The following is a 72,089-nucleotide window of genomic DNA, read 5'->3' as shown; positions in this document are numbered from 1 at the left end:
ACCGTCGCCCATGGACGAAAGAATCAAAGCCATAATTGGTACCAGTCTACTTTTTTATAACCATATAGTTACATTTGTGCATGATTGTTGTTTATTTTCTATAGGCCTACCATTAAACAATACACAATTATCTTATAGGAGAGGTGGCGTTGTACGGAATCCAAGCCGCGGGGGGCATGGATACTGATGCCTTGGATGTGGACCTCCAGCTGGACGAATCTGATGGTAATTAAACTATAGGCCTATAGGTTTGCATTTAATCAACACATTATAGACTTGAACTGTCCTGCTTCTTCTTTGATATTGAGCACAACACAGCAGCTGGCTATACACTATTCAAGCAGCATTGCTCCATAAAAATGTAGATTAACTAAATGTAGATTAATATACAATGTTATTAAACAAGGAATAAGGCACAATAAATAATTGTAAATAATATTTATTGGGGAAAAAGGCACATCAAATGATGATCTTATTTTATTTTTTTTAGCTGATGATGCTGCTTCCGTGGCGTCCGCGTCCTCGCGGCGCTCCAGTGTCTCCACTCTCCACCACCTCCCAGGGAGCTCGCACGCGGTCCTCGACCACCACCACCTCCCAGGCCTCGCCTGCAGGGCCACCCGCTCCCGCTCGGGCTCGGGGCTCCACGACCATCACCTCCCAGGCCTCGCCTACAGGGCCACCCGCTCGGGCTCGGGCTCAGCGCTCCACCACCACCACCGGCTGCTGCTCACCACCACCGGCTGCTGCTCACCACCACCGGCTGCTGCTCACCACCACCGGCTGCTGCTCGCAGGCCTCCGGCTCCACCAGACGGCGAGGTGCCCTCTACCTCGGCTTCTGCTCCTGGTTCTGCAAGAACCAGAGTTCGGCGAGCCTCTGAGGCTGACCGGGACGCCCGGGTAGAAGTGATTTCAGCCGAGGTCTTGCAGAACCAGGAGCATTTGCTGAGGGCGGTGGAGAGGGTCGCGTCTGTCGTGGAGGAGGGTGTGAGGGCGGTGATGAGGGGTGTGGACAGGATCGCCACAGCCCTCGAATCCATAGCCACTGCCAGGAGGAGAAATGAATAAATGAATAAATAAAACTATAATTAAATGTTGAATTTGCTTCATGTGTCTACTTCTTCAAGGTTATTATAGTTAACTAAAACTAACGAAGTAACAAACTGAACAAACTAATTACAACGAAAACAAAACGGATACGAAACTGTATTGTGTAACTATTTCCATGTTATCAAGAAACAAACTGGCTATATCAAATCCGTTAAACTATTTTAAACTAACTGAATTAGAGAGACGAAAAAAACGTAAACTAAAATGATAAATTAAATGAAACTATATTCATCCTTACTTAAAAAACGAGCGATCAGTTGTCGGCGCAGGGCCAGTCCTGGCATGTTGGCCTCTGCGCCAATGGGTGGGTCCACCGGCATGTCTGCAGGTGGGGGCAGTGCGGGTGCTCCCTCTGGAAGGGGCACACCATGCCGTTCTGCGATGTTGTGCAGCACGCAGCAGGCCATCGTGATCTTGCAAACCTATATAGATGGGAACAAATTATTAGACTGAACAAAACCTGTTCTGTTATAGCATGCCTTAATGCCTACCGTTTTCAGCTCATGATGGTCTACTGTGTGTGTGTGTGTGTTTTATTTAAATACCTTATCGGGCTTGTAGAGGAGCGTCCCTCCTGCCGTGTCCAGGCATAGCCAACGGACTTTCAGCCTCCCGATGGCGCACTCCACAACCGACCGGGTTCTGACATGGCTGTCGTATGCCCTCTCTTGTTGGGTGTCGGCGTGAAAAGTGGCGTCATCAGCCATGTTGCCACGGCATATCCTTTATCACCTGGTATAGAGAATGAGATAGATATGGTTAGGCCTACAATCCTGTCAATTTAATTTCCATGAGCCAAGTGAGGGGGAATGGCACTAAATATATATACAATTGGAAAAACACTCACCAATGAGCCATGCGTCTCCAGCAGCCCCCTGTGCGAGACGCATGCCAACACTGCTATTTTGCAGGATGAATGAATCATGGCTAATAATCCAATTGAAACCATTTTTCTAAACATTTTAATTCAAACCTGTTTGTTTGTCTGGTCAGCTCTGGCTCCAGCGCATCGCAGAGCCGACCAAGCAGTGCCTTGGTAAACAGAACCGGCAACGTAGCCACTCGTCGTCCTCCTCAAAAAAATTGGCCCGGTCCCTGAAGATTATTTCTCTCCTCATTGCTCGGTTCGCCAAATATTCTAGCAGGAATAAATCAGCCATTGTTCACACCGGTTTGACTGCTCCCCAGGGTCCTTATATAGTGCCATTGATCACTTAGAACAAGCTGGTCCTGATTAGCGGCACTTTTTTTTTTTTTTTTGAGAGAGGCTTCTGAGAGTGAGCATGCATGCTAGACATATCCTAATAAATAAATAAAAGGGTGTTGGGCTTGCAGGGGCAGTTTCTGTATGGGACTCTAGAGCCAAATTCCAATACCCCAAATCTCGGCCACTCGCTCACTCACACTCGGTCACTCCAGCATGGCGGTGTTACAGTGAAATATGTGACCATCTTGTGGACTTCACATAACGTGGCTTAAATACCACTAGGTTGAACTCTGCTAATAAACAAACGTCAATGATTTATGTTCGGACAGACGGACACTGACATAGATATGTGATTGTCTACACATGATTGTCACGTATTTTAGCAGGTCACCAATTTCACCGTAACACCACCATGCTGGGGTGGCCGAGTGTGAGTGAGCGAGTGGCCGAGATTTGGGGTATTGGAATTTGGCTTAGGCTAACTTGCCTCTAGAATGCATGCATTTAGGCAAGTGATACTCAGCTTTTATATATAGGCTATCATTTTTTTATGTGCTGATCGACCAACATGTTGGGGACACATGCCTACATATTTTATCTGAGATTTGGGAACAATTTATTGATTCAGCATGAAGACTAAAGCCTTATAAATCTATATGCAAGTGTATGCTTCCGCAAATTTCTCCGCCACCTAAAGACGTCACGTAGGATTTGGCGGAGTTTCCGACCAACCTACGTGAGCGTCAAGTTCACGGCCATTGCCATGAATTCCAAATGAATGTGGGAAATCCACGTAGATGCCTTTCCGCTAGCGTTACGACGTAACGCTAGCGGAAAGGCCGTTGTGAATTTGGACCTATGTCTATTTGCTCAGACACTATGACGTACAATTCTCCATTCATTATCAATTAACAAAATTGATAACACAAACTTTGTGTAGGACAGAGTTTGTGAACATACACTAAAAGCTGGACATGGGAGGGGGTAGCATCCCTCAAAAATGGTGGTCCGTGGCTCAAATGCAGAATAACTAATGGGCCTTGATGATATGAAAAGGGTTGAAAGCCAAGGTTTGAGAAGCAACGCTCTAGACCTGATCGGGTGGATGGATCACCAGCGGTGCTTGTCGGCCAGACACCGGTCGACCACCTCCAGGATGTGAGAGTTCTCCAGAGCCGCCGCCACCCGCTCCTTGTCCGCCAGCTGCTTGTTGACATCGTCCTCGGCGTCGTGAGTCCCTGGCGCGACGCACACGTCCACCTTGAAGCGGTCGGGCAGCGCGCGCTGCAGCCGCGCCATCACCGACAGGCCGATGAGCGTGGCCATGCTGCAGTGGGGCACGGTGGGCATGAAGCGCACCTCCACCGTGCTGCTCCCCCCTGCCGCGTCCTTCACCTCCACCCCGGAGCACTCCACCACGCCCAGCTCCTCCAGGGACAGCTCGGGGTGCTCTGGGTCGGCAATCCACCGGATCAGGTCGAAGACCTCCCGGTCGTCGATGGGGTTGCGGATGCCTTCGTCCTCGTCGGACGGCGTCGGGCACCTCTCTCCGCATCGCTCGAACACGTGAGGGTTGGCGTTGTTCGGCTTACGATCCGCAGCCATTCAAAATGATAATGAACGTACTTCTAACGTACTCGACTTTAAATATCTAGGCAGACCCTGACATAACGCGAAACCCTGCTCTGTGACGTCAGCTCTGTGATGTCAACGACTTATGCTCCAATGGTTTGCCAACCAAATAAAGGAGCACGGTCACATTCTATGGAACTTCAATAATGAACAGTGTCAGTATGGTCTCCCATAAGTATTATAACAGGAAGATTTTGTCCAAACAGTTCTCCGTTGACTTCGGTATATACAATTACATTTCAAATTGTTTGGACGCCTGAAGAAACTTTGTATTTATTACAAATTACATTTCAAAATGTTTGGACTCCTGGAGAAACTCAGATTTGGGTACTCAGAGAGTTAACAACCCTACTGTACCGGATGGTAACTATAGATGTGGCACCTGTGTGCAATGCACATACACATACACAAAAAAAGGTTTTCATTCATCCTCACACCGGCCCGGATATATCCATACGTGGTACATATGTGGTATATCTTATCCGGTGCCCTTGCGGGTTGGCATGCAGTATGTGGGCACGACATCCCATGCTCTACACACTAGGATAACCGAACATAGGAGCTGTATAAAAACTGGTGACGAACGCAATCCTGTTGCAGCTCATTTTGAAAGGCGGGGCATATTCCTAATAATTTGCGCTATGTTGGTATTGAGAAGGTTGAAAAACATTTAGAATAAGGTGCTATTTACACGAGGATGGTGTTCATAAAAAACGGCAAAATAAAGTATCGTTTAGCGCTGTCATTTAGACGAGAACGGTGTTCTCAGGAGGTGAAAACGCATCGAAGTGAAACCGCCTCCCAGAGTGGAAATCATTCAGAACACCGTTTCCTATGGTCTCCATATAAACAGGCAAAACGGTGAATCCGCAAAACTTATGACATCATGGCTCATGTTGGCTCACAGCGCATATGTTTATTACATTGATGCAGAGCCATATCATTATGATATAATGGAGTTCCTGAACAAGCCTCCCTCCTCGCCTACAAAGTGCTGCTCATCAGCGATGTTGAATGTAAAACCATGATGTAAATAAAAAGCCTTGTGATAGACGGCAGCCGCGGCAGCAGCGTTTATGTAGCCTAATGTATTATAAAATATATACCATCCCGTGGCGCGCCCAGAGCCGTGTTGCGCAGGCTTGCGTGAAGGTTTCTTCTTCTTGTACGTGGGTGACCTGTCTATTTGGCAGCCCGTTATCGCCACCTAGCGACAGTATAGCATAATAGCACATCATATCATAACGTGTGCGTTCTCGTGTAAAGGGTAAGAAAAAATGAGAACGCAACGGGACTTTGACGTGTTATATGGAGATGGTCCCCGTCTAAAAGAGGCCTAAGGTTCATTAGTTTCTTGTTTCTCTGTTCCCTTATTGGGACATAGATTTATTGTTAGGCTTGTCTACCGCTTGTCTGGTGGTCTGGGGGGGGGGGGAGCCTACCTGTTCAATGATTTTTGTATATATTTGCTCTTGTTTTGCTCTTGTTTCTGTCATTGTAATATTTGCCTGATGAAGACCTAGTTTGGTCGAAACGTTGTTTGTCTTAAAATAAAGTAAGTCTCGGAGCTCTACAAACTGGTGTGCGGTGTTCTTCCTCTTCTTAGATATTAATTGTAAACATTGTACATTTGTTATATTGTTTTATAATGTTTATTATTGGATAAACATGAATTATTATGCACATTAATTTTTTTTGTAGGTCTTCTGTTTTAGCGGTGACATTGTTTTTGTAGGTCTTCTGTTTTAGCGGTGACAACATTGTTTATTTTATTTGATGTGGGTGGTGGGGAGTAGGGGGGCTGTTGTGCTATATCTATTTCGTTTTTCTTTTAAATAATCATAGTTATTTTAAACAAAGGCCAATCATTATTTAATTTCACACTAGTAGCGCATATATAGCATTTGTCAAGATGTTTTTAACGAATGTTTGCAGTAGAGCAACACCAGCAAACAGGAAAGAACCTTGCAAATTGACAATACAAAGCTGAGGAAAGATAATTCCGAGCTAAGGGTCTGGCATTGTTTGACAGTCAGTACTAGACCAGGGGTTCTCAACCTTTCTGACTTTGAGGCGCACCTATTTTTATGTACAGCGGACCGGGGCCCATCCTATTTCCTACCTCCCTCCCCTGGGTGCACGGGAAGTGAGATTGGGAAATGGGCTTTTCAAATTAGCCAAAGCCCCTAGGTCTAGAGATGACAAATTGTCATTAATTTACATGATGTTGGTTGTTGTGCATGTCATTATAGAATGTCTTTATAGAGCTTCCAGATCTTCTGGACAAAGTGGAAGCCCTTTCAGGGGCAATGGAAGGGCACCCCTGCCAGACGTCGAAAACCTCGCCTGATGCTGCAACTGTCGCACAAAAACGGGTAAAGAACCTTCCCCACAGTACAGTCAAACACTCAAAAGGGATAACACCGAAGGGGTCCGCGACCAAATGCATATCATTCTGGGGTCCTTGACATGTCATGATTTACAAGACATTTGTAGAATCGGGTCTAAATGGGTTAAGAGCTCCCATTAGAGTTTTGAGAGCACTTTTGTTGACCAAAGAGAGAATTCTGCCTATAGGAATCTTGTTCATTGATTAGCTTTTTTGATCACCTTTGTTGTTGAGGATACAGCTCAAATAATGTAATCTGTTCTTTGCTGAAGATTACCAGGTCATCAACTTTAACCTTGAAGTTGTTTGCCTTGACATTACTGAGGGAATAAGAGGGGGAGAGAGAGGATGGGGCACTTCACCGAAAATCGGACTATGACTAGGCGTTTAGGGGTGTCTCTCGTCGCAAGAAATCACGATAAGCAGGCCTTTGAGTGAGAGGAGTACAATGAGAACTCGCAGGAGAAAAAGGAATGTCCAGGAGGCCAGGATTTCCAGTGACACTGCTGTGACAGTCGCCTCAGAGCCAGCCCATTCCTGTTCCACTAAGGGAACAGTGGAACAGGGCCCTTTACATTCCACTGAGAAGATTTCCAGTGACACTGCTGTGACAGTCGCCTCAGAGCCAGCCCATTCCTGTTCCAATAAGAGGGGGAGAGAGAGGATGGGGCACTTCACCGAAAATCGGACTATGACTAGGCGTATAGGGGTGTCTCTCGTGTAATACTCTCGAGCACCCAAACATTCTTTCAAATACAGTGAGGCAAGAAATCACGATAAGCAGGCCTTTGAGTGAGAGGAGTACAATGAGAACTCGCAGGAGAAAAAGGAATGTCCAGGAGGCCAGGATTTCCAGTGACACTGCTGTGACAGTCGCCTCAGAGCCAGCCCATTCCTGTTCCACTAAGGGAACAGTGGAACCGGGCCCTTTACATTCCACTGAGAAAATTGCTACAGCTGCTGGCACCAAAAATGCTACGAGTCAGATGCGAGCTGGCACAAATTATGCAATCAGAAAGTTGAGAGCATAAGTGAACACCCACCGTTGGAACAGTCAAGTACTTTAGACGATGACAAGGGTGTGACAAGTGAGGAGGAGGAAGATGACAAGGACGAAGATTATCAACCTGACGAGGGTGTGTCAAGTGAGGAGGAGGAACATGACAAGGACCAAGAGGATTGTCTTCCGGATTCTGAAAGTGACAGTCCGAGGACAGCAGACTCATCCAATGCATTGGAGGAGGAGCCAGTGGTCTCGCGATTATTTGTTTCCTGGTCCAACTTTACACTTGCGTCTTATTCTTATGAGTGTTAAAGCATTGACTACATCTGGTGATAGCAGCATGGCAACTAAAAAACAAGAACCTACATGGTCTGTGCCCCCCCCCCCCCCCCCCCCTCCCTAAGTGAAATCATTAAACGAAAGCCCGATAGGGGAATCAGTACCAGAGCAACAACTCAAGTTGACTGCGAAGTGCCGCACCGGCAAACAACATTCGGCCAAAATGTCCTCTCAGTACAGGGCTGTGTAAAATGGAATGGACTTCCTCTGCATATAAGGGAATGTGCTACATTTTCCTCTTTTAAATACAATCTGAAAAAAATGGTTGCTTGAAAACCAAAGCTGCAAACATTCATGATTATTTTAGGTGTATTTATTTTGTATGCTACTGTATGTTAGAGAGATTATTATGTAAACCTACCCTAATAATAGTTTTATCCAATAGTTTAATCTTTTCTTATTTCTTATTCTTACTAGTCTTATTACGTTTGAAATGTACTAGGTATTTGTATGCTATGTCCTGTATGAGAGTCCTGTTTGTATTGTTTGATGTCTGGGGACTGCATATGGAAATTAGCAAGTCTTGCTAAATCTGGTATATTTACACTGCATTTTTAATGTAATGTTCATCAATATACACTGTCCCGACCAAATAAACGAATAAAGTAAGTAAATACTTAATTATATCAGTCATATAAAATGTAGATTTTGGAAGCATTGTTGTTCATTTAATGGGCTATTGAAATGTTTTACTTTATATATTCTGTCTGTACTCATTCTGTACACTGTTCTGTTTTATTTACCAGACTGACATTGGAGGAGGGGTATTTGTGCCCGATTCGTCACTGCACTATATTGACCACTCGAAGTACCAGCGATTGACCAATGGCCTGCTGACCCTGCTATTCAGCAGTCGAGTCAAAGTGTACACTTTTTTCAAGACTGACTAAAAAAGAAAACACATTGGAACAGTTAATACATTTTGTACATTACACTAAATTATTAGCGTCTTTCTCAATACAAATCTTAGTGATCATTGTGCATGCCCGTCCAATTGATTTCATGAATGAGGAGGCATTATATGTCTATGGGGAGGAGGAGCTAGAAAAGCTTATTGCTCACTATGGGTGTGAGCAGACCCATAAATGGAAGGAGGACAGGGAGGACCACCAGACAACATCTAAGCCCCTCATTAATGCTGCAAAAACACAAGAGGAGTGGGCTGAGCTGAAGAAAGTGGTGAAAGCACAGCACTACCCCAAAGAGAGCATCTGGAGGCTTTGGTCATTGGTGACTAAGTACCACAAGAACGATTTCCCCAACCTCACCATCCTAGCACAACTGGCCACTACTCTGGCTGTGCACACAGCTGGCTGTGAACGAGGGTTTTCCAAACAAAACCTCATCCTCACCCCTCACAGGAACAGGCTGACATTGGAGCACCAAGAGCAGCTCCTCAAGGTCAACCTGGGTCGCACACGGCCAGTTTCCTTTTGAAGAGGCACTTGGCCACTGGAAAAAGGCCAAGGATAGGATGCTGTACAGAATTAAATATAACACCTAGAACAAGTGCTACAGAGACTTTTTCTTGTTCCAACAATAGTCCCAAATGCACTGTCAACAAACCATTTATTTTGGACAATGAGTCACTTTAATTGAGCTGTGCTGCAGTGCATTATAAATGCACCATACTTAGCTCACTGATTGCACCACAAAGTAATTAACTTTACATTATTTTGGTGCCATTATATTTACTGTTCTGCATACTTTGCACTGTTGTTCTGTTTGCATACTTTGCACTGTTGTTGCAAAAGTCTTTGCAAATAATAAAGTTTTCATTTGGAATTGTGTTCTTTCATATATTTCTACATGCATATAACCACATTATAACCATCAAAAATGAAATGAGAGTTTAATGCTGCAATTTGTAAAAAAAAAAAAATACAATTAAAAACGTGACTCTTGACGTCGCTGAAGCGGGACTCATCAAATGTCCCTGGGACTCATCTAAAAGACCATCCCTGCATCCCAGGACTCATTAGATTGAAAACCTATTTACATCATTGGCCAGACATTCTTGGAAATAATATTATCAACCAGAGGAAAGGAGACATAGAAACGGAAACAGAAAAGGAGTGTTCCCTTGTCTTTTCTCGAATGGAACGTTCTTTTGCGATTTTATTTTATTTAAATCACGCTAAAAGATGTCACATGCACGCATGCAAAATGTTATGCTGCAGCCAGACGCTTCTCGGTTTACCTAACTTAATTGCTTCGGTGAGAGAGGAGAAAGAACTGGAGCAAAGAGGCTGTGTATAACGTCACGTTGGCACCGGGGCGCTTTGCTCTTAGTGGTGCCAGATTTTGCGACAGAAATATTGAAAAGAAGCCACTCAACAAATTAGCTCATTTAAATCTAATGTTCACCAACTGTTTGAAAATAGCAGAGCTAGAACCATAGCAGATTATTACAATAATAATAAATACAAGTCGCTTACAATAAGCGGACATGGCAACATCCACATCAACTGGTGGAACATGAAATCATCACATCAACTGTGGGAAACTCAACTCCTGGAAGCCAGACGCTTCTCGATATTTCCACGAGTTGATCTGTTCCCTGAGCTGACGTCCCCCCCGCCCCCTCCCCTTGCAGCTGCCAGCTGGTCACGTGATCAGGTCTGAAGCCAGACTCTTGGGCTGCGTTCAAATTCATTCCCTATGCCCCATATAGTGCACTACTGTGGGGTTCCGCCATTTTGTTATAGTGTCCGAATATGTAGTGAGCATTTTTGCACCCTAATGTAGTGGACTGAAGTATGAATTAATCTCTTATCAAGACCCTTCAAACTGTCTGGAGGATTATACATTGTCACATGGATGTTAGTCAACAAGCCTGAGGTTATAAGGAACTTCTTTAATACAGTATTTTCTATTGAGCTGATGTCCACACAGTTGTGACAGTATTGTAGTTAATGCTTTACTGAAAGTATCGTGAACAGTACAGGCAGGCATAGAGCATACATTCTGTTAACAACTACCACTCGCTTGCCGGCTTCCTAGTGACGTCATCGTTCCTCTTAAAGCTGTACACGACATCCCTTCCTTTCTTTTAAGAAAATGAAACAAAACAAAAACCACTTATTTTGACTGACCTTCAATGTCTGCCTAGGTTATATTCCTGAACATTCAAATAACCATTACTGTTGTATTTTCAAATCAAAAATACAGACACACTTTTTTGTTTTTTTTCCACACTGGTTCAATGTGTTTTAATCTTCCAACAACAGTCTCTGTGGCGCTTGTCTGTCAGGCCTTTGAGGGTATCTCCTCATGGCTTGGGGCACACGTCCCGGTTAAACAGGGCGCTGTGGATCAACTTGTGGGTTGTCATCATCTTCGTCACTTTTGTCGCTGGGTGGTGTCAGTGGGATTTCAGGTTGGTGTTTCAGGAGTTTGAAAAATGACTGGTTTCGTGTGACATGGCCATGTCTCTGGCCTGTGATCATGGTGCCTTTTACCGCTATGACTTTGTAAGGCCTGGGGTCAAACGGTGCCACAAGTTTTCCTTTCTTCTGCTGACGTATAAGCACCACATCTCCTTCCCTCAGTGTGCGTTGTGATGCACCAATCTGGAGAGTGGCATCAAGAAAGCCAAGGAGGCTGTGTGTGGAGGACTGCTTATTTTATTTTAACCCACTTGTTATCAGGAACCAATAGGTTTTCCTTCCAGGACAGTGAATATGTCCTCTAAGGACTTGTGGACACACTGCAGGAACTCATGGACATTGCGATCTGGGTAGCTGGAGATATTGCAGCCAATCCAGTCATCATGGACACCATAACCCACACCGAAGCCGTCAGGGACCACAGGGGCAAAGCCTCCAAGGCTGACAGCTGGGCTTGTGAGGGTGCTAGTGGAGAGGATGTTGTGGTTGATGGCAGTGTAGGCAGGGTCTTTGTAGAGGCTGTGCAGAGGTTTGCCCTTGGAGTTGGCCAGGTATCGCATGGCAAACAGATGCCGGTCAAACCCCTGGCCCATTGCTGCTTCTTTGGCAAGTTGCCCATGATATTTAGAGCATTCACTGAGCATTGCCAGCAGCTTATCTGTGCTGTGTTGTCCTGGCTGGCAAACAAAGGCATGTGCACAGCGTTTTGTGTGTGTGGTGGCTGGCCGGATGGTTTCTGTCCGGCCGTGTTTGAATGCTGCAGTGCTGCATGGCTCGTATGTAGCCACTGTCTGTCCGTACTGCCTCAGGAAGCCCATCTGAAAGGCCAGCTGGGATATAGCATCTGGACTCAGTTTCTTCTTCTTCAGCTGTTCCTTCCCACCCTTCTTAAACTCCATGGCATCGATGGTGAGCTTTGACACGGCCACATCAAAGTTCTCCTTGGCTTTCTTGATGCCACTCTCCAGCTCAACGCCCAGGTTAAACTGGAGTCTGCGCACGGCTGCGTCTGAGTCCACAGCAGCAGGGACGGAGCTAGGGTTTATCAGCGGCTTCTCTGTGGTGTCTTTGAATATCTCATTCTGAAGTCGGAGCACAGCCACCCCGTCACCCCAAGAATGTTCAAAATTGATAGCTGCCTGTCCGTCTTTGGCTAGAATAATGCTGAACGACTTGTCGTACCAACGGTTGCAGCCGTCTCCGTGCAGCATGTTGTGGGAAATGTGAATATGGTCCCGCATGCTGTCGTCATCCAGACTGAGACAGAATAGGGCACTGTCGACAATCTGCAGCAGCTCTCCATTTCCAGCTGCCAGTAGCTTGTCCCTCAGCCCCGCCCACACATCCCTGTTCTCACTGGTCAGGACCCCAAGAGGAAAGGCAGCTGCAGGGGTTGGATCGTCCAAAATGTACTTTAAGTGGGACTGGATCTCTGCAGGCGTTATCAAGTTCCCATCCTTGTCCACTACATCAAATGCATACATGTTGCCCTTCCTCATCACCGACAGGTGCTGTCCTTTCGCGTCAGTGAAGAGCTCATCTCGGCCAAGCTTGGGAATGCGAGTGGAATTAAAGAGGCGAAAGTACTGAGACATGTCTAGCGGGTATGCATTCACCATGTAGGCGCCGTACCAGGACAGAGACGACGGCAACCAGCGGATGAGCTTCTTGAAGCCGTCGGTGTCGCTCTTAGCTGGGTTGAGGTGGAAAACCTCTGGCTCCAGCAGTCCGGCTCGTAGGGTCTTCATAAAGCGCACAGCAGAACACACAATATTGGTGCCTCGTACTAGCTGGTCATTGTACTCAGACTTTGGGTCAGGATTGAAGGACATGAAGGGGTTGAAGTTAAGTACAACAGATTCTCGTGCCGACAGGTACATGTCAAACCACGGGGCTGAAATATAGCTGGTATGCTTATTATTCTTGTCTTGAGCAACCAGCTCTTCATGCAGCCGTTTCCCTGCATGGCTCTGGAAATCATTGGCCAGTTTCTCTGTTTCTCTGAACTGGTCATCGTCCAACTGTGGCCTCTGGGCAGCTAAATATCTCCTAATTGTGTCTTCCAGTTTAGGGACAGGTAGCCTTGGTAAACTCTTCTGATAGTGCATAGAAGGAACAATACTCTGGTGCAGGTACTCATTGTTGCTACTGTAATGTCTCTTATCGAAGACCAGTGCTGTAGTCCTCAGGGATTTTAAACTCCCATATATTCTCAGAGAAGAACCCACTTGATGTGGCAGCATGTTTGCCAGATAGCAAGGCAGCAACAGAACCAACGATGATTCCCACTAATGTCAAAAAACTGAAAGTGACAGAAATCAAAAAACTGAAAGTGACAGAAATTGCGATCTGGAGCAGATATAGACGATTGATGGAAAGACGTCACCTAACCTCGCGTCACCAGGCTACAATAAGAGACCCACAGAAAGATGAAAACATATGAAAAATAGTTACATTGTGAAGGACAACAGGAAGTATTAGTGGCATGTGAAGTCACGTGACCCACCCGGTGCATCTGAGGTGTTGGGTGACAGACATATGGGAGGGGATGGGGTAGGGAGGGCGAGGCTTCTCCTCCCCCAACCCCTCCCTAGCTTAAACCGTCATCCCGTTCCCCGGCTATAAAGCTCCGTTCAAACAACGACATCACTGGCCTTGGTGATGAAGTCATCGTCCAGCGCGCCATTGTCGTCAAAGTCGAAGTCGTCATCGAGAGCCGCTATGACGTCGGGGTCCACGGTGTCCGACCCCCAGGGTCCTGACACGAGAGCGGCGACGGCAGCTACGTTCGGACGTCCTGCACTCCCCTCTTCTTCAAACCCTGAAGCGAATGCTGACGAAGGGAGGGCGACGGCAGTTCTGTTCTCCCCCTCTTCCCCTCCGTCATCCCGGTGGGAGTCGAGGGTGTGCAGCACCAGCTCCTTCATGTGCTGAAGGTAGTCGTAATCGTCAACAAAGAACACGCCGTAATGCCTCTGCTCCTCACGTCGCTTCCCCACCTCCTGAGGGTGGCGTGGGAGGACGTGTCGGTCCGCAGCCAGTGGGGTGTCCCCCACCTCCTTGCCGCTGTTGACCAGGTGGAAACGCATCGCCGCCTTTTTGTCTATGAAAGACTTCTTCTTTCGGGGCATTATTGTAGTTTAACGAGCTTGCAATAATATTGGTGGCTTCGTTGGGATTGCTATTGGTGGCTTCATTGGGATGTCTATCAACGGAGACGCTCGTAAACAGCGCAAACTATTAACTGCTGTAAGCCTGAACAATAATCTAAATGTGGAATGTGTTTTCTCCTCTTCAGCAGAATGAAGAGACAAGCAGAAATTCATTGACAACTTAGCCGAAGAAGCAAGATTTGAAATCACTGATAACTGATATTTTATTTTATGTATACTACCATGTGTTTTCACTGTTACAAACCATTGTCTTTGATTTATTTACTTCCCCCAATATTTCTCAATGGCCTCAACGGAAGGCCATTTGTCCTATATATAATCTACACATCTCCATATATGTCCCTTAATTTGCCTGCATCCCTTTCAAGCCCATATATGGATCCCTGTTGTCATCAATATTATGACATAGAAGCCAGTCTATGATGCCAACAATAAGTACTCCTACAATAAAACACGGCTAGTGTCATACATCATCTCATGAACAACTGCATTAATGTGATGGTTAGGCAATTTGCTCGTCTACATATGACTTTAATTTCCCCTTCATTGTCAATGACTTTAATTTTCCCTTCATTGTCAATGGCATTTAACGTTTGTGTTGCCACAAATTTATGTCATTTTTGAGGCACATATGACCTAATTTCTCATTTCATTGTCGATGGCAAATATGAGACGCGTGGGGACAAAAGCTGTATATAGGAGACGCTATAACGCCCCTCCAAAAGTGAAGGCAGAAAAGTGAGGACGCAATTTGTGATTGGCCAGAATGAGATGATGATTGTTCGGTTCTTTTGGGCCATTGGTTAAAAACATCAGTAAATTCATGGGTATAAAAAATTTCTTTTATAAATAATGGGAACTGAGGTGTTTAAAAATGATTACTCCATAATTGTCCTATTTCATAACTCCATGTCACTAATTTCATGTTTACATCATGCTTAATGCATTTGTTGTATTATGTTTCAGTATAACGGGTATGGTTATTTAACTCTGGAAGTGCTTTTGCGCATGCGCGACTGCGCAGGTAACTTGTATGAAGGGTTGATTGGTAGTATCATTCATTCATCTACAACCCGTTGTCAGGAGCACACTGAGTTACAGGTGTACATACCAACGGGCAAAGTGTTCTGCCCATATCTGCAGTTGGCCGTCCTTAGTTTTAATGCTGTTTCCATCTTTATCCCTAACCGGTCTTTGTGGCCTGCTGTATTTGCCTGACATCTTTCTGGTGGTGTCATATAGCTGTTTCATGTTTCCATTTCTTGTGCTTCCTCTGCTTCTTTGGCTAAGTTGTCAATTAATTTCTGCTTGTCTGCCTTTATGCTCTCGCAGAAGCGCTTCCCGGCGCTTGATTGACAGCGCATTATTTATTTTGACGACGCATGCGCACTGGCGCACCGCTTATGTGCAGCCCTGCATATAGCCTTCTTCTTATTCTTTGTTCTTTGTTATTTGGTGATCCAACTTCATGAAGGCTGTATATATATATATATATATATATATTCACTAGTTGGAATGAACACACCATTGTGGAAGGTTTAAAGGTTTTATTGAATGAATGAAATGATGAGGAGGAGAGTGGGGGGAGCGAGGCGTGGGTTCCAGGGGGGTCGCCGACCCTGAAGTCTTTGGGGAGGGGGTCGTGTGGCGGTCAGCCCGCAGTACACGTGGAGGCATGATCGTGCGGCGGTCAGCCCACGGTACACGTGGAGGCGTGATCCCCCCGTGGGAACTGTGAGGGAGGAGGTGAGGAGAGATGGACGAGATGGAGCAGTGGAGATGCTGCTCGTCCTGTGGTGGTGATGGGGATGGTGGCGGGATACGAAAAGCATAGAGGATGCTGGGTTGTCTGGGGCGGGTATAAGTAGGCTCAGGTAGATTGGCATGTAGGGCGGAGGATGGCGTGCACGTGGAGGCGTTATCCCCAAAAGGAAGACGGGGGGCGACCACTAGGCCAGGGAGTTGTGGGCTTGTTTAATGTCGTGGAGGGAGGAGCGGATGTAGGTCAGGTAGGCTTGGGAAGACCATCTACCTAGCAAGAGGACGGTGTGGTCCTGGTGGCCTCGGCTGGCGGCGGTGGAGGCGGCGCCAATGCGGAAAGAGTGGCCGGAGAAGTTTTCCGATGGGTAGCCTGAGGTGGTGAGGATTTGGCGGAGGTGGAGGAGGAACCGGCCCCGGGTGGCGACGGTTCCGTGTTCGTTGGTGAAGAGGGGGTCCGGGGGAGAGCGTGCTGGGATTGTCTGAGGCGGACGTGGTTGACCAGGGATTCGAAAGGACTGGTGGGTGAGTTGATGCGGAAGATGGTGCCCGAGGGACAGCGAAGTAGTAGGCGTCCTGCCAGAAGACCCCAAAGGAGCCAACGGTCGGGTTGAGCAGGGAAGTGACGGAGTCGGGGTCGGTGAGGGCGGACTGGAGGTTTTGGCAGGTGTGGGGTTGGTGGGAAGGGTGACGAGGCCGGGGGAGAATCCGTGGTTCAGGCCTCCGAGGAGGAAGCAGGCAGTTACGGGGTCTGGGGTTTGGTGGGGTGTTGGGGGCAGGAGGAGCGGGCATGGGCGCCCCCACAGTGGGTGCAGGCGTGGAGCATTTTGCAGACGGCGGCGGAGCACCCTGCTCCATTAAAGTTGTTATAGATCGCTTCGGAGCCGCAGTACAGGACTTGGCGGCCGCGTTTGTCAAAGGAGTGTTGGGAGCCTGGGTAGTGTTGGGGGGGGGGGGGGGCATTGCGGGGGCGGGGCGGAGATGGCGAGGAGGGAGGGATAGCTGGGAGTTGGTTTGGTGGTGGGTTTAGCGGCGGGGGTGCAGGGGGCGGCGTGGACACACTGGCTGGCGTCGGAGGTGCGGGGGGGCGGCGTGGACGCACTGGCTGGCGGGGTTGCCGCATAGGTTGCAGGCGATGGCGAGCCTTCCTGCGAAAATACAGCAGTACAGTTCCAGGTCCAGTTGGCCCCAGTTTCTCGTGCCATGTCAAACCACGGGGCTGAAATATAGGTGGTATGCTTATTATTCTTGTCTTGAGCAACCAGCTCTTCATGCAGCCGTTTCCCTGCATGGCTCTGGAAATCATTGGCCAGTTTCTCTGTTTCTCTGAACTGGTCATCGTCCAACTGTGGCCTCTGGGCAGCTAAATATCTCCTAATTGTGTCTTCCAGTTTAGGGACAGGTAGCCTTGGTAAACTCTTCTGATAGTGCATAGAAGGAACAATACTCTGGAGCAGGTACTCATTGTTGCTACTGTAATGTACACAAACAATTAAACGATACATTGGCAATATAACTTTTGCAGACACAAACAAAACAACTGGGAACATACCGTATGCTCCTTCTGCACAGACTTTTAGGAGTTCAGTTAAGTTCTTGTTTATATTATTTCTGTCATGTCAGACTCTCATGTCTGACATGAAAGAGCTCCTCTCTTCACCTCTGCTCTGTTTGTTCTGCTCAAACATGCCCAAGAATCAACATGTGATTGAAATGAGGTGATTAGAGCAGGTGCGCCTAATTCAACCTGGCCATGAACCAGACAGACCACAAAAACAGAGCAAAGTAGATGGCACTATATCACCATGCATTTACCATATGTACCCAAATAAACACAAATATAATGTTCACATTTTATTGCTCACCTTTCTGAAAATGTATATCACAAAATACCCATTGCTGGGACAGCTACACTGCCCCCAAAATACAGTGATTTATTACTGCTTTGATGAACTATTTAGGCTGTAGAAATCTGTATTTTTCTTATTAATTGAACCCAAGTGTCACATCATTTATTTTATATTGACCTTTGACCAACCAAAAAATAATACCTTTTGTTCCCTTTTTGAATTGGAGGCTTAATTTTTGTCAGACACTTCTTTCCTAAGTTACGCTGCTCCCATATGGACCTTCATCTTCACTTGTCTCTTTCCATTCCACCTTTTTCTCGTCCTTTTCTTTGTTCCTCCTGACAGTTCGATATCCTCTGTCAGAGCTGTGGAAACATCAGAAATGATGACGACGTTCTTCTCTCGTCCTACTTCAGTGGAGTTCTTGGATGCTGATCTTTTTCCTTCTTTTCAGCTTCTTCCTTCTTTCCTCTTCTAGTGGTGGTCCCAAGCTCTCTGTGCCACACTCAACCTTCATTTTGGCCATCACTGTATTTGGCCTCTTCAAGGTTCCATGTTTTGAGCTTGTGTTACAGGTCTCAGTTGTAAGACCCATATACAGATGAGTTTTGCTGCTGGGGAAGCCCTCCTATGCCTGGTAAAACAGGAATAAAATAAATAGGACAGTGACGACGATGTTGTCCTTTTAGCCTCCTCATGCAGAATCAATTTATTAATTCACAATTCAATATATTTATTTTCTCTGTATCATTTCAATAAATCAATCAAAATATAACAGTCACAATATTCCTTTTTTTCATGACATCACATTTCGTTCACATTTAAATTCAAATTTAGTTACAATAACCATAGTTACTTTCAAAACCACCAGTATGTTTTCATCATACCAAAAAAAATACAAGGACTGTTCCTTTAAATGTCTGTGTCAGACAGTAGTGCACATTAATGAATGTACACAATCTAGCATAGTGCTACAAATAAATGCCTCTAAGCATCAGGTAAGTATCATAGTGCAGAACTGAGTTTTATATGGCTGTAGGCAAAACGTTTTTCATAGTATAATGCTAAAATACTTTAAAGTGCATTATAATGACCAAAATACACAAAAACGTTTTATAATCAATAACACTGTTTACCAAAAATACTTCTGAACAATACTGTATTAAACTAAAGACACAAATGGAATGATCTAGAGCCCCAAAAACGTAGTCTTCCCTCATTTTCATCACAACACAACAGGACCACCATTTTAGGAGTACAAATAAAAACGGGACATTCTTTGGGTCACAAAACCACTCAAAATGATATTCAGCTTCACCAAAAACGATCTCAACAGTAAAATAAAACGTGGGCAACAACTGTGTGCAGTTTAAGAGTCTGTTGTGGAGTACAAACCTGGTAAAACAGGAATAAAATAAATAGGACAGTGACGACGATGTTGTCCTTTTAGCCTCCTCATGCAGAATGAGGAAGTGGTTGTTCAGTCCATTCAATGTGTGCTTCTGAGAAAGAAGCGAATCGCCCCACTGCCCCCCTAGTGGTGGAAACACTAGGAAAGTTCCACTGTATAGTGTCATAGAGAACGCTTGGAATTAAAGCAAGATCTAAATGCATTGTCCATTCTTGTCCATATAGAAACATTCTTGCTCCTATTAGCAACTTTCTTTTCACAAAAGTAAATATCATCTTTAAAATCATAACAAAATAAATACAAACATAAATGTGACCATACATTTTGTGTGCGTCACACTTGCACCCTTTGAGCATCCCACCACACTCCAGCCTAGGTCAGTCTTGACCGCATATGGCTCATGATCTTCCCCGTCGATTACCCTTCTTGGTTTCAGTGCTCTTGCACAATCATAGCCAATTAGGAGTCCTACAGGACAGTTCAACAACTCAGGCATCTCCTCAGACATACTGAGAAAGTGAGTCCAGCGCTCTGCTGTTTTCCGAGTGGGAATACTATTTTTCTCCATCGGTATGTACTCCTGAGTGGCAACCTCTAACTCTTAGACCAGTCACTATTTGGCATTTGACCACTGAACCCCTGTCGGTCATTGTTGACAGTTTCAGTTTGACTGGCTGTGCTTCTGCTTTAATTTTCTCTGCTGCTTTTGTGACTGCAAATGCTGTCTTCAATTTGACTGGCTCTGTTTTTGCTTGAACTAAACTAACTTCATGAATTATGGGCTCTGGTGCTGGAAGTTTATTCTGCGTCAGGGATTCTTGCAACGCTTGAACCAGTGAGCCGGCCCTTCATGTATTGTCATCTCTTGTTTGTTCTCAGTGGAAGGAAGGATTGGTGTACTGTGAGGGCATTGATCACATGGCTGAATTACAGGCTGACTTGGAGGCTGGATATTTGCTGGTTCCACGTCCCTTCTTTGGGTATTCAGCTTCAATTCCTTTTCACCATAAGTGTTAGTTAGAGATGAGTCGGTCATGAACGAACAAATCAAAAGAACTAGTTCTTTTTGGTGAACGAAACCGATCCGGTCACTTCCGTGAACGATCCGTTCAAAATGCAAATGACCGTGACGGGGAATCGCCCGGCTGCTCTTCTCATTCAGTGCGAGGCTGCGAGCCGGAGGGTGCAGGGCGGGGCCGTGCTCTCGGTCTCCAGGGCTCCCACAGCGCACAACAGTTAATGCAGAGGAGAAGTGTGGTGACTGGTCATACGATACGACCGAAAGACCCAAATGCATATTTCGTTCTTCGTTCAAAGTGGGTCGGATCGGTCATACTGGTACATTGACCGAGCTAGGAGACCGAAAGACCGAAATTATTCGTTCTTCGTTCAAAGTTTCGTTCTTCGTTCAAAGTGGGTCGGATCGGTCATACTGGTACATTGACCGAGGAGACCGAAAGAACGAAATGCATATTCTTCGTTCAAAGTGCTGTAACAGTATAACCGACCGGGAGAAGGGGGTGGTGACTGAACGAAGTGCTGTAAACTAACTGTGAAGTGTGTACGAATGACTGACTTGGGTCTGACATTGTCTAGCATTGGAAACCCATACGTTTTTATTATTATTATTTTTATTATTTTATAGGAAAGACCGACGAGTCTATATAATAATGCATGACTGACTGACTGAATGACTGATTGTATTTGTAGCCCTCTGGTTGCAAATACAAATACTACTTGCAAAGTTGCAAGTGCAACAAACAACGTCATGATGATTAACTTAGAAACATTAAACTTTGATTGATTGATTGAAATATGTATTAACAGTTTGCAGAATTACTTGTTTACAAGAGGGTCCACGGTGGACTTATTCATGCTCCCCTGTGACGTCATGGCAGCCAAGTCTGTGGACTTTTAATGCTTGCTTTATTGATTGTCACTCTTTGATGAAGTGAACAAGGTGGACCACCTTGTTCAATTCATCAAAGAGTGACAATCAAACAATAAAAGTGACTGGTTATTAAATTAGCTCTCTTCTGTTTAAATGTACTAATATTAAAATGTATGGTGATATATACTATTATTATTATTATTATACTATTATGGTGAAATTATATCAATGGAAAATAAACAGGCTAATACATACCAAAAAATATATATAGTATTTAATGCTATAAAAACATGAAAATAGATTAGGCTCCTTTATACTAATAGCATTAATAGCATACAATTCATATTACCATAATTGGTTAGTATAGATTAAATATAGGAGGGGCTCAATATTTTGATGAATTGAACAATGTGGACCCTGTTGTAAACAAGTGTAATGCTTAATTGGGCCGTCCACTCACAGTTAATAATAATAATAATAATAAAACTTTATTTGTATAGCACCTTTCATGACATGAAATGCAGCTCAAAGTGCTTTACAGAACAATGGAGAATAAAAGAAAAGCAAGGCAACGACAAATGCAATATTATGCAATGTTAACAGTCTTTGTATTGAGTTTGTGCTTGAAATGTACTGTAAATTCTGCAAACTGTTAATAAATATTTCAGTCAATCAATAAAAAAAAACCCATGGAAACTAAAGGGATGGAGGGTAGAGAAATGGAGTTAATCAATGATAATATTTTATTTGTGGATATAAATTATATATTTCCCCTCAAATAGGCTATCTTAGTTTTACCAACATTGTTAATGTGAAATAGTTTTAATATGCTTATTTATTAAAATTGTGATAATTGCTATAGCTATTGGAGCTCTGGTGGTCCCAGAAGACAGGGGGTGAAAAGAGGAAATTATGCCCGGGTAGAAGGCATCATGGCTGTTACCCTAAGCCTAACCCTAAGTTACCCTTAAAAAAAACACCTCCATTCAGTTTCATTGTAACTGAGATTTTCGATCATAATTCATAATTTTTGAATACTGTATTTAGCTATAACGAGCGCAAATGTCCGATGCTAATTGACAGTGCTACTATGCTACTACCATAGACCGCAGGGGGAAAAATGGCTACTCTCAGCCGCACAAGAGGAGATTAGACCCCATCCCTCCCAGAGAAAATCCCATAGCCTGGAAGGACGATCGGCCTGGCTCGGCCAATGATTGAACGACTCGTTCGAGTGACTGGTGGGTCCGTGCCATAGAGTATGGTTCGTACGGATCCTATAGTACAGCCAGGACCGAAATGACCGAAATGAACGAAATGAAAGAAATTAACGAATCATTTTAGTGAACGAACGAACGACCGACCCGTTCACTGAAAAGAACGAAAGTTCCCATCTCTAGTGTTAGTGGAGGAAATAATGATTTGACCCCCTGCTGATTTTGTAAATTTGCCCTAATACAAATAAATGAGCGGCCTATATTTTTTATGGTACTTTTATGTTAACAGATAGAGACAGAATATCCACAAAAAAGTCCAGAAAAAAACATTATATAAAGGTTATAAATTAAATTCCATTTGAGCAGGTGAAATAAGAATTTGATCCCCAAGCACATCATGACTTAATACTTGGTGAGAAGGGGTCATACCTATGTTCCCTCAGCCCTATGTTCCCTCAGCCCCGAGGTGCGCTGCGGGTCGGGAGAGGGTTGCGGTTAGGTTTAGGTGTCTGCCCCGGGGGTGCGCTGCGGGTCGGGAGAGGGTTGCGGTTAGGTTTAGGTGTCTGCCCCGGGGGAGGTTAGGGTTAGGGTGAGGGAGGAGGTAGGTTGTCGTAGACTGAGGGAACATAGAGCTGAGGGAACATAGGTACGGTCCCGGTGAGAAACCCTTGTTGGCAAGCACAGAAGTCAGACGTTTCTTGTAGTTGGTCACCAGGTTTGCACACACCTCAGGAGGAATTTTGGTCCACTCCTTTTTACAGATCCTCTCCAAATCCTGAAGGTTTCGAGGCTGTCGCTTGGCAACTCGAAGCTTCAGCTCCCTCCACAGATTTTTATGGGATTAAGGTCTGGACACTGGCTAGGCCACTCCATGACCTTAATGTGCTTCTTCTTGAGCCACTCATTTGTTGCCTTGGCCGTATGTTTTGGGTCGTTGTCATGCTGGAAGACCCATCCACGACCCATCTTCAGTGCTCTGGTTGAGGGAAGGAGGTTCTTGTCCAAAATCTTACCGTACATGGCCCCGTCCATCAACCCCACAATGCGGTGAAGTTGTCCTGTACCCTTAGCAGAGAAACACCCCCAAAGCATAATATTCCCACCTCCATGCTTGACGGTGGGGATGAAAACCATTGGAAACACATTACGCCGTAATGGATTGAAATCCTGAAGTGCCCGTGCTCAAGAAGACACATGTACAGGCCCGTCTGAAGTTTGACAATGAACACCTAAAAGATTCTGAGAAGGCTTGGGAGAAGGTGGTGTGGTCAGATGAGACCAAAATTGAACTCTTTGGCATCAACTCGACTCGTCGTGTTTGGAGGGAGAGGAATGCTGAATACAAACCCCAGAACACCATCCCCACCGTCAAGCATGGAGGTGGGAATCTGCTACAGCTACAGCAATCCCTCGATTATAATCTTTATTTTAAACCCAGACCAGAAAGCTATATCGGTTTATCCACGTTTATCAGCTTCTTTACTTCTGAAATTAGTTTTGTTCAAAACGATCTAATCATTCTTGTACAATACATGGCCGGCACGCGACGACAAACAAAGTTCACAATGGAGAACGCCGAGCTAGCTGCGCTCATGAGAACAATAGTACGTGAAGAAATAGCATCGGGACTGGAGTCTAGTCTACAGCCTATTAAGGATAATCTAAATAAGATTCAACAAAAGGTATCATTGTGCGTGGACAAGATTGACTCTCTCGAGACGGCAGCCAACGAGACTGATGAAAGGCTGTTACAACTGGAGAAGGAGAACAAAAAGCTATCTGAGGAAGTTAATTCATTAAAACAGAAGACGGAATCACTCGAAAATTACAGCAGAAAATTGAACGTGAGAATATACGGACTCTCAGAAAATGTTGAAATGGGCAACCCGACATCGTTTGATGCTGAGTGATCTTTTTGGTCAAGAAATAGGTCCACCACCTTTTGTAAATATTGCTCATCGTATCGGAGCAAAGAACGGCAAGACAGGCAAATTAAGCAACTCTGATACAAGACAAAAGATTGTGCGTCTCGCCGGTGCAAAAGCTGGCTCAGGTGGGCTCAGGTGTGCGAGTCATATTGCGCAGTATGTGTGCAGGTTTCAAGTCCCCCCGAAAAATCTTGCTCAGTTTGAAGCCCCTTGCAGGACATGCTGGGTGCACCGTGTGAGTGGGTGACAGTTTCAAGCCCCCCCGAACAGTTTCGCTGGGTGTGGCGCCCCGTGTAGGACTGCTCAGACGACGCAGATCTGTGTGGGCCAGACTGTGCGAGACTGTGTGAAAATGTCCAGGCCTGCCGAGCCTCATGGACGACACCACTCCACCGTGGTCAAATTCAAGTGCTCAACTATATCTTGGATGAAGAGAGGTCTGGGGATGAGCTCATTGTCAGAGCTGGCAGTGCTATCCTGTCCCGCCATGACCTTTGGACCTTGGACTTGGCGAATCATGAGATGGAATCCACTGTGGGAAATGGATGCTTCATTCTCATCTCACAGATTGCCGAATCCAAGGGAAAGAGAATCTTCATCTCCGATCTGTACAGTACACCACTTTGGCTCACTGTATGTGATCCAATGACATGTTTACCTAGTGATACTTCGGAGAGAGAGATGTTGTTTCTTGCCCATTTGGACACCTGGGTACTTCCAGTTGTGTGTCTTGAAGCCCACCCAGAGAGAGATTCTCTTTCTGGATTCGAAGTACGGTCAGAGAGCTGGATTTGATCCCAGATACCAGTGTATTTTGAGAGATCTTGCGAAGAAGATCGTTCCGGGGGAGTGGGTTGAGAAGACTGGCCATGACATAGAGGGTTTCCCGAAGCAACCAGTCGGACAGGACTGTGGCGTATTCATGCTGATGGCTACCTTGCACATTGCTTTAGATGCGCCATTTGATTACACTGTGAAAGACATGCCTGTCATACGGAAGTTGTGGTGCCTGCTCCTTGTGGAGACCTTTGAGCTTGACCGGCATGGAAAGGTTTTTGCTCACTGGACGGAGCAATGCAGAGCTCTCCTGAGAGGTGACCAGGCTCCAGTTTTCAAGCTGGCAAGACGCCGGAAGCTGCCTGAAGTGACAAGAAAAAAACAATAAACAAGACTATTAGGGAAAAAAAAGAAAAAAGAAAAAAAAGAGAGAGCTGTATTGTTGATGTGTGGCAGGGTGTTTAAAAAAAAGAAGCTTTGTATAATGTGTTGATAGGCCACCATTGTATTGTGACCTTAGTGGGGGGGATGTGTAACCCTAAGGTATATACAGGGGGATTGTTCCTTTAACTGTGTTGGCGGGCTGAGTCTGGGACGAGGAGTATTATGGGATATCTTGTGTTGATATCTTTGTTGTTCACTACGGAGGTTGGATACATAATTAGAACCCTGGCTGATCACGTTTGTCCTTTTTTAATTATTATTTTGTTTATTAAATCACCAGTTCTGCAACACGGACTCCTTTTCCTTGACAGCATTGCAAGAAAGCATAAGGATTATTCCGGAGAGTAGAGACACGGTGGTTGTAGTACATGGAGATCGGTTACTAACATGGCCATAAATCAGACAAGTGGCAGGGTATGCGATGGCCGTGGGTGTGTCAGCCTAGGTTAACAACAGGTCAGTCTAAATAACAAAACAAGAGTGAAGAAGTACGATAAAGAAGATGAATGTGATCAAAAAGAAAATTGAAACAGGTGAATACAGTGTGATTGAAATGAAGGGGAAGGCAAACATGTGGAAGACCTTCAAATTGGTCTTGGACGCAGAAGGTAACCCGTTACGATTATGCACAGTGTAGTACATTCAAGGCAGTACTATCATTATGACAGCAAGAGGACCGGGACATCGACATTGGGTCGTCATGCTGACAAAGTTTGCCCAGGGGCACCAGCGCCAGGAGCCTCGCAGTCATCATTACAATCATTTGTCGTCAAAGAGTGCTGAAACTGTCCCTCTGCGAGTCAACCAGGTAGTGACAAAATAAATTGTTAAATTCTGCGCAAAGGACATGAGGCCATTCTTGATTCTGGAAGGGGAAGGCTTTCTCAAATTGGCCCAAGAGCTAATAAACGTTGGGGCTACGCACGGAAAAGTGCCTGCAAGCTCTGTTATCCCCTACCCCAACACTATTCAAAAGCACTGCAAGGCCATGGCTGAGGAGAAAAGGGGGGTCTTAATAGCACAGTTAAAGAACCACATGAAAAAAGGAGGCACGGTGGGAATGACAACCGACATGTGGACTGATGATTTCAGAAAACTGCACTACATGGCCATTACATGCCATTATGTGGCGGAGGATTTTTGTTTAGTTGGGAAGAACCTGGCCACAATGATGTTTCCACTGGAGGACAAGAAAACGGGGGAAAACATCATGAGAGAGATTGTTAAGATCCTGGTGACGAGATTTGGTTTTGATCCGCTATCGCTGTCCAAGATCGTTTGGGTCACTGACCAGGGCTCAAACATTGTCAAGGCCCTAAAGCCCTACGTCAGACTTGACTGCCAGGATCATGTTCTGAATACAGTAGCCTACTCGGGTCATTCTCACGAACCCAATGAAATACCATGTCCGTGAACATTTCAATAACAAAGTCACAATTTTATAATTAAATTAAATTATCATTTTAAAGATAATAAATTATCTTTCTTATACAGAGGTTTATTTAAATGTGAAAGTTAATTATTATTAATATTTTATTAATTTTTAGCCAAATTTCTCATTACCGCATTGTGGCGACGTTCATTTTAGTGGTGCTTAGACTGTATTTTAGATTGGATAAACTATATGGATTTTATTCAAACTGAATTCATATTATTAATTATGTTTTGAAAAAATATAAAATGTATTCATTAAAAAAAATAACATTTCAATTAAATATTTATTGGGAAAAAAATGTGTCGTCCATGGCCACGGTTCTCATCCTCCGCTACATTGTTTGTGCACTGTTGCTGGGCAGAAGTAAAGCAAAGAGTTAATTTGTTTCTCCCATGATGCATCACAAAGAGCACCACATTCAAAATGGATACCAGGTAAGCTGTTGTCTTACAATGTTGAAACTTTCAAATTAAATATTATCTCCTAACACCAACAAAAAACAACAGTGATTGTCATTACCGCAATGTGAAATATTCCATGTTTGGAAAAACCTTTTATCATAATTACATTTAATTTCCAAACATGGACAATGACAGCATTTGTGATGAGTCATAATATTAAGTGCTAGTGTTAGCATACAATGCTAAATCCTCTCATCCTCCAACACCGCAACTTTTTAAAGCCTGTTGCGGTAAAGAGAACCTATATTGCGGTAATGATAATTTTCTGTAGAATTGACTGCATAATATTGATTTCTATTATGATTATTTTTATTTCAGGGTGACAGCTAGTGCAAGGAAGAAAGCAGCTGCTCAAGCTAGGTTGCAGAAACACAGGGAAAAAAAAAGTAAAACCCAGATCTCCTGGAGGAGTACAGGATAAAAGAAAGATAAAGGTCAGAAATACTGTAATATATACTGTATTATCCTGTCACATAGTGGATAAGAGATGCCATTGGTTCTCAGGCATAGTTAGGCTGAAACACTGATTCACTAACTTAATTGCTATTGAGCTCATATTGACCGGGGTCTAAGGGCGCGTCCAGGTAGTGTCACTAGTACTACTTCAAATCGTTGTTATATAATGTCAACTCCAAACACAACACATATAATGATAGGGATTTTAAAACAATATATTTATAGTTGAGGGTTATCGTATGTGACATTTAATGTTAAAACACCTTGAGGGCCCGGGCCTATTTAATCCATTAATAAAATGTTCCCATCGTCAGCAAGCGCCTCTAGGCTTGCCGACGATGGATCAGTTTTCATAGCACTAATTTGACGGAGATTATCAATCTCCGTCTCGGGCACATGACCGTGCACTTGAACTTGGCGGTGATTTACGTCACAGGCTTCAAAACTATTGTGTTAGAAGAATAGTATGTTCACAAAACCATATATTTATTGGGGATTATCAAATTGGGAAATTGGGTATATAATATGCTTTATACTTTTAGGTATCGGAAAAGAAAGCTTGATGGATGTATACCCAAGACGGATCAGCTCACCGTCAAACAAAATGAAAAGAAAAAAAGACAATGGAGAAAGAATTCAAAAAATCACTATGCAAAGAAGAAAACCCTGAAAGCCATGATAGAGGTGGGGCCGAGAAAGGCCCTTATTGTGCTTTCTGTGGGGAAAAAAGAAGTTGCAGCTGCAGCTGCACGATCCTCTGTCCACCGAGGAGGAAGAGGACCTGAGAGAGGCAGAGAGGAGCCCTGCACACGGGCCGACAGAAGAGAGCCCTGCACGGCGACCACCTACTCCCCTTGCCAGACGGAAGGCCACAGAGAAGAGGCGCCATCAGGAGTCTGACATGTCAACCTCCTCAACTCCCGACTTGGTGAGTCATTACCACTGTTATTTCATACTCTACGTTGTGTACATTCCACAATGAGGGCTCAAGTCTTATGCCCTGCGGGCATACAAAGGCCTACGGATCCCAGATTGCAATATGTCGTTCCTCCATCTCGGGAGAGTATGTAGGCCTTTCCCTGGACCTTCTAGACGTTTCACTTCCGGTTCATTTCTGTTTTTATCTATGGCCTAGCTATTCATACGTTGGTGAAGAGCGTGATCAAACAATAAAAAATAACCTTAAATGACGAGATTCAATGGCAGTCATAAATATCTTTGCTGAAATGTGAAAATAGCCGATAAGCTCACAACGTGGCACACTACGATGTGCTGTGAACTTGTTGATTGGTTATTTTCTACAAATATTTTCCCAGAACACGAATACTACGAGCGTTGGCTTCTCAAGACAAATCACACTTTGATTGTTAGATCGTTCCTCGGTGTTGGTGTGAATGTGTGATTGTACGTATCGTTGCCGTCGGGAAGAAACCTGTTAACTTCATATATATTCAACTTTTTTTCCCCCTGTAAATGAATGCCTTAATTAATATCAGACCTACAAGCTTTTGAGCTGCTTTTTATCGGAGACGATATTTTCTCTTGATGATGCTCTATGTTTCTCTCTGTGTTCCAGTTGAGAGGAAGACCCTCTCCTGCTGCCACCCCCCCCCCCCCCCCCCACTCCCGGACCCCCAGCCTCCAGCCAACAGCAGACCCCCCCAATACCTCCCACTCTCGGACCCCCAGCCAACAGCGGACCCCCCCCCCCAATACCCCCCACTCTCGGACCCCCAGCCAACAGCGGACCCCCCCAATACCCCCCACTCTCGGACCCCCAGCCAACAGCGGACCCCCCCAATACCCCCCACTCTCAGACCCCCAGCCAACAGCGGACCCCCCCAATACCCCCCACTCTCAGACCTCCAGCCAACAGCAGACCCCCCCAATACCCCCCACTCTCGGACCCCCAGCCAACAGCGGACCCCCCCCCAATACCCCCCACTCCCGGATCTTATCCAATATCCTTCCAAGAGGACAAGGCAGAGGACACCCAGCCCACCTCTCCGGCCGGAGAGCCCCAGCCCACCTCTCCCACCTCTGTGACCGGAGAGCCCCAGCCCACCTCTCCCACCTCTCCGACCGGAGAGCCCCAGCCCACCTCTCCCACCTCTGTGACCGGAGAGCCCCAGCCCACCTCTCCCGGCTCTCCGACCGGATAGCCCCACCTCTCCCACTGGGGAGCATGTGCAAATACTTATATTGTTTTAGTGTTTAGTGTTTTTATTTTCGTTTATACATGCGCAAGCAGAGCGCGCAAAGTTAATAGTTGTTGTGCTGGAAAACTGTAACAATTTTATACGTTTTTTACTTATCCCTACTCTTTTCCGAACATATACAAGTTAAAAAATATATATATATATATACTTGCAGCCAGTGAGGCTTGTTTTTTTGGGAATAATATTTTATTTGTTTCTATATTGCACTTATTTTAATTCTTTGACTTTGTCTAATTTTAAAGTTTTTCATTCATTCATTCATTCATTCATTCATTCATTCATTCATTCATATATTCATCGAACCAGCTATTTTTTTACTTTTGTTCTCAATAAAATTAAACCACCTCTGCGACCGGAGAGCCCCACCCCACCTCTCACTGGGGAGCATGTGTAAAATCTTTGCATTTGTAAATATTTTGCGTTGTACTTGTTTATAGATTAGATTCCAGGGCCCAGGATGTTAGGTTATAGTGAAGGAGACCCAGGCCATCCTCCCCCAGTTGCTGTGGGTGTGGTTGATGGGTATCAAACAGCCGTAGCACTTCCCCCCGAGCACGCTGAGCCAGGCTGCGAGCCCCCCCCCCCCCCCCCCCCTGGGGTGGACAAAAAACACGTATCTCCACGTTTCTAACTTTTTTAATGCCCTCTCATGGTATACAAGAGTGCCGCGCAAAACATTGGATATTTTGTTTCAAAGCTAAAGTGAAAGTGGTTACGTGTGTCTTATCCAACATACTGTACTGCAGCATTATAAGACTAATTTAAGGATTTACTGCAATGCTATGAATAAAGGCCGTTTTATTTTGTATATATCATCTCTTCATAATGTAAATGGTATCCCAAGCGGCACACTTTACTACGTATTTCGATGGAAATAAGCAAATTAGCACAAAAGCTTATATTAGGGGAAATAGCCAATAATGCACTTTTGCACAAAATAACACCTGGACCTATTTGGTGGGGGACGTAACAACTACAAATAAAAGTAAGAAAGCCTTCTAGTATGAAATTCTCCTTTAATATCCAGAAGGTTGAAGTGTATGTCAATGGATAACTTTAATGTTTTATTTTAGCTGCTAATGGTGCTCAGCGAGCTCCGAGACAATTCACTGTTGGAGTGTATAGTGTGCCAGTGTGGTTGTGGTAAAGCCCTAATCAGCGATGTTGTAAACTAAAGATTAAAGACAGTTTAAATATATAATGTGATTTGTCTGTGTCCCCCCCCCCCCCCTAGTGGGCGGTCCAGGTGGAAATGGCGGTTTTGTGAGTAAAAAATAAATCCCTGTGGGCACGGATTACGTCTCACCTGGCCGCCCCGATCCCAGCGGTGCTGGTCCCGAGACTCTGTGACATGGGGAAGGGCGCCAACGGGCTCATTCCAAAGGCGCCATTTTTGCACATGTGCAAGGAGTTTTGGGAGGCTGCCTGCCAACGCACAGTGTTTGGACGCCACGCCTGCCCGGGCGGACCACAGGGGAGCGCGTTTCATGCCATTTGGAGCGCATCGGTGTGGTTTCCTGGGGTCGGATTCTGGGGCGGGCCCCCTTCCACAAATTTGCCTCCTTTTATAGTCTCTGGAGCTCGTCACCAAACCAGGCTCAGCTGCTCATCACATGTGATGACACTCACACCAATCAGGCTCAGCAAGGAAAGGAACTATAGCAAACAAATGTACTCAAGTACTCTTACTTTAATTTGAGGTACTTTTAGGGTCGGCCAGAGGCTCCACCAGTACCTGAATGACATTGTTTCGTAAACTGTTTTTTTAGGACCCTTATGGTGTCTAATTAATTGTATGGTTAATTATACCCCCATAATTAACCAGAAAATGGAGCTAACACAAAATACTCTTAAACTAAACATACAAATTAACACTTTTCTGTGTTATTTGGGCCCAAGGAATTCATCAAAGTGGGTATTATTAAAGGGCCACTTCACATCTTTTGCAACCAGATCTTATTTTAATGATGTTTGGGTGACAAGACACACTTTCCTGGGGGTTTTATGTGGGTAATATGTGTTTTTTGATATTTTAGTATTTCAAAGTGTCCATGAACTCCATGATGTCATGAACACTGGGCTCACTTATTTCCTGGACTACATGTTGTCTCAGTAAGACAGCCCTCCCCCTATCCACAAGGAGGGGCAGTGGACCAAAGCATTAGGCCTATGGGAATTGTAGTGAGTTCAACTAGTACTAGTGGTTCTCAAATGGACCAGGACCACCGTACCTCCAAGTGTACAAATACTGGTCCATTTTTATACTCGGGGCTATCTCTTTGTGTTTCTGGTCATATTATCGTCTGCTCGTTTTATTTAAAAAAATACATGAAAAATGTCCACCACAAGCCAACATGGCGATGACCCCTGATTCAGACAACTAAGAACCAGACACACTAAATAAACTCCAAACTCCAGCAAAACACTGAGAGAGACAGTCTACTCTAGACAACCTGCAGCCACAACTAAACTCCAGCAATATCTGAACACACTGAGAGAGCCTGCTTTTATAGTCTCTGGAGTTCGTCACCAAACCAGGCTCAGCTGTTCATCACATGTGAGGACACTCACACCAATCAGGCTAATCAAGGCCAGGGGCGTAAAGGAACTAAATACATTTCCTCAAGTGCTGCACTTAGGCCCATGCACACTACTCTGGATCTTTTGCAAAACGGATATTTTCGTACACATTATACGAAACACATTGAACACAGGATAAAATCACTGCAGTAGCAAGTTTCAATTGTAGGCTATACTATATTTACACTTATGAGGTGCCAATCATATTTTTTTAATGAAGGAATAAGTACCGCATTTTAAAAGCCACCTAAATTGTGACTGGAAGTGGAACATGTTTATATCATTGTCTGTCAGCATGTCACACTATGACGTCTATTAAGCAGGTCAAATCATATTACTAAACCCATTTGGTAATACAGAATTTGGCCTCGCTCTGCGCCCTTTCGTATTATGCAAGCCGTGTTGAACGCACACACATATGGCATACCACGTTCCTGAATATTTTAGCATTGGGGGAGTGTCCATATGTAAATTTTATTCGCTTTGCGCATTCTGCTATTAAGCCCCCTGACCTAAAAACACTGCGCATAACGATTCCACCTGGGTCTGACCACCTCTTAAATGCAAAGAGCAATGTTTGATTTTACACGAGCGCGCAGTTGGTAGCCTACACAAATGCACGTGCATGGGGAGTTTGGGAACACATGAACACACACGCTACTCCACGTCCTGACGTCAGTCAATCACGGTCACAGTTTAAATACCACCACTCTCACATGTCCAGCCTGAGAGAGAACAATTAAGCAATATTACACGAGAGGGTGTGGGTTAACGTGATTATTGCCACGACAGGGATGCGGTCAGGAACGAGACGAGTCGAGTTCCGCAAGCATCACTGAAGTGGAAATAATCACGTTAACCCACACCCTTGAGTGTAATATTGCAATTCTACCACAGTTACCCTTAAAACTAAGAAAATCGCTGAAAGAATATATATTTTTAATGACAGATGTAGTCACTACGACCACAAATGTCCCAATAAACTAGCTAGCCTAGCCACCAAGTTTGCTAGCGCTCTGGGAGAACAGAGCGGCTGAATTATTTGTTTTGATTAGGTGGTGAACAGTGCTGGTTTAACCACCGGCTAGAAGGCTGTTTCAACCAATCAGATTGCTTCCTCGAAACGACCTGTGGTAGAATGGAGTAGGCCTACATTCTAGGTAGAGAATACGAGAGACGCCACCGCCGTGCCGAGAGGGTCTACAGACAACGCAGGAATTATCTGGCCATATAGCCAGGGCTGCACACAATTTTTTTGGTCTAGTACTCAGAGGAGCACCTGGAGGAGTTACTTCGTGCTCCTAAAATGCAGCAACCCATCTCGCCGGATGGATAAAAGAGGGATGCATGAATAACTTATAGCTAAACGATATTTATTGGATAAATGGGGACTGGGGAGTCAATGGAGAGTATTGCAACTCTAGATTCATCCCATTATAAAACAAATCTAGAGTTGCATGTGTATTCCAGCCCTATATGCATATTCTAATACAAACTTCGTAATACTTCCTAAGGATAATATGAGCATCAAAGCAATATTTAGATACTTTTCATTTTTTATTTAAATAGCCGATTACTAGCTCACAACGCGTTGCGGAGGCGACACGTTGTGAGATTGCAGATCAGCTATTTGTTTAACATACGACAAGTCGTAGCCTACGGCGAAGCATACGTCAGCCTTCCCTTTTGTTTTTAGCCGAGGCGATGTACACAGTCAACACAGAGTCAGACAGTCAGACACACATGGCTCCTCGGTGCAAAAAAAAAAAAGTACACTACCCGACTTTACGATAAAAGCTGTGTGACTGAAATTATTTGTCCCTGTATAAAAGGTGCAGTTTTTATCGGCCAGATTGGGATGCTCACGACATATTTTGCACCACATCTCGCTGTGCTCAGCATTAGTTTGGAGCCAGCCGACAGCATCCGACCACTTTTCTGCAAACACACGTTTTCTGTGCGGTTCAGGTGGTGATTCCGTTTGGCGTCTCTTTGGAGGTGGTGGTGCTGGAACACCAAAATAATTTCTTAATGGCGCTTGCTTCTTGGACATTTTGACAACAGTTTGGCTTTAATACTGTAAAGGCTCATACATAGTCTGGATTTTCGGTGGTGGGTTAACCACCGAACTACAACATGACGTCACGAGCCGCGGTGAAGAGCAAACCACCGCCACCGCTCCAGCCCTTCTCTCTGTTTTTACTCACCACCGCTCAACGTTATTTCAGCTCCGGTGGTCAGCTCACCACCGGAGCGGTGGTCACCTCACCACCGAAAATCCAGACTATGAATAGGCCTTAAGAATAATGTGTCAAGGGGGGCACGGTGGCACAGTTGGTAGTGCTGTCGCCTCACAGCTAGAAGGTCCTGGGTTCGATTCCCGCTCGGGCGCTGTGGGTGCTGGCGGCGTGTTTCCTCCTGTGCGTCATCAGTGCCCATACCCGAAGGCGGGGTTGGCGAAAGGGCCTTTCTATGTGGAGTTTGCATGTTCTCCCCGTGTCCCCTAGGGTAGGTACCCTCACAAAAACATGCAGTAATCCTGGTCTCTAAACTGCCTCCCCCTGGCCAGCCGGGACGCCTGATGGAGGGGAAAGGAACTGGTTGGAATAACGTGTTCCTTCCACGCGCTACGTCCAACCAGGGAAACTCCCCCCTGTCAGGTGTAAAGGAGCAACTTGGACACTCAAGCATGAAGGAAGCATGAGTTAAGTCCGTTACTCTCCCTAGGTTGGCGGAGGGTGTGTAGAGCCCAGGATCACATCACAGGATGATTGACACAGGGGTGAAAAATGGGTTACAAAATCGTGGGACAAAAAATATAAAATTTAAAAAAAAAATAGAATAATGTGTCAGGTAACTTTTTCTCCGTAGTAAACTCCTGTCCTCCTCCTCCCAGTAGCAAGCAGCATGCATGGATTTGGAATCCTCCCTCGTTTGAGTAAGGACGCGCTGTGAATTGCCACAATGGCCAGTGCACTCTCGCAAGACGTGCTGTGATTGGCCAGTAGCCACTTTGAGTGGCAGTCGGTGGGAAATGCTCTCGCCACAGAATTTACTAGTGGGTATTCTGGCCATAATTATCATTCTTGGCGGCCCCAGCTGTTGGTACGCAGAAGCGCTTCCCGGCGCTTGATTGACAGCGCATTTTTTATTTTGACGAGGCATGTGCACTGGCACACCTCCTATGTGCAGCCCTGCATATAGCCTTCTTCTCATTCTTTCTTCTTTGTTTTTTGGTGATCCAACTTCATGAAGGCTGTATATTATATATATATATATATATATATATATATATATATATAGTAGGCCAATATTGTTAATATTTTCTCACAGGGAAGTAATGCAGAGCTGAGCTGCGCCTCTCCCATCTAAGACTAAGATTGACTAAGATTGTGGGACACACTCCTGTCATGGTTACCCGGGTTGCTATGGTTACCACTGCTGCTAATCAGTCTTCTCTGGCTCCATATTCGGGCACGATGGACCTATCCTGACCACAAGCACGCCACCACAGCTTCTTTATAAGCAAGTTTGTGTCTTCTTAGGTTTTTACACTCTTATGGTAGGAATTCCAGCATGAAGAAGGAGCATGTTGCCAATTGCCAGTTTTCCGTTTGGTATCCGATATTCAAGAAGCACACGATTAAAAGTGTCATTCTGCCATTGCCTCAAAACGTACTGGACTATTTACTGGACAATGGAACTCTGGTAGTTTCCGGAGCCTTTGATGACGTCACACAGTGGACGCGGACGAACGACGGCGATTCAGATGAGGATGAGGAGGACGTTCGGTGGTCGGAGGATGAGACGACCGCCACCGCCTCAGCGCCGGAGTTCCCTGAATTTAAATCCAAAGTGCTCGAGGCTGTGAAGGTGCTCGGCGGACGCGTCTTTCCCAAGCTCAACTGGAGTGCACCGCGGGACGCCAGCTGGATCGCCCTGAACAACTCCCTCCAGTGTCAAACTCTGGCCGACGTATTCTTGCTCTTGAAGAGTTCCGACTTCGTGACCCACGACCTCACGCAGCCCTTTCTTCGTTGCAGCGACGTCGACTCGCCGGCCCCACCCATCGCCTACTCGCTGGTGCTGAGGAAGTGGAGCGAGCTGAACGCCGGAGGCGAATTCCGCTGCTTCGTCAAGGGAAACAAACTGGTGGGCATCTCCCAGCGGGACCACACCCAGCACTACCTGTACATCTCTGAGCAGCGAGGCCAGATCTCGCAGTCCGTCGGGGAGTTCTTCTGCCAGAACGTCCAGCACAAGTTTCTGGACGAAGAAGACTTTGTGCTGGATGTCTACAGAGACAGCCGGGGCAAAGTGTGGCTGATCGATCTGAACCCGTTCGGAGAGGTCACGGACCCCCTGCTGTTCACGTGGGAGGAGCTCACCTCGGGGAACCTCCTCTCGGCCGGTCGGCAGCAGCGAGGCGGCGGCGAGGTCTGCCCGCAGGGAGAGGGCGGGCCGGCATTCCGCTACATCACCGGCGAGGTGGCGGTGCAGCCGAGCCCGTGTCTGAGCTACGCATTCCCCCGGGACATCGTGGAGCTGTCCACCGGCGAGGACGCCCACAAGCTCGTCGACTTCCTCAAACTGCAGCACGGCCGACAGGAGGACTCTGATGAAGAGGAGGAGGAGGAGGAAGGGGCATAACCGTGACTGTGAATACAAGTCTGTAACTCCGAGAGTGTATAAATGGAGCCAAATGGACCCTTTAAGGATTCGTTTGGTTCCATTTGTACACACTAAGAGTGAGGGTTGCACCTGAAAGGCATTACATTTAGTCTGACTCAGTTCCACAGATAATATCGTGAAAATAGGCAAACTACAAGCTTGTAGAATGGCTACTTTCATTATGTTTGCCTATTTCTTATAATATTTGTCAATTTGGATGTGCAGATACCTTGTACGGTACCACTGTTGTGTTCCGCCCATAGACTGGTTCCGCCCAATTAATTTGGGCGACACCCAAGTCCCAGATAGACCATTGAGGGTTACATACCCAAGATCCATTTTGACCCCTGGTGGTCAAAATGCTGACAGTTGATTGCCATTGAAACGTGCAACCACTCCATGAATGGAGTGGTTGATCACCGCTGCTGATGTCACACTAAGCTACATCAACAAATTATCTATATATGATCTGTATGTTGCAGCCCCGCTCACCCAGAGCTTCCACCATGCAATAAGAACTACACAACCCATCGTGATAAGAGCTCATACGCCGAATAGAGTGACAACTATCACCTACGGTCATGGCGTGTCGTGTTCTGCAATGTGTCCGCTCCGTGGCCAGGGTTTCCCAGGGTCACCTCGCCATCAGAGCCGCCACCACCACCACCCTGCTGCCAGCGCCCCAACGTCGGAACACCGGTGCGGCTTTCCGACGGTACTGCAGGGACCTGTCCGGGCGCCCGCTCGCCCCGGAGGCCATCATCAGGGAGCGCGTCATGCACGTCCTGGCGCTCTACGACAAGATCGACCCAGAGAAGCTGCGGAGCACGTCGGGCTTCATGAAGGACCTGGGCTTGGACAGCCTGGACCAGGTGGAGGTCATCATGGCCATGGAGGACGAATTTGGCCTGGAGGTCCCAGACGTGGACGCAGAGAAGCTGACGTGTGCCGAGGACATCGTGGAGTACGTCACGCGCAAGAAGGACGTCTATGATAGGTCCGTTATTTAGCAAGAGGACATTGTAAATCATAGACAGGTGTCTAGCCCATTGAGACCTGAGGGCGATTCTACAAATTCCATACTGACCTGACGAAGATCTGTCAAGATCGATACGTTGTCGTTTATTTATTAAATGAAGTAATTATTTACGAAAAGAATGGCCCTACCTCCTTCCACAATTATCTTATTGGCCCTGCACCCACTGTCGAGGTGTGTGTAAATACGGTATGCTCTGAGAGAAACCCTATGTTTCTATGTCAGTGGTTCTCAAACATTTTCATGTCAAGGACCCCCAACAATTATATGTAATTGGCCTCCGACCCCATCTCAACATGTGTTGTTTCAGGGATCACCCAGAAGCAAAGATTTGAGTTAAAAATGTTCGCTCTGAAAGAATGTATATTCAAAGTTTGTGCCACATTTTCACGTAAAAAAACAAAACAGATCTACAAGCTCGTATCGCGGCTATGAGCTTTTAAATCTGCTTTTTTCAATAGCTAAAGTATAACATAATGCTTAAAACACCAAAAGGGGTTCCCGCCCAAAAATGGGCTAGACGCCTCCTTCGACTCTGGGCCGGGGGTATCTCGAGAGGACGTGAGCTTCTGTGATGCACATGGAAGCTTGGCGTTCAGTGGGCCAATCAGAGGCGATGTAAAACCATTTTTTTCTCATTCCCATAAAGTTATGGATTGAATTGATAAGACCCGGAAAAGACACACTGTGATTGGCCACTTGATTGGCATCAATGCAGCCTGCCTAACGCACTTCTGCTTGATTTCCACCTTGCAGTGAAATACAGGTCGCTCTAATGAACTGCAGCGGCCAATCAGGTCGCTCCAATTAACTGCAGCGGCCAATCAGGTCGCTCCAATGAACTGCAGCGGCCAATCAGGTCGCTCCAATGAACTGCAGTGGCCAATCAGGTCCCTCCAATTAACTGCAGTGACCAATGAGGCATCTAGGTTTTTATATCTCTGTTGTAGAGCAGTGGTTCCCAAAGTGGGGTCCGGAGACTCATAGGGGTCCTTGAGTGAGTTCCAGGGTGTCCCCACCTAAATGATATTGTTGATGATGATAGAGTTAAATTAACAAACTGATACAGCATAGAAACAGATTTTACAATATAAATTGGGGTCCCAGAGATAGAGATGCCATTAACCCATTCTGAACGGGAACCCATTTTGGTGTTAGCATCACGTTGTGCTTTAGCTATTTAAAAATAGCAGATCTACAAGCTCATATCGCGCCGCCGAGTGGCGCGATACGAGCTTGTAGGTCTGCTATTTTTTTTGAAAAATTGAAGAACGACTGACATTTTTAGAATCTGATCTCAGGTCAGAATGGGTTAATCAGACCAGTGTGTGTCCAGTGGAAACCTCGTATGAATCTGATCTCAGGTCAGAATGGGTTAAATGGGCCCAGGCCGTAGCGTAACGGTCTGGGCACCGGACTGGTGATCCAGTCGCGGTGTGCCGCGGGTTCAACTCCCGAACCCGACACGGCCTTTACCGCATGTCATCCCCCCATCTCTCTCCCGTTTCCTGTCAGCCTACTATCTGTCCCTTAAAAAATCAATAAAAGGCGTAAGCCGCAAAAAAATATCTTAAAAAAAAAAAAAAAAAGGGTTAAATGGGGGTAGGGCGTAGACCATAGAGCTATAAAGGATAGAGACCGAACTGGAGCGCAAGCCTCGCCCCGCAAGCTATTCATTTCAGTGGAAGTTGCTCAGTGGCGTTTTGAAGCACCCGGAAGACTGCCGGAAGTATAATTATAACTCAGTGGCTCGAGCGAGCCGAAGTTTAGCCTAGCCTAGCCCCGGACCTCAATTACGCACGTGATGTCATGAACGTCCGTCCGTCCACCTCCATTAAAACTCATTCATCGCCACCAGGGGGCGCCAACAGGCTCAGACCGCCATTATATATCTATTTTTGTTTTGCCCATGTTAAAAAGTCATTAAACACGTCGTTGGCAGTCCAGTTAAATAAGTCCTTGGAAGTCATTGAGTGTGCTGCAATTCCACATTTCACCAGCAGGTAATGGCATCTTCAACGTTGGATAGCTTTACTGTGGGCTTGGCGTAGACTAATGCATGTCACACTGGGGGTGATTGAAATGAAAATGGTTGAGGATCACTGCTGGAACCGTAGTAAATATCTTCTGTTATGCGGGCCCCTGGCTTCTTTTCAAATGGGGGTCCGCAGGCTAATACATTTAGGGGTCCTTGACATGAAAAACTTTGGGAACCACTGTTGTAGAGTACATCGCACACAATAAGGATGTTTATGATAGGTCTGTTATTTAGCAGACTAAAAATGTTAGTCAAAAAAATCACACCCGTGTGAAGTGAGGGGCCCTATCATACATCATCTCATTCCGGACATTGGGAATTTGCGTCCTCACCTTCATCTTCAATGTGTTTAGTGTTGTACACAAACACTCACAAATGTCCATTCATTATCAATGGCATCTAATGTTTGTGTTAAGACAAAGTTTGTTTATATGCACACTAAAAGCTGGACATAGTCCTCGAAAACTATGCTATGATGACTAAAACTAAGATTAAATATATTGACAATTTTGTCACCAAATAAAAATGTGGCTATAATGTTAGGGAGGGACTAGTGGAGAAGTAGCCTGGGGTCTGTCCACCTTAGCCTCGGCCCCAGACTTACTTATCTGCGAAAAGAAAAGCCTGGTCACAACGTAAGGCAGAGAAGCTATCGGCGGATGTATCCTCCGGAACATCCGTCAGATGTATTTCCCCCGGATACGATATTTTCCCGACCAATCATAACACTTGTTTCATTCACGGAGAATGTAAACTCAATGTAAACATGCTTTGTAAAGCATCAACGTCATTTCCTTGGGCGATACTTCTGTGTGTGTGTGTGTACCGGTGTGCGTGTGTGCGTCAATTTAACAAAGGTGCAGACGATCAGAAATCAGCGGAGAGTGATCGACGTTTGCGCTACTCTATGCCGATGCCGAATTGAAGTGGACTCTTTTCTTTCCTCCCTGGAGATAAAAACGTCTGGGTTTCCGAGGCTAGTGGAGAAGAGATCCAGTAGAACTAAAAGACTAAATTATTCTAAAGTTTGGTTGCATGCTTAAAATAGCAGGTCTACAAGCTCACAACGTTGTAAAAATCGGGCATTATTACGCTAAAACTAGATCAACACTAAAACGAAAAAGAAAACTATGACTAAACTAAGTCAGAATTTGCTGCAAAATCAACACTGTAGCCGATTGGCAAGCGGGAACACCTTTTGGTGTTTTAAGCATTACGTTATACTTTAGCTGTTGAAAAACAGCAGAACTACAAGCTCACAAGCTACAAGCTTGTAGATCTGCCATTCCTTGACATGAAAAGGGTTAAGCACACTGACATAGAAAAATAGTTTTTTCAGAAAAGTGTTGGGATTCAGAAGCCTTTTTTGTAGAATCGTCCTCAGGTCTAAATGCACCCGTGCATGGAATGGAGCGACGTAACAATATTGGGAGATTCTTCAAAGGTTAGTGAAAAACGCCAGCAGTCAAAGGGGGTTAAAGATTAATTAATTTGGCAGTCTATTAACGTATTGGGCCGCCCTAACATTTGGCTATTTAAACTTTTTAGTCCGTATACACGTTTTAGGCCCATGCGAGCCTAAAACGTTCTAAGCATCAGCATCATCATGATAGAAGGCACTGCTCACTTCACACAATTTTTTAATGTTGTTTTGCAATATGCCTCATTTTATTTATTCATTTATTAAAATTTTAGTTTTCTAGGTCTAGTTTTTTATTATTTTGTTACGTTTTGGGTAATAAACACTGCTCGATGCTTTTCTCTTCACATGTTACAGTTAAACTTTTTTTTTTAAACTTAAGGTCCATCAAATAATTAACAGGTCATTATAATTATGTGTTTATTAGTCCCTTTGACAAATTGTTAAAAAAGAGGAATAACAAATCCACCAAATAATAGGCATGTATGATTTCTGTACACAAATAAAGTGCAGATGGGGTTCCCAAAGGGATGGAATCGGTACTCGGCGGTTTGACAATGGGGGGGGTGACATTCTCCTTCGGACGTCACAAAGCACTGCGCTCCGTTCTGATCAGATCCAGAATCAACTGAATGGTCTTCTCGTCTTCCAGTCGCATCTGTGGATTCTCCAGCTTCCTCTCGAGGAGCAAGTTCATCAGCTTACGGAGGTGCTTGAAGAGCACGCCGACGCGCACCGGAGCCCGGAAGTACGCCCAGCCGTCCAGGGCGACGAGGCTCTCGCGGTGGTGGACGTCGATCTCCCCTCCGAACAGCAGCATGGGCACGGCCGCCGGTATCAGCGTGGTGTCGCGCAGGTAGATCCTGCCGTGCCTGACCTTCTCCTGGTAAAGGAGCCAGCCGTGCGTCTGCAGGTGGCGATTGACGGATGACGGGTGGACCTGGGCTTTGCCCTGGGGCGTCTCGGCCACGCACGCCACCTTCTCCAGGACGTCGACCACCGAGGAGGGGCTGCAGAGGAGACGGGCCACGCCACCATCATACAGCCCTGCCGTCAGTGCCGCCCGAAGGACGGCGATCTGCTCCTTTCGGAGCGCAGTGTCCCGAGGCTCAGCAGCGGCGGCGCGGTTCAGGGACCAGAAACCGGCCTGCTGCATCATCCTCATCAACTCTCGCTTGGCCTCCTCTATCGCGACGAGGGCCGTGCGATTGAGGAAGTTGTTTCTGCAGTAGGACATCTCTGCTCCGTATCCTTCGGCCCGCGACTTCCTCCATCCCACGTACGCGTTGTATACAGTTAGGTGATCAGAGTTGGCCGACGCCAGGGCTTCTTTGGCGAGGTCGGCCTCCTCTTTCCGGTCCATCGGTGTGGAGAACGGAGACTTTTCGGCGATTGCCGCCGCAATGGTCGCCATGGGATCCAGGCAGCCAAGGATGGCGCCGTAGATGAGCATCTTGCCGATCTTGACGTGGACGGGCAGGCCGGCCAGGTGGCGGCCCAGCGGGGTCAGGAGGTGACCCTCCGGGTGACACGCTCCGATCCTCCGCAGCAGGCCGACAGCGTTGCTGACCATCTGCGGCCGCGGCGGGTCCGGGGCGTGGCCCAGGAAGTCCTCCGGGGAGCCGTACTCGCACTTCATGATGTGAAGACATAGCTCCTCCAGCGGGACGCGGAGCATCTCGGGGACGGCGTGCTCCGCGAAGGCTTCAAAACGGTACCTGGGGTACAGTCTGAAGCAGAAGCCGCTCCGGACGCGTCCCGCCCTGCCCTGCCTCTGGAGGGCACTGGCCTTGGAGACGAAGGTCTCCGACAGGGAGCTCATCCGGCCGCTCGCATGGTACTTGTTCTCTTTGGTCTTCCCGGTGTCAACGACGAACGCCACGTCGGGGATTGTCACACCCGTCTCGGCGATGTTGGTCGACAGCACCATCTTCCTGACGCCCGCGGGGGGCACCGCGAAGGCGGCGGCTTGCTCTGCGGAGGAGAGTGCAGAGTGGAGCACCATCACACGGTACCTGTCTCTGTCCCTGAACCTCTTGTCGGTGGACAGCAGGTCGTGGAGCTGCCGGATGTGAGCCAGGCCCGGCAGGAACACCAGAACCGCGCCATCCGTCGAAGCGAACCGAGGAGCCGTGTCCAGGTGGTGGATGAGCTCCAGCAGCAGGTCCATGTTGATCCTGTTGGGGTTCATGTACTGCAGTGCGTGACGGGTTCTGCTGCTGAAGTGCTCCAGGTCTGGACCCAGGTCCCAGCCAGAGCCGGAGTACTCCTTCACTATCGTCTCCTGGTGCAGCGAGGTCTTGCCGGCCCTTTGGGTGACCGAGACGTTGACCTCCTCTTCCTCTTCGACGATCCTCTGGCTGTACTCCGAGTCCTTCTCCAGTGCGTAGCCCGTCTGCTCCACCACGTCCTCCAGGTGGAAAACCTCCACAGGGAACGTCCGGCCGGGGACGGTGACGACGGGACAGCGGTCGAAGTAGCTGGAGAACTTGTGGCAGTCGGCCGTGGCGCTCATCAGCACCAGGCGCAGGTCCGACCTCCTCGCCATCACCACCTCCTTCAGAACGGTCAGCAGGAAGTCCGACTGGACGCTGCGCTCGTGGACCTCGTCCACGAAGACGTGCGTCAGGGAGTCTAGAAGTATGTCGCGTTGAAGCCTCCTGAGCAGGACGCCGGTGGTGCAGTAGAGCAGCCGGGTGGACGCTCCCGAACGCTTCTCCATCCGGATCTGGTACCCGCACAGCGATGACGCGGAGCCGGGCCCGTCGTCGCAACCCAGCTCTCGGCTGACTCTGCAGGCCAGACTCACGGCCGAGATCCTGCGGGGCTGCGTGACGACGATGTTGCACGGCCGCGCCCCGCCGCGCCCCGTCAACAGCTCGTCCAGCAGAAACTGTGGGATCTGCGTGCTCTTCCCGCTGCCGGTCTCGCCGGCTATGACTACCACGCGGTGGCGCTGCAGAGCCTCCAGCACGCACTGCCGGTGTTGGAAGACCGGCAGTTGCTGTCGTTCAGCGAGCAGCTTGTGGGCCAGCGGGGAGTTCTGCAGCTTCAAGAGGAGCGTCCTGGCTGCTTCGACTTTTCCTGCTGATTCTCTCCTACTCCTCTCTTCTGCCTCCTTCCTTAATCTCATATCATCTCCTTCACCGTCCAGACCGGCCAGGTTCTCCCAGGTCTCTTCAGGGTCATCTTCACCAGCATTCCGGATCTGTGGCCCAACAGGTTCGGGGTTCTTGTCGTAGCTCCGGTTCTTCTGCTGTTTGAGCCGCGTCAGTAGCTGGGAGATGAACTGATCTCTGGCTTTGTTAGCGCCAGTGTGGGTCTCTTCCCGTCGCTGCTGCTCCCCGTCTCGCCACTCTAACCATACATCTCTGTAGGTAGGAGGCAGGAGCTGGTGCACCGACTGGCCTTTCACCAGGTGGTAGAGCGCCAGCGTGGCTCCAAGGTGTTGAGCCTGTGCACTGTCCTCAGTTAGAATGGTGGGACATACCTCCAAAATATCATCTGCTTTCTGAACACGCACCTTGCACCTCCAGTATCTTCCGACCCCGACCTTGTGAAAGGCCGGCGGTGGGCTCTTGGGCAGGTTCTTGCGCACCCAGTCTATGAGGAACTGCTTGGGCGACTTTCCCGTCCAGCTGCGAGCCGCGTGGTAAAAATTCCGAACATCCTTCGGTGCGTTCTTTTTAACTTCTTTTTCCGGGGGAGGGGGTTTTGGAGCCTGTTCAAACAGACTTAAGTTGAGTTCCTCTTTCTCCCCGGTGACAGGAAGTGTCTTCCTTTCTTTCGGAGGTGCATCCACTACCTTCAGAGCTGGGTCGAACATGGGGTGAGACTCCAGAGGCTTCAGCTCTTGCCGTATGACGCGTATCCTGTCCTGCGCCATCCTCTGGCCTGCCGCGTCTCGCTTCGCCTTGGCCGTGGCTGCCGTCTCCTTTGTGTCACGCAGGCGCGCTGTCAGCATCCGGTACCTGTCGTTTGGATCAGACCTTTCATCCGGTTCTGGATTGTGTGACGCAGCCTTCATCCCGTCATCATCCTCCTCCTCCTCCAGGAGGTCACCGTCCTCGTCCTGTTCAGCGTACCTCAGTATCCATTCCTTTATGCTCGCAGCCTCGTCCTTCACGGGTGTCCTGGCCGTCTCGTCGGGGGGTTTGTCTAGTGCTTTGTCGAGGATGGGCGGGTCTGCTGGCTCGTGTTGGGTGGGGGTCTGGAGGAGCCGTGGCCTGTCGCGAGGTCGCCTCTTCTCCTCCTCCTCTTCCTGCATCTTCTGGCCGAAGCCTTCTGGAAGCTCGTCGTCCTCGAGGTTGAGGCACAGCCATTCAAGGGCGGAGATGAGGTCTCCCCCGTAGAGGGCGCTGCTCCTCATGGCCTCCTCGATGTGTTCCGTCTTGAAGTGGAACTTCTGCAGCGCCGTGTACAGCTCCACCAGCTTCCTGCTGGTGAGTCGTCCCGAGACGGGCGACCTTTCGCCGTCCTCCCGTCTGAAGTCGTTGATCAGCTTGACAATTTTCTTCTCGAGGTCGGGCTGAATGACGACCTCAAGGATCGATCTGTCGGACAATCCACCGGTGTCGACTTGGGCCGCGTTGCTGAGGCTGTAGATCTTCGGACCTTTACGTTTGGATGTCAGTTGTTTCTTCCCTGCGGGAAGATCTCCCGCCACGCCGTTCCTTGCTGCTGCCGCCAGGGGGAGCACCACAGCCGCGCTGTTCTTCTTTCCACCCATGATGAAGACGATTATACTTTGATGTGTGAGCCTACCGATGTGATGAAAAACATCAATCAATCAATCAATCATTGAATAACTGTCATACTATTAGTTCTGACACTTACGAAATATATGCATGGTTATCTCCTCAATGCCAGTTCCCTCTCTCTAAGTCACAAACAAAAATAAAAATTTTTAATCTCATCTCAGATTCCACAAAAGTGAGTGAGAATATCTATTATTCAACAATGTCATATGAACTTATGAGTCCCACTTGTTGGCTGCCAGGCAGGCAGTGTCTTTCTTTGGATCTGATTGTGGCAGGCACGCATATATGCCCATATATGGACTGGACAATTGTGAGACAACATGCTGTCAATGCAATAACCCAGGCAACAAAGGGCAGGCACTGGTAACACAGTGATGGTTAGAGGTTTAAGCACCTGTCCAGATATGGATTTAACCAACAGCAGCACAATTTACTATATCATGCCCATATCTAGAGATCATCGTGGATGTGTGCCCAGATTATGCCCATATGGAGACCGCGAACATCAGTATAAATCACTGTTGTTAGCCAACGCTTTTTTACCAGTACCCTAATGTCAGTTAAAAAAACCAACACTATTTGGAAGGCTTAAAGTGGCCAATCTACAATATGTCACTATTTATTAAAAGTTATTGAATTGGACATTTCTGAAATACTTTGAATTTCTTATCATTTTATCTTTGAAAATATTTTGAAATAATAACTTAAAACATTGTGGGAGACAAAACATCACGTTTGAACTTAAGTGCCCCTCACTTACGTTCAAACAGGCGTGATGCTGTCATCATACATCATCACAATCTGTGCTCAGGCAAAAGGAGACAGCAGGGACTATCAACATTGGGAAGGTCTGTGTTTATGTGGGGCGCTCCCTGGCGCGGGTCACGTACTGCCACCACAGAGGGGGGAGGTCCCCCTCCTTGCGGGCCGGCGGGAGAGCCTCGGTCCTGGGACCGCCGGCCGGGGTCTCGGCCTCGAGCTGGGCCACCTCTCTGTCCCAGCTCTGCTCCCGCAGCCTCTTCCACTGCTCCCTCTTGGCAAAGTAGTCCGGGTACACGGCCTTCTCCGAGGGGTGCCAGTGGTCCAGCGTCCACTCCGGGACCTTGTAGCACTCATAGCGTTCATAGGACGTCCCTCCGGGGGAGTCGGGGAAGATGTAGGGCTGGGGGTGCTGCTTCTCCCAGAACTCCTCCTCCCCGGCCTTCAGCATCACTGTGGCTTTCACCATGTCCCTCTCGTTCTTGTTCTCGTCGAAGCGAGCCCGCAGCGTGCAGGCGTAGAAGCGGTACTTGTCTCTGAACACGCACCACGATTCCAGATGTCGCAGGGATTTCTTGTACAGCCGCAACACTTTCTGCCGGTGAGTAAGATATGCAGAGGCCATTTAGTTTTTTACTGTCCCCTTGTCAGCTTCTCGCCGAGCAAGAACCTCAATGGAGGCGGCCGGGTGCGGTGTGTGTGAAATGAGGGATTTACCATTTAGAATTGACGGCTATCCCTACCGTGGGATATATATTCATATGAGGGTGCTAGCTGGAATCTTTACGGTTCCTTTTATTTACGATTCTGGCCATGATGTAGATGTCTATATTTGGGCACTGCAGTGGTGGACCTCCAATCGTCCATAATGATCTAAATATGTCATATGAGAGCACAACACGCTAGCCAGTTGAGTACTGTCTAAACAGAAGTACTGAAGGTCGGGGGAAGCAATTCCCAAGAAAATTAAGTTGAGGAATTACAAATATGTAAATGTGACTAGATACATATCCTTATTAGGACCCGGTAAAGGAAGATGACTATTTGGTTCAGATAATTAGAAAAGGAGCTAGATACTAGGGCTGCAACTAACGATTAATTTCATAATCGATTCATCTGCCGATTATTTAAACGATGAATCGATTAATCGGATTATGGCACCTTTTTGCAATTATTTAAAAAAAATAGCTTCAAGTTATTTTAGGCATGTTGTAACTAACAATAAAGACAATAAAAATGAATACTCCTTAAAAATTAATATTTTACCCCCTTTTTTTATCCAATTTGATTTCATTGCCATTCCTACTTGTAATGATACTGTAATCTGTAATGTTGACCGTGTATAGCTGACTGTCTTTCTTTCCATTTCTATCTCTGGGACCCCAATTTCTATTTTTTTATTTCTATTGTAAAATCAATTTTGAGAGTCCATTTGGTTCCATTTTTACACTCTCTGTTACAGACCCTTTAGGGTCCACTTGGTTTACTTCCTAACTATCTATAATGTAGCTGGAACTCCCACTATGAGAACCACTGTCCTACACAGTCTGTGTGGACACGCACGCTCACAGCCACACACACACACACACACACACACACACACACACACACACACACACACACACACACACAGTATGCACACAAGTAGCATGCTAGCTGATAGGGGAAACCGTTCTTATTTAGCAGCCATATTACACGTTCTCTAGGGTCTAGGCTCTAGTATCACATATTGCCAAAGTTAAACAGCACTGAATAAATCATTGTTAAGCAAAAACGTTCACGGAGATTCTGCTTTTGCCTTGTGCCCACTTCAATGCGCTGCTGAGATTACACCAGGTGGAACAAATTTGAGGAGCTAACGATCGTTAGCAAGCTACACTGCTATAGTGCTCGTTGTAGCCAGAATGCAAGCTCACAGATTCAGACATTGGGGAGCATTTTTTGTCATAAGACAAACAAATATGGACAGTGGCCGTGCTCACAAATGGCATGTTTTGGGACCTGTTTGGGGCATTTTGAAACCGGTTGATGAGTTTGCAGATCAGCTGTTTGGAGCGCATCGCAGCCATAGAGCCTACGCTCTCCTTCTCTCTCTGTGTGTGTGTGACTGTGTGTGGGAGACTGAAGTTGGGAGAGAGAGGGGTAGATGCGAAGCGCTCTGGTCACGTTCAAGACAATCTTGTGTTTATACCGACCCGTTGCATATTGTTCGTTCAGCCTAGTGCCGTTACTGAACGGTAAAAAGAAAGCAGCTTTACGTTACATTTTAATGTTGGAAAACACCCGCGATAATAATCGATAAGATAATTCGTTGGCAACGAATTTAATTATCGATTTTTATCGATTTAATCGATTCGTTGTTGCAGCCTTACTAGATACCATTGTATATCCTTATTAGGATCCGGCAAAGGAAGATGACTAGAGAGTCACTCAGTGGGGAGAAAGAACTGGCAAAATGGTAAATGGTAAATGGTGCATTTATATAGCGCCTTTATCCAAGGCGCTTTACATAGATTGTGCATTACATTCACCCATTCATACACCGATTGCGGCGGAAGCCATGCAAGGTACCAACCAGCACATCGGGAGCAATTTGGGGTTCAGTGTCTTGCCCAAGGACACTTCGACATGTAGACAGGAGGAGCCGGGATTCGAACCGCCGACCCATGGATCATTGGACGACCTGCTCTACCTCCTGAGCCACAGTCGCCAACCTCCCACCAGCTACAACGATGGAGTTAAAGGCTAGCGAGGCACTAGCCCCTGGAGCAGACTCAACCTACGCAGTGGAAATGCTTAACTAGATTAAGATCTGGTGTTGGGCGAGCAAAAGCCACTCTCGCAAAATAGGGATTTTCAGATGACATTGTGTGTGACTGTGGCACTGAGCCGCAGACCATGCAGCACCTCCTCACATGCCCCCTGCTGGAACATCCCTGCACAGCATCGGACTTGGCAGAGTTTAATGAAAAGGGACAGCAATGTGTTCAGCTGTGGCTGAACCACATCTAGCGTGTGTTGTAACTGACTGTCTTGTGGACACGATAAGAAGAAGAAGGACCCGGCAAAGGAAGATGACTATATTTGGTTCAGAGAATGTCATATGTCATACCGTGTCATGGATCTATACATGTGGTATATTGTCCACACTTAAATAGCTCAACGCGTGACAAATAAGTACATCCACTGTGATCTTTAGGCTGTATCTGCAATCCGTCCTTACAAAAGGAACCAAACTCCCACAAAGATGGCCGAGCAGATGACATTGCGGGGGACCCTGAAGGGCCACAACGGCTGGGTCACCCAGATCGCCACCACGCCCCAGGACCCCGACATGATCCTGTCGTCGTCCCGCGACAAGACCATCATCAAGTGGAGGCTGACCCGCGACGAGAACAACTACGGCGTCCCAGAGCGGGCCCTCCATGGCCACTCGCACTTCGTGAGCGACGTGGTCATCTCGTCGGACGGCCAGTTTGCCCTGTCGGGCTCCTGGGACTCCACGCTGCGCCTGTGGGACCTGACCACTGGCGCCACCACCCGTCGCTTTGTGGGCCACACCAAGGACGTGATGAGCGTGGCCTTCTCGGCCGACAACCGCCAGATCGTGTCGGGCTCCCGCGACAAGACCATCAAGCTGTGGAACACGCTGGGCGTCTGCAAGTACAGCATCCAGGACGACTGCCACACCGAGTGGGTGTCGTGTGTGCGCTTCTCGCCCAACAGCAACAACCCCATCATCGTCTCCGGCGGCTGGGACCGCACGGTCAAGGTGTGGAACCTGGCCAACTGCAAGCTGAAGACCAACCACATCGGCCACCGGGGCTACCTGAATGCCGTGACCGTCTCGCCCGACGGCTCCCTGTGCGCGTCGGGTGGCAAGGACGGCCATGCCATGCTGTGGGACCTGAACGAGGGAAAGCACCTGTACACGCTGGAGGCCGGCGACATCATCAACGCGCTGTGCTTCAGCCCCAACCGCTACTGGCTGTGCGCCGCCGCCGGCCCCGTCATCAGGATCTGGGACCTGGAGGGCAAGGTGGTGGTGATGGAGCTGAGGCAGGAGGCGGTGGGCGCCTGCAGCAAGGCCGGGCCGCCACACTGCGTCTCCCTGGCCTGGTCGGCCGACGGCCAGACCCTGTTCGCGGGCTACACCGACAACCTGATCAAGGTGTGGCAGGTTACCGTCGGAATGCAATAATACGGATGTGTTTTAAAAGCGGGTCTGTCTGGTTCCTTTTCTGCACACTTACAGAGCGGTCAGGGCCCAATCGGTTACTAACTATCAATTGTATGGCCCCGCTTTGAGAACAACTGGCACAAAAATAGGATAAATTAAAAAGGCTGCACTGAAGTTTGTTTTGAAAAGGCCATGTCAAATACTGTAAAAAGGTTTTTTTTTTTTAATTTTTAATTTTTTTTTTTGTCCCACAATTTTGTAACCCATTTTTCACCCCTGTGTCAATCATCCTGTGATGTGATCCTGGGTTCTACACACCCTCCGCCAACCTAGGGAGAGCAACGGACTTAACTCATGCTTCCTTCATGCTTGAGTGTCCAAGTTGCTCCTTTACACCTGACAGGGGGGAGTTTCCCTGGTTGGACGTAGCGCGTGGAAGGAGCACGTTATTCCAACCAGTTCCTTTCCCCTCCATCAGGCGTCCCGGCTGGCCAGGGGGAGGCAGTTTAGAGACCAGGATTACTGCATGTTTTTGTGATGGTACCTACCCTAGGGGACACGAGGAGAACATGCAAACTCCACACAGAAAGGCCCTTTCGCCAACCCCGCCTTCGGGTATGGGCACTGATGACGCGGAGGAGGAAACACGCCGCCAGCACCCACAGCGCCCCGAGCGGGAATCGAATCCAGGACCTTCTAGCTGTGAGGCGACAGCACTACCAACTGTGCCACCGTGCCCCTTGTAAAAAGGTTTTAAGCCTTGCATTGTGTTGGAAAGCTAGCCCTGAATATTCAAGTAACTAACTATGGACTTTTTCTCGTTTGTATTAAAAAAAAATAAAGTAGAGTATGAAACCACCGCCGCGGCGAGATATTCCAGGGACCCCCATTTGAAGAGATATGCCAGGGACCCCCATTTGAAAAGATATGCCAGGGGCCCCCATTTGAAAAGATATGCCAGGGACCCCCATTTGAAGAGATATGCCAGGGACCCCCATTTGAAGAGATATGCCTGGGACCCCCATTTGAAAAGATATGCCAGGGACCCCCATTTGAAGAGATATGCCAGGGACCCCCATTTGAAGAGATATGCCAGGGACCCCCATTTGAAGAGATATGCCTGGGACCCCCATTTGAAAAGATATGCCAGGGACCCCCATTTGAAGAGATATGCCAGGGACCCCCATTTGAAGAGATATGCCAGGGACCCCCATTTGAAAAGATATGCCAGGGACCCCCATTTGAAGAGATATGCCAGGGACCCCCATTTGAAGAGATATGCCAGGGACCCCCATTTGAAAAGATATGCCAGGGACCCCCCATTTGAAAATATATGCCAGGGACCCCCATTTGAAAAGATATGCCAGGGACCCCCATTTGAAAAGATATGCCATAAGAGAAGGTTTTTACAGCTATAGCAGTGACTCTCAACCCGTTTAATTTCAAGGACCCCCAGTTTGACATGCATTAGTCTATGGAGTATGGACCCCCATTTAATGGCATTTATATCTCTGGGACCCCCAATATTTATATTGTAACATCAATGATAATTTAACTTTAGAGTGTATAAATGGAACCAAATGGACCCTAACCGCTTACTCAAATAAATGTTACTTGTAACAGTATGTATTTCAATGTATTTCAATATTGCAGTATTGATACAGTACAAAATGTGTACAAAACTGCATATTGCTAGAAGCTATTAAGACTCAGTGCATGCAGCTCTGCTCATCATGGGCCGACGCCACCTGGTGGTTGAATAGCCACTCCACATATTAAAATAAACCTGTGGGTGTGGCTGAGAATCTGGGGGTGTGTCTGTGGGTGTGTCTAACATAGGTACCCACCAGTACTGATGGGTGTCATTTTGAGATCGAGAAACAAACGAGTAGGTTCCAACTGTACATCGTCTTGGGTGCTTCAGATCAGCATCAGATTTGGAGAATTCAACCAATGCTCCAAAAAAAGATCTCTGTTGACTGTTTGGTCCATCTCACATGCACACACACATGTAAACCAAGACACTTGTACTGTGATTGATTCTATTCACAACAAATATTTGACTTTACAATAGCCAGAATTACATTATTCAGAACCCGTTATTCAATTCCATTTGAGTGTGACTGTAGCTCTAACCAATTTTGTGCCCCTATATGGAGATCTCTGTATGTATTTCCATTTCCTTTTCATGCCCAAGATGTCATCAGTGCATGTCCATAAATGGGATATGCGGACAACAAAATCTCAATATATGGCTACATGCGTGGCATCAGTCAGATCCGCGACTTTACTTAGCGCCTGGCCGGAAGGTGGAACAAGACTTGTGTCGAAAACAAAATGCTGTGTGCCACTAGAGTCCTGCGAAGATCGGCCCAGAGCGTGATCCTCTCCCCTCGAGCATCCCCCGTTTTCCCGAGTCTCGTCGTGCCGTCTCGGGGTCACGGGCTCGCTCCCGGCGATGACGAGATGTACTACCAGCGCACCACCGTGTCCGTGATGCAGAAGGAGCCGGGCGGGGTCATGATCCGCAGCTACAGTCCCAGAGGATTCAACATCGACGGCAACACGGTGTTCGGGCCCTGCGCGCTGCTGCCCCCCGCTGCCATCCTGCAGTGGAACGTCGGCAGTCATGCGGACGTCACGGCGGAGAGCGTCTCGCTGTTTCACGCGCTGGAGCCGCGGATAGAGATCCTCGTGCTGGGAACGGGAGCTCGGGTCGAACGGATCGATCCTGCCGTCCTGGCGCTTCTGAGGGGTAAAGGCATCGCCGTGGAGGTCCAGGACACGCCGAACGCGTGTGCGACCTTCAATTTTCTGTCAAGTGAGCGGAGAGTAGTAGCCGCTGCTCTGATCCCTCCGCCTGTCAGCACAGCACTGGACAGGATAAAACTAAACTAGAACTGCACTCTGTCGAGTGCATACTTGCTTGTTGCACACTAGTAGTGCACAAGCAGAGCGCGCAAGTACTGTCGACCGCTACAAACTGTCAAATCTCAGCTTCTCTGTGAAGGAACGTTTGAAATGTTGAATTATTAGGTTTAGCTATTTGCTACCTACCTACTTTATGCATGTAAAAAAGTAGTATTATGAAGTATGGTACAAGTTTCTATCTATAAAAGAAATACAGTTTTATCGATTTAGAATTATTCTGGATCCCTTTTTGTTTCTCAAAGGAAAATAAATCATCGATATCCGATGGAAAAAAAAGGTACAGTATATAAACTGAAATAAAATATGTTATCACGTATACATTATAATTATTTATTTTAAATTGTCAATTGCTTTAAATTTACTTAATCTTGGACTATAGTGATATTAATACTAAATGCCTGTGTGTGTATATGTATATGTAATTTGTAAGTTGATATACTGTGGTTACTTTGTGCCACTTTTGATGCGTATGCACCATCCCAGCATATGACGTCAGGGTATAACTGGTATAACTATAGCTCTCAATGATGGCATAATAAAGATGTGGATTAAAGGACCCAATGCCTTCGATGGTGACGTATATGTCGATCAGTGTCAGGTGGATTAAAGGAAATGCTTCTATGTAATATGTAAGTTGATTAGCGGTATACTGTGGTTACTTTGCACCACTTTTGATGTGTATGCACCGTCCCAACACTTTTGATGCGTATGCACCGTCCCAGCACATGACGTCAGGGTAACTGGTATAACTAGCTCTCAAAGATGTGGATTAAAGGACCCAATGCCCATAGGCGGCGGGTGTGTAAGGCTAGGGAAGGCTTAGCCTTCCCAAAAAATTATGCTGGGTATTTTTTTTAATATATATAATATATGTGCGCAGCATTATATAGAAGGCTATTGTGTGTGTAGTGTCAGTGTGTGTGTGTGTTGTCGCTGCTCCCTGGTGATCGCTGATCGGGTAGGTAGGCTATAGGCTATACAGCAACTGGCCTAATCAGCATATGATTGGCTACTATTGGTATGTCTGTAAACCTCGTCCTTCTCCTTTCATTGTCGATGGCAAAAAAAACGTGTGGGGACAAAATGACGTGGAAAAGCTGTATACAGCAGGGGCTAGTGCCCCTCAAATAAATCACAAGTGAAGTGAGGGGCGACTAAGGCACAACAGTAACTCAGGGATTGAAGACGGAGTGAAGACGGTTCATGAATAAACAGTGAGTAAGTAGTAGGTCATAGTTTATCAGTATAATAGTTGTTGCAAAGGTTGCGTTTTGAGTAGTATTTACACATAGCCTACACGTACACAACATGACATGAGGATTGAGTGGAGACAGTTCATAAAACAATGTTACTTAATGTAGTGAACAAAAAAGCATAAACAGTTTCGTTTTCAGAATGTTTTTATTTGTATCTTGCATTAATCATATTTTACAGATTATTCATTTGACCATATTATTATGCATTTAGCTGGCATGCTGTTTTAGCGTGTGTACGCCTTTCAGACATGTAGGCATTTAGCTGGCATGCTGTTTTAGCGTGCGCACGCCTTTCAGACATGTAGGCCTAAAGCTGTTTGCAGTCATGTGGAGCTTGTAAGGGTTTCCCTTGTGGATTTTCCCCACGTTGTTGCTGAGCTAGACTTCTATAGTGTACAGTGTACACAGTCGGAACACCCTGCCTTCTGCGTTCCAGCGAGATTGACCCGTTCCGGCTAGACCCTTAAATATATATATTCCTGAATAGGGTGCCTGCCCTTAAGTCAGACCTGTCCTGCTGGTTACAAATCACCTGTGCTGCGGGTTACAAATCACCTGTGATCACCTGTTAGACATTGGACACAAACTTGAAAGAGTATTTGCATTAATTGTGGGATGTCATGTGTCAGCACAGCTGTTTGTCATGGTGGAATGGAATAAGAACCATTTCAGATGGTACATTTAAGCAACTTAGAGGGGTCAATCGTGTGCTTTAAAAATACTTAACATCAAAATATTATAACAGTAGGGCTTTTTCCATGGAGTGAATCATCATGTGTTTCTTCAAATTTCCGTTATGATTAAACCCCTTGCCACAAAACAGTGCACCTATAGGGCTTTTCCCCCATATGAATCAGCATGTGTTTATTCAGAGCATTCTTGTGATATATGTCAGCAAGGATGTTCTCTTAAAAACCATGTATTACTGTTCAATTAACAAGTTTTCTTCAATGTTTCTTAAACAGTTAATTTTTACTTAAGTAGTTGCCACAAGCTGTGAATGCTTGTCTATATTGTATGAATCATCATGCATTTCTGATTATGGACCAAATTATTCATTTGACCGAAAACTTTGTTCTGCACAACTAAAGTGGTTCCCTTATATGAATCCTCATGTGACTTTTCAGGTGACCCGTTTGAACAAAGCCTTTCTTGCAAACTGTGCAACAATATGGCTTTTCCCCTGTATGAATCATCATGTGTATCTTAAGACCATTCTTTTGAACAAAGCCTTTAGTGCAAACATTGCAAATATATGGCCTTTCCCCTGTATGAATCAGCATGTGTTTCTTCAGATCACTCTTTTGAACAAAGCCGTTGCTGCAAATTGTGCAACTATAGGGCTTTTCCCCTGTATGAATCATCATGTGTGTCTTCAGATTTCCATTAACATTAAAACCTTTGCCACAAACTTTGCAACAGTAGGGCGTTTCCCCTGTATGAATCCTCATGTGTATTTTCATCTTACTAGTTGTAATGAAGCATTTCCCACAAAAGGTACAACTGTGGGGCCTTTCCCCTGTATGAATCATCATGTGTGCCTTCAGATTTCCATTAACATTAAAGCCCTTGCCACAAACTTCACAACTGAAGCGACTCTCCCCATTGTGACTAATCATGGATGTTGTTTGTTTTGATAATCTATGAGATGATTCTTGGCTCAAATGCAATCTTTCTTCTTCCACTTGAGTTTTGTGTGCTTTCAGTATGTTTAAATATGTCTGTTCTTCCCTATTCTCCCCCCAGTCATCACTGTCTTCAGTGTCAGATTCAGAACAATGCAAAGAGACATTTAGACCAGTAGATAATTGTAATACTCCACTGTTCTCTGCATCAGCTTGTGTTTCCATGTGTTCAATTGAGGGGCAGACTAGAGTCTCTCTCTCTATGGAGATGTTTTCATCATAATCTTCACTTTTTATTGCTAGTAGTGTATGTGGTGACCCATCAGCACCCTCTAGTATTTGATGTATGTCCTCCTGTTCCTCTTTAATGTGCAGAGGCTCATCTTCACGTTTCACTGCTAGTGATGTATGTGGTGACCCATCATCATCCGCTGCTCTTTGGTATGCATCCTCCTGTTCATCTTTAATCTGTGACCCTTCAGCATCCTCCTGTTCCTTGTTAATGTGTGGGGGCTCTGGTACCTTCTGTACCAGACTGGAGCTCCACTCCTGATGATCAGGGTAAACCTCTTGATTTAACACAGTGAGGTGGAAGGAATCTAGACAAAATATGTCATGAGTTTGAAATTGTTATTTTACATCAAAAATAGTTTTGGCATATTTTAAGATGCAGTACTAATGATGCAGTACTAATGCTGCAACCATTTCGAATAGCCTATGCACGTATAGCATAACTTGGACAGAAGCTAAACAAAAGTCAAAAACCAATAAAGGCCATGCATTGTTCTCATTACATATTTTAAGTGCAATTCATGGGCTAAATGTTCTAGTTTACTGTATATCAATACTAATCTGCTGTACTACTAAAAGCAACTTTGTACCTAAAGCAACATTTGAAAATGCATTAAAATGTATCTGCAGTTACAGTAGGATTTAGTGATTTTACCAACCTGCTCTGTGTAGTTCAGCGTTTTGTTTTAAAACAATAGCCAGTTGTCTGCGTTGGCTGTCAATCTCTTGCTTGAAACTAAAAGCTTGGTCCTCGTACTCTGTTATAATTCTTCTAACAATGCCCATTAACTCGTCGACAGCAGCTGCAGATAGTTGCTTGTTTACCAAGGAATTCAATGTTTGCAGTATAGCCATATAGTAAGACATATTGTCAGCTATTTGTGTTCTTGATCCAGAAAGACCAACAATAGGCAGAAACTGCACAACTGTTTGGTCACCGCTGGTCCCTAAACAGAAATCCTCAGTCAAATCCAGTAGAAAATAATTATCAGACCAAAACTACATATGCTACCAGTCTACTTCACCTATTGCTGCTCTCACCAACTTGGACAGTGTGGACTAGTGTGTGACAAAACAGAACATAGCCCTGCTAAATACTCGATGATGGGGTCTGAAGGGCCAATCAGAGTGTGTGTGTGTGTGGGGGGGGGGACAGGGGACAGGGCACTTATAGGCTTTGCCTACAATAGCCATATAGCATGACCCTGCTAATGTTACTTTATTTATAAAGAATTATGCAATTTAGGCAATTTGCTCCCACAATAAATGAACAAACACATCTTTATGTGGATCCTGGGGTCGACATAGAACCATGGGAGGAGAACACAAAGAGAAGAGGAAGAGTCCCTTTAAATCAGTGATTCCGAACCGTTTGTATTCCAAACCTGCAGGGTGGAACAATATAGGCCTACAAATTGTGCATATATATTTTTAAATTCTGTTTATTGATAAGCACACGCATTCATACAGCTGTACAGAACTGGGAGGAGAGTGAGCATAAACATTTACAGCATTATTGTACTTTTGTTTTGTTTTTTTCCTCCATACATTAGCTCTCCCCACTCAGTGTTAGCCTGGGTCCAGCCCAAAGACCCCGCCCACTCTCTGAGTGGACTGAAAGCTACAGTCTGATATTTAAAAATAAATCACGTGTGCCACCCCCCCACCCCCCACATTTTTCTAGATGCATGTATATACATACACATGTAATCCCCCCTCCCGCACCAGAGTAAGTGTCCAAGTGTTCGTACAGTCTGTTCAATTTGCATAGAGTGATAGTCTGTGTGATGACTGAATTGCATCTCAATGGTAAACCTATCGACCAAACAATTGCAAATGACCCACCACCACCGATACAGACAAAACTATGTAAATGTGCTTGTAAAGCTGCTTGTCTGGCTGAATTCAATCTGAATAGTAAAGCTATAGACAAATCAGTGACAAGGTGGAACAACTAACTTGGGTAAAACAATGTTGATATAGCATTAGCATGCATACAATTTATAATTTAGGCATTTAGCAGACGCTCTTAACCCTTGTGTCCGGGTAGCTCAGTCTGTAGAGCTCTCGCCTTTGTTCATGGGTTCGATCCCCTGGCACCGCCAACCTATCGAATGAGTATCACGGCTTGGTGCAGCAAGTTACTGGGAGCTGATGGTAGGTGTGGCGCTCCAACTCAGCAATCCATCTCCCAGGGGTCTAGCACATTGTAGGCTACTGATACTGACAATAAGCCGACCTACTTCTTAACCCAGAGCGACTTACTATAGAAACATGCAAATAGAAACAGAATGTTTCAATATGTCAGCAAAAAGACATGCATGTTAAACGACCTATAATGACCAATTTACATGTTGACATTTCCCCTACCCTTCTTACGGGGTAAGATGAACCACTTTTTGCTTAACAGTTTGACTGTTTTTTACGATTAACCCGCATTTTAATCAACCCCCCTTCACTGCCGAGATTGTTGTATTACCTTTAGAGCATACGCTGAATTATTTGGGCTTTTAATCCGCGAAAATCCATCAAAAAAAGCTCCCGTGGTTTGTTATGATCTGTGTGTAGCATCCACCATCTTGGTGTACCCGGAAGACGCACACAAGATTGGTTTCAATGAGGCGTTGCAACCAATGCATTTCCATTGGCCTCAATTTCCCAGAAGCCCTAGCAGCCCACAGCATGTGACGATTTCCGGTTTCGTCATCAAAGCGAAGCCATCCAGTCTCATACTCCGCGACGAAGACGGATTTTCTTTTGATTCATTACATTACGGCGGATTAAACACATAAAACAAAAGGCGGGTATGTCCGATACGGCAGCGACATTAACCTGGAGTAATCCATTCGCGGCACGGAAACTGTTAAGTTGTCCTGGAAATATGGAAAAATATATGTGGCTCAATTTGCCCCAGGTAAGGGGTAAGTTGATCCAAGTCGAGGGGCAAGTGACATGATATTTTAATGTTAAAAGCTTAAACTTGAACAGATAATGTATTCACTTATCCATAATAATATAATAACAGTTTTCCCTTTTGCAAATAGTCTTATTTATTTGTTTATTTATTTATTATTTAAACAATATTAAGATAATTAAATAAAGTGTGTTATTCAGAACCTTATATTTGCCATATTGTTAATACAATATTGCAAACTTCTCTTAAATGAGTATGTGCATGCAAATGCAAGGTCATTCAGTATAGTATAGTATATGAGTAGCAAAGACTTAATAAAAAAATATGAATAGTTATTCCCATTGACTCAATTTAACCTCAGACATTGGCTCATCTTACCCATAGCCACCATTTTAGAAAACAATGACTAGAATAAGCTACTTCAGACAATGTAATTGCTAAATGATTCACATGGTTCTATCCATTGGCAAATCATCAACGTGTATGCTATTACATTTTAGACCTAGGTACATTTTGCTTTGTATAACAGTCATTTTTCATGATGTGTCGAAATTTTAATTTGACCGACAAAAACAGTTTTTTGTGTAAACTAATGTTTTCTACTTTCCCTATGTTCTTCCCAACTTCAAAATGATGTAAATGATGTATGTTTACTAGATTTAAGGTCACATGGCAACACAGTTTTCTAGATAAAGGGGGTGGTTCAACTTAACAGCTTAACTTATCCATTAAAGCCCTTGCCACAAACTTCACAACTGAAGCGACTCTCCCCATTGTGACTAATCATGGATGTTGTTTGTTTTGACAAAGAAAGGTAAGAAAGATAAGAAAGCATTCTAGCATGGAATTCTCCTTTAAGGCTGTGCTAGATTTCATCGTGGTCTGCACTACACACCCTTTAAATAGTCACTGTAGATAATATAGATGTGCGTGTCCTTTTTGGCTGTTTGTTCAGCCTCCCCTACTAATCAAGGCAGGTAATTCACAATAGTTCAGTTCCAAATGCAATATAGTTCCCAGTTACCAGCAGTTACTTCAAACCTGCACGGTTTGTAATCAACCCCTCAGCTCTGCCTCTGGATTCATTGGGATTGGATTCATGTTCGCTACTCGCAGTCAGAACAGTTATGTGGTTACATCGCCACTGTTCAGTGGGTTTCCTCCTGTAAAATACTATGACACAACAGTACTACAGGTTGATTGAGGACAGAGTCCAGATCAGTTCATGAAACAACAAAGCATAAACTGTTTCTTGTATACAATGTTTTTTTGTATCTTTTATTATAATCATCACATTTCACAAAATACATTTGACTAAACCTTTGCCACAGTCTGCATAACTAAAGGGATTTCCTTGGATGAATACATGTTCCTATTCTGGTGACTATCACTGTGTCTCTTCAGATCATTCATTTGAACAAAGCCTATGCTACATACTGTACAACTATAAGGCCTTTATGTAGGAATCATTATGTGTTGCTTTAGAACACCCATGTCACCAATGCTTTTACCACATATTGAAGCTTAATTGTCTTATGTGTGGATTTGCATGTGTTGCTTCAGATTTCCATTAAGATTAAAGCCTTTGCCACAAACTGTACAACTGTGGGGCTTTAATTCCCCTGTATGAATCAACATGTGTCACTTCAGATATCCTAACCTATTCTCCTCCCACTCATCACTGTCTTCAGTGTCAGATTCAGAACAATGTGAAGAGAGGACATTTAGACCAGTAGATGGATGCAATAGTCCACTGTTCACTAGATCAGCTTGTGTTTCCATGTGTTCAATTGAGGTGCTGACTAGAGGCTCTGTCTGTTTCCCAACCTGTGCTTTGGTGCTCCGTTTGATGTCTCCAGGTGTTCCGCCTGATTTGACCTAAAGTAACACTATCCCTCCCCCGAAAGCAATAGCTACTGAGCTGCAGGCTTCCTATTGTTGCATCATTGTTGCTGTAACACGTCTAATTGTAGACGTGCGGAAACAACAACGGCGGAACAATAGACTCTAACGACCAGCGGCCATAGGAATGTTGAAGGAATGTTAATGCTAATCGCCATCCTGTACTCGCCTGGCAACTTTACTGTATAAATGGTGCACAGACAGCTTGGCACTAATTCTACTCTACAGCTACTACAAGATGGGACCAGTAGCCAAAAAGAGATGCATCCAGAAGACGCTTCATTTCGCTCCCTCCAGAAAGACACCACCAGAACCCGACAGCAACACACACAGCGCCGCAGAGTCACCTCCACCTGACGACGGCACAGCAACAGCAGCAACAATGGCGGCTACTAACGCAACACCTAGGCTACAAAGAAAGCCACTGCCAGACTTTACCGTGATGACTACATGAAGTTTGGCTTCACCTTTACTGGGGATACAACTAACCCGATTCCGCTGTGCATCGTTTGTGGATTCAAGCTTGCCAACAGCGCCATGGTTCCCAATAAGCTGAAGCGTCACCTTGATACCATTCATGTTGAACTCGCTACGAAGGACAAAACCTTTTTCGTGAGTTTGAAAGAAAAAAAGGAGAAGGACACAGCGAAGCAGGCAAGTCTCTTGATACGCAGTACCACAAAGACTTCTGAAAAAGGACTGGAATTAAGCTACCAAATCAAGATGGGACCAGTAGCCAAAAAGAGATGCATCCAGAAGACGCTTCATTTCGCTCCCTCCAGAAAGACACCACCAGAACCCGACAGCAGCACACACATCGCCGCCGAGTCACCTCCATCTGACGACGGCACAGCAACAGCAGCAACAATGGCGGCTACTAACGCAACGCCTACAAAGAAAGCCACTGCCAGACTTTACCGTGATGACTACATGAAGTTTGGCTTCACCTTTACTGGGGATACAACTAACCCGATTCCGCTGTGCATCGTTTGTGGATTCAAGCTTGCAAACAGCGCCATGGTTCCCAATAAGCTGAAGCGTCACCTTGATACCACTCATGTTGAACTCGCTACGAAGGACAAAACCTTTTTCGTGAGTTTGAAAGAAAAAAAGGAGAAAGACACGGCGAAGCAGGCAAGTCTCTTGATACGCAGTACCACAAAGACTTCTGAAAAAGGACTGGAATTAAGCTACCAAATCGCGAGAGACTGAGAGCAGTTGATGAGGAGCTCCGTGTCAGTTTGTCCAGCGTCTCAGCCAGGATAAAAACTCGTTGTTCAGGAAAACAAGCTCAAGGTTCACACTAAGACAGAACTTGCCAAACATATATATATATTTTTTTGTATATAATTTTTTGTACAAAAGTGCTCAAGTTTAAGACCATTGTATTGTGGCAAATATTTTTGTTCTTGTTTTTACAACTCTTTTTTTTTTAGAAGTATTACTTTGCATTGACAAATTGAAATGTGTGTGCTATATTTTGTAAATGAGTTTTCAAAAATAAATTGATGAAACTGAGGCACTGTCTGTCCTTTTCTTTCTCTTTAAAGTTATTTGATGAGTGCTGTCATGTGTGTTTTTAAAAGTATATTGGGTTAAAATAAGTATTACTCTGTCAAAAGTATAATATGTTTGGTATCAAAGACGTTTTACTATATATATATATATATATATATATAGTTAAAAGCAGGCACTGTACCCAAAAAGGCCTGTATTTAGCCTGTCCCCAGCAAATGGTCACAATTTCAAACTGCCAAAAAAGTGTCTAATACTGTCACAATCACATAAATATACATACTAAATTAAAGTAGATTGTCAACAACATAGCAAACAATATACACAGTTAATTTTATATATATCTCATATCAAATGTGTGTCCCACGTCTCCGTCAACTCCGTCAGGTTTTATAAAAGTCTTAAATTAATCAGAAAATATTGTCGACAGATTTAGCCTGAAGTCTGACAAGCATTCAATTGTTTGATATATATTTAAACAAACAATGTTGATCAATGTGATCACAGCTTTTACATGTCAACTCCGTCAGGACATTATTATGATCTTTGTTAAGAATTCCAAAATAATGTTTAGTATTTTAGTTTAGGGTTAGGTTTAGCTAACAACTGAAGAAAAAACTAAATGGCTACATTGTACTACAGAGGGTTAAGATGAAAACAAACTCTGTCAGACGTCAACTCCGTCAGGTTTTGTGTCTGACGGAGTTGACATGTATCTGACGGAGTTGACAAAAGTGTTCCTAAAACAATAAAATTATATTTTTTGAATAATGGGAAGTTTTCTAATTTGGCACACAGTTAGAGCATGCCTTAAGGAACATTTTTGGCTATAGGGCCATCACAGATTTGTCTCGTGGTGACCATGGCAGCCATTTTCCAAAATGGCCTTCACCTGATGTTATTTTACAATAACTCAAGTTCTACACCACCTAGGGTCTTGATTATGGTGACTAATCATACATTTTCAAGGATGTGGCATACATTGGTACTATTTAGATTTGTCCTGTGACCATGGCAGCCATTGTTTTTCAAAATGGCCACCACCTGCTGTTATTTTACAAGAACTCAAGTTCTACACCAGCTAGGATCTTGATTCTGGCGACAAATCATACATTTTCAAGGTTAAACTTTCTCTGGGAGGGGTCAGGGCTTATTTCAGGTGCAGGTTGAGTTGCTACTGACAGGACATTAAAGGAGGTGGGCTTTCTGGCCTTTGACTTGTCCCTTTCAGGTACCGATGCACAGTTTGACTTCACTGGCCACTGCAGGGAACTGTGGGGAGAAGCTTTGGTCTCTTGACACCCCAATTAGGTTCAGGGTTTTTTTGGTGGAGACTTGCCTTTCATGACATCGTTGCTGCAGCAGTTGATCTCCTTACTGCCAGCGGTGGCACACTCTGGGTCTTTGGGGCGTTTTATCTTGGTGGCCTCCTGCCAGTGTTTCTCCATCCTTCTCATGAGCTCTGTGTGTATGGCTTCAACCAATCAGAACTGGTTGTTGGTTGCTCCTGGGCAGCAGAGCATTGTGCGGCGGAATTCAGCTCTCATCTCTGGTGGCAGCTTGTTGAGGAGTGTGAGCCGCATCTAAGTTCTGTGTCTCCCTCTGGGCCTAGGGTAGACACTTGCTATTTTCCGTAACACTAATTGGTGGGGCTGTCCAAACTTGTTGTTTAGGTTTCACTCGGGTTTCTGTTGGTGAAGTCAAGTCTAGGTGGTCTAGAACATGAATTATTTAGTCAGGGGATATTAATAAAATCTGGTAATAAATTCCTTATCAAGATTTTTCTTCACCAATGTGTTTGGAAGGGTTTCTACTAACACTAGAAGGTCTGAGAGGTCATTTTGACCGTTTTTTAATATTTTGAAGTTAATTATCTTTGCCCAGGAAGGTTTCAGAAGGTTCTTTAAGTAGCATGTGACATGTCAAACTAGGGAGTTTTCATGATTCTGAATGCATTCCAAGCATTAGCTATGCACAAAAAACACTCCTTGGGCTGAAAACGGCCATAGCCGTCATCACAAAATGAGGTCAACACATTTGGGCAAGTGGATATGGCCAAATTTAGCCCAAGGAGTTTGACCCCTAGTTTGGCCATAGCCACTTGCCCAAATGTGCTGACCTCATCACATCTGTGATGATGGCTATGGCCGTTTTTAGTGTTTTAGTGTTTTTTGTGCAAAATGAATGCTTGGAATGGATTAAAATCGTGAAAAGCCCCTAGTTTGACATGACACATGCTACTTAAAGCATAATGAAATTTAGGACATTTAGCCTTATATTGGTTGTTGATGGTACCCAAGTTTCAGCAGCTGTCAAAAATGCCCCTGAATGTGGATGTTAGTAGACACCTTTACAAACACATTGGTGAAGACAATTCTTGGTAAGAAATGTATTCACAGATTTGACATTATTCTGATAATATTCCCTGACTATTCCCTCACCAGAAGCAAGATCCTAGGTGGTGTAGAACTTGAGTTATTGGGAAATAATAAAGTTGGCGGCCATCATCAGAACAATGTGAAGAGAGGACATTTAGACCAGTAGATGGATGCAATACTCTACATCAGCTAGTGTTTAAGTACTATAGACATACTTAAGTAAATGTACTTAGTTACTTCCCACCACTGATAGTTGCAATGTTTGCGGTTTGATAACTGTAAATGATTATGTGATATATACTATGTTACAACAGTACGAGGGCAATGTGTTACTCATGTCATAATATAAAGAAAATTAAGCATTTTTATCTTGTATTAAACATTTACAGGTAATTTGTTTGACCAAATTATTAATGAAGGCATCTAGACAAAAGATAAATGAGAGTAAGACATGAGAGTTTGCAACAATCATTGTTTTTATTTGTATCATTGTATAATTTGTATCATTGTTATAATCATCACATTTTACAGATTATGCATTTGACCAAACCTTGGCCACAGTCTACATAACTATAGGGATTTATCTTGCATTAATCCATGTGCCTATTCATGTGACTATCATTCTGCACAAACTTGTTCTTTTGAACAATTAACCTTTAGTGCAAACACAGCCTAAAGTACAATTGAGGCATTTAGCAGAAGCTCTTAATCCAGAGTGATTTACAGTAAAAAAAATAATGTATGGTAATAAAAATAAAACATAGTCACGACTCACCAAGAAGCAAACGTATGCTGAGAACCAAACAACAATGGGATACTATATACTATACTGACTTGTATTGTAATAAAATTAAGCATAACATGTCTGTGTTTTTCTTATCTTGTATTAAACATCTCAAGGTTAATACATCAGGTTCTATATAATGAAACTAGTGTAATAAAAATCCCTCTTTTTCTTGTATTAAAGAACAAATTCCACAGGTCCATAAATAGTGTCCATTAGGGTCATCTTTAATCTAGGTTGGTTGAGTGTCATCTAAGCCCTTGTTTGTTTATTTATAGGTTGTTTACTTTTGTGTTTTTATGTTTTATGTGTGCTGGACCCCCTGGTGACTTTCCTCTCTTTCCTCCGGCGGTTCTGGAACCAGATCTGTATCTGTCTCTCTGTGATCTGCAGAACCACAGACAGGTCAGTCTTCGTCTTCTGGGTGATGTGAGGGTTGCAATGGAACTCTTTTTCCAACAGCTCCCTCTGGTCTGTAGTACTTCTGCAGTACTTTCTGCAGTGGGTTGGGTGAGGCTTCCTGTTGGGTAAACTAGCAGACTTCTGTCCTGGTAGGAAGGAGACAGACGTCAACTTCCTGAGACGCAGGTCGTGCTGGTGGTCCATTACAGGCTTTCTCCTGTCATGACATGTCCCCACCCCTGTCCCGTAATGGGACTCAAACCATAAACCGCTGACCAGTCGTCCTGCTGCCCTCAGGGTAGGGTCTGGGGGTCCCTGGTCCATGTGGTGAGGAGATGGGGGTCCTTGGACCCCGTCATTACAACTAAAGGGCTTTTCCCCTATATGAATCAGCATGTGTCTCTTCAGGTTACAATTTAAAATAAAGCCCTTGCCACAAACGTTACAGCTAAAGGGATCTTCCCCATTGTAACTCATAATGGATGTTAATTCCTTTGACGATGTGTGAATCGTGTATGGCTGGTCTTCCATATTCTCCTCCCACTCATCACAGTTTTCAGTGTCAGATTCAGAACAATGTGGAGAGATCTGATTTATACCCGCTGGGTGTAATAATCCACTGTTCTCTACATCAGCGTGTCTTTCTTTTTCTTTGGAGATGTTTTCACCATCATCTTCACTTTTCACTGCTAGTAATGTCTGTGGTGACCCATCAGCATCCACTGGACTTTGGTGTAAGTCCTCCTGTTCCTCTTTAATGTGTGGAGGCTCTGGTACCTCTTGCATCAGACTGGAGTTCCACTCCTGATGCTCAGGGTAAACCTCCTGTTTTAACATAGCAAGGTGGAAGGCATCTAGACAAAAGATAAATGAGAGTAAGACATGAGAGTTTGCAACAATCATTGTTTTATGTGAGAAGAGTGTAAAACGCCATAATTATGTTAGATTTTGAATACCATGCATTTTTTACGAATGCACTTTTGACTTGTCGTTTATCAAGTACACTAAACAGTTACCAGCTGCAATCATTCCTATTTACATACATGGGTAGTGGACTTTGACTGAAGTAAAACTAATGGAGGTCCTTGATGGAACTCACCGAAATCTATCTTACTAATTTATTAATGGATTTTTATTTAGGCCTAATTAATGCATTTTCAATGCAAATGTGCATGTTAGACCTGCCATGCTAGAATCATCTCTTCTCACAATACATGATCAGCACATTTATTCTCTTCATTGTTGCTTCAAATGATCCAGGTATAGTGCCCCTAACCTGCATGGTGTCCACTAGTATGGCAATACCTTGTACTATAAACTGTCAGCTTCATACACAATCAATGTCAAAACATGGCCAACTCAACATTTTGTAATGCAGTAAATTACCAACCTGATATGTGTAACTTGACGTGTGGTTTTAAAACCATATCCAGTAGTATGCGCTGCCTCTCAATCTCCTGCTTGGAGAAGAAAGCTTGGTCCTCGTACTCTGTTATGATTCTTCCAACGATCTCAAATATTTCTTCAGCAGCAGCTGCAGATAGCCTCTTGTTGAGTCTCTTGTTGACCAGGGACTTCAGTGCTTGCAGTAAAGCCATGTCCCAAAGGTAGCTAACACAATATACAGCTGAGTGAATAACTTTACAGTCCAGCTCAGCACAAGTACAGCTCAGCTCAAGTGATGGCACCAGACTAAATGGCACCCTGCTATATACTCACAGAGGGTGTGTGGGGTGGCCAATCAGTGTGTGTGTGTGTGTGTGTGTGGGGGGGGGGGGGGGGGGGCTCTACAGACCCGTCAGGTTGATGGCCTGTCCGCCTGATGGGCCATCAGTCATACTGTGTTTTGTCATTCTAAATTTTCAATCTACAATGCACCATTGTATGTGTGACCTATACACAGTTCACATTACAGTGGGCCTGTATGCTGTAGGCTAAAGTACAACATTAAATGAGATCTGATTATAATTATTTTTATACAGCGCTAGTGGTTTATCCTGGAGTATCCTTTATAGTGTATAGTATGAATAGTCAAGATTCAATATTAGTGAATTAAAGTAGCTGAGCTACAAGCTGTTTAGACTGTGACCTTGTAGATCAGATATTTTCACCATTACTCTGCTTGTTAACATGTTTGCTGTTATAAAGTGTGTAGTTGTTGCTGTGGAATGTATAATAATGTGGTAAACAATGATTATTGGGTCATAATTCATCATTACAGATTGGTCCTATTTGATCAGTTATGCAGGAGCATAGTGTTAGTTACTTGTAAGTGAATAAAACATGTAAATTGGAAATGGGCAAGTCAAGTAAAAATAACTCAACATTGTATGTAAGCACTGTAGACATACTTAAGTAAATGTACTTAGTTACTTCCCACCACTGATAGTTGCAGTTTGATAACTGATTTTGATAACTGATTATGTAATATATACTATGTTACAACAGTATGAGGGCAATGTGTTACTCATGTCATAATATAAAGAAAATTAAGCATAACATGTTTATCTGTGTTTTTCTTATCTTGTATTAAACATCTCAATTTACAGGTAATTTGTTTGACCAAATTATGAATTCAACCAAAACCTTTGCCACAGTCTGCACAAGCTGTTTCCCTTGTGTGAATCCTTGTGTGCCTATCCAGGTGACTACTATACTGACTTGTATCTAAATGGTAAACCTATATACCAAGCATTTGCAAATGATCCACCATCATCAGACAAAACAATGTAATTCACAGATTAAATTACAAATTAGCACAATTTAGCGCATTGTGAGCTTGTAGATGGGCTATTTTCACCATAAAACCCAGCTTCTACTGGAACTCTTCTCCACTAGTTTGAGCAAAACAAAATAATGTATGTACAATTAAAAGGGAATTTAAATGATGTTTACCGTTACCAAATGACTTAGAAAACTAACTCCTATAGAACATTGGACAAATCAATTGTGATGCAAGTACTTAATCTACAAACTCTCATGTCAGAATAGGTTAGACAAGCCAGATTCAGACACACTGCAATCACACGAGAGACATGTGGTTGGACAGGGGGATGAAGAACAATTGTTTTTGAGCCACAAGCAGTTAAGACAAATACCCATAAGTAGTCAGACTCATTATATGTTGTAACCCATTTTTCACCCCTGTGTCAATTATCTAATGTGATCCTGGGCTCTACACACCCTCCGCCAACCTGGTCCCCATATATGACACATGGCAATTCATACACGTGAAAGGCCATATAGTTGCAATGTTTGCACTAAAGGCTTTGTTCAAAAGAATGATCTTAAGAAACACATGGTGATTCATACAGGGGTAAAGCCCTGCCCTACTACAGTTGTACTGTTTGTGGCAAATGCTTTATTACAACTAGACAACTGAAAAAAACACTTGAGGACTCATACAAGAGATACATTTGTAATTTGCAGCCTGTGACAGGTTTTTTGGTTGAATGATGATACTTTTAATTTAACTTTTCCGAAAGGTGATATCACACAGTGACAGAACTATAATGTATTCTGCCCATTATAAGGCACATTAAATAAAGCCATGAGCTGTAACTAATACAACTATTATCAATATTGCACAACCAGCGCCACACAACTATGAATAAAGGCTCATTCATAGTCTGGATTTTCTGTGGTGAGGTGAACACCGGAGCTGAAATAACGTTGAGTGGTGGTGAGTAAAAACAGAGAGAAAGGCTGGGGCGGTGGTTTGCTGCGGCTCGAAAATCCAGACTATGTATGAGCCTTAACCGTCAGTCACCGTATGTGTGTGGGGAATGAAATGTTTATTATTTGTGGCGGATCGCCACAATATATTCCTCGTGTGAAACATCATTGATTGATTGATGCATGTATTAACAGTTAATACATTACAGTAGGCTACATTTGAAGTACAACTCAACACAAAAACTCAACTGTGAGTGGACGACACCATAAAGTATTACACTTGTTTAGAAGAGGGTCCACCATTTTCAATTCATCATAACATTTAGAGAACTGAAAAAACACATGAGGATTCATACAGGGGAAATGCCCTACAGTTGCGATGTTTGTGGCAAATGCTTTAATCGTAATGGTAATCTGAAGACACACATGATGATTCATACAGGGGAAAAATCATATAGCTGCGATGTTTGCACTAAAGGCTTTGTTCAAAATTGTGATCTTAAGAAACACATGATGATTCAAAGCCCTACACTTGTACTGTTTGTGGCAAATGCTTTATTACAACTAGTCAACTAAAAAAACACATGAGGACTCATACAAGCCTGTGACAATGTTTTGTTTTATACTTTTAATATAACTTTTCTGAAAGGTAACACAATGACATAACTATAATTTATTCTGCCCATTTTAAGACACATTGATCATGATCACGCCTTAAATAAAGCCATGAGCTGTAACTAATACAACTATTATCAAGGTTGGTTATAAGTATAATGGTTATAAGTATTGCAGCAGTCTAACACAAAAGCGTTCAGTGTGGGTATGCTGTTAGACCAGAGAGGCTTTTATTTCAAAATGAAGTTGATTATTCTAACAGTTAT

General features: G+C 45.2%; 8 protein-coding genes across 8 annotated transcripts; 4 read left to right on the top strand and 4 right to left on the bottom strand.

Annotated features, from left to right (window-relative positions):
- Positions 1-3,429: 3,429 nt before the first annotated feature.
- On the bottom strand, positions 3,430-3,924 carry LOC310859995 (cytosolic iron-sulfur assembly component 2B-like; the record flags this gene model as incomplete). Its single annotated transcript, XM_083766759.1, has 1 exon — positions 3,430-3,924. The coding sequence occupies one exon, from the start codon at positions 3,922-3,924 to the stop codon at positions 3,430-3,432; it is 495 nt and encodes a 164-aa protein (XP_083622885.1).
- A 6,519-nt stretch (positions 3,925-10,443) lies between these two features.
- Positions 10,444-13,357, bottom strand: LOC310859697 (carnitine O-palmitoyltransferase 2, mitochondrial-like). The gene is made up of 2 exons (XM_083766383.1): positions 11,301-13,357; positions 10,444-10,562 (listed from the first exon to the last, which is right to left on the bottom strand). Exon 1 carries the CDS (start codon positions 13,312-13,314, stop codon positions 11,329-11,331), a length of 1,986 nt encoding a protein of 661 aa, XP_083622509.1. The 5' UTR covers positions 13,315-13,357; the 3' UTR covers positions 10,444-10,562; positions 11,301-11,328.
- A 22,890-nt stretch (positions 13,358-36,247) lies between these two features.
- On the top strand, positions 36,248-37,321 carry LOC310859994 (translation initiation factor eIF2 assembly protein-like; the record flags this gene model as incomplete). The annotated part of the gene is made up of 1 exon (XM_083766758.1): positions 36,248-37,321. One exon carries the CDS (start codon positions 36,248-36,250, stop codon positions 37,319-37,321), a length of 1,074 nt encoding a protein of 357 aa, XP_083622884.1.
- Positions 37,322-37,923: 602 nt separating this feature from the next.
- LOC310859993 (acyl carrier protein-like) lies at positions 37,924-38,352 on the top strand (the record flags this gene model as incomplete). Its single annotated transcript, XM_083766757.1, has 1 exon — positions 37,924-38,352. One exon carries the CDS (start codon positions 37,924-37,926, stop codon positions 38,350-38,352), a length of 429 nt encoding a protein of 142 aa, XP_083622883.1.
- Positions 38,353-42,422: 4,070 nt separating this feature from the next.
- Positions 42,423-46,565, bottom strand: LOC310859992 (ATP-dependent RNA helicase DHX29-like; the record flags this gene model as incomplete). Its single annotated transcript, XM_083766756.1, has 1 exon — positions 42,423-46,565. The coding sequence occupies one exon, from the start codon at positions 46,563-46,565 to the stop codon at positions 42,423-42,425; it is 4,143 nt and encodes a 1,380-aa protein (XP_083622882.1).
- An 887-nt stretch (positions 46,566-47,452) lies between these two features.
- Positions 47,453-47,980, bottom strand: LOC310860510 (NADH dehydrogenase [ubiquinone] 1 beta subcomplex subunit 9-like; the record flags this gene model as incomplete). The annotated part of the gene is made up of 1 exon (XM_083767461.1): positions 47,453-47,980. One exon carries the CDS (start codon positions 47,978-47,980, stop codon positions 47,453-47,455), a length of 528 nt encoding a protein of 175 aa, XP_083623587.1.
- A 2,622-nt stretch (positions 47,981-50,602) lies between these two features.
- LOC310859991 (small ribosomal subunit protein RACK1-like) lies at positions 50,603-51,556 on the top strand (the record flags this gene model as incomplete). The annotated part of the gene is made up of 1 exon (XM_083766755.1): positions 50,603-51,556. One exon carries the CDS (start codon positions 50,603-50,605, stop codon positions 51,554-51,556), a length of 954 nt encoding a protein of 317 aa, XP_083622881.1.
- A 2,316-nt stretch (positions 51,557-53,872) lies between these two features.
- On the top strand, positions 53,873-54,433 carry LOC310859990 (NADH dehydrogenase [ubiquinone] 1 alpha subcomplex assembly factor 3-like; the record flags this gene model as incomplete). The annotated part of the gene is made up of 1 exon (XM_083766754.1): positions 53,873-54,433. The coding sequence occupies one exon, from the start codon at positions 53,873-53,875 to the stop codon at positions 54,431-54,433; it is 561 nt and encodes a 186-aa protein (XP_083622880.1).
- Positions 54,434-72,089: the final 17,656 nt, after the last annotated feature.

This window comes from Protomyctophum parallelum (assembly GCF_964188405.1).
Source record: "Protomyctophum parallelum genome assembly, chromosome: 6".
NCBI lineage: Eukaryota > Metazoa > Chordata > Actinopteri > Myctophiformes > Myctophidae > Protomyctophum > Protomyctophum parallelum.
Note: the sequence above shows the minus strand (reverse complement) of the source record. Positions and strands in the feature narration are given on the sequence as shown.

Bases quoted from the DNA above. Each gene is read 5' to 3' on its own strand.
- LOC310859697 (XM_083766383.1), bottom strand. From the start codon at position 13,314: ATGCTGCCACATCAAGTGGGTTCTTCTCTGAGAATATATGGGAGTTTA.